At 35.7% G+C, this 72,089-nt stretch overlaps 1 protein-coding gene across 12 annotated transcripts; it reads left to right on the top strand.

The window, feature by feature from the left end:
• The first annotated feature begins 28,846 nt into the window (after positions 1-28,846).
• On the top strand, positions 28,847-58,638 carry LOC131168029 (uncharacterized). Of its 12 annotated transcripts, none has more exons than XM_058127190.1 (8): positions 28,847-29,037; positions 29,269-29,365; positions 36,096-36,230; positions 56,212-57,048; positions 57,153-57,317; positions 57,543-57,634; positions 58,079-58,147; positions 58,321-58,638. In XM_058127190.1, the coding sequence occupies exons 3-8, from the start codon at positions 36,101-36,103 to the stop codon at positions 58,480-58,482; spliced, it is 1,455 nt and encodes a 484-aa protein (XP_057983173.1). In that variant the 5' UTR covers positions 28,847-29,037; positions 29,269-29,365; positions 36,096-36,100; the 3' UTR covers positions 58,483-58,638. The 12 variants fall into 12 exon arrangements, with proteins under 12 accessions (XP_057983173.1, XP_057983165.1, XP_057983169.1 ...); XM_058127182.1 differs by having other exon boundaries at positions 58,284-58,638; XM_058127186.1 differs by having other exon boundaries at positions 56,212-57,057.
• Positions 58,639-72,089: the final 13,451 nt, after the last annotated feature.

The raw sequence follows: 72,089 nt of genomic DNA, 5'->3' as shown, positions 1-72,089 counted from the left end.
CTAAATGGGTCCGGAGTGCTACTAATCAATTTATTTACCTAATAATCCACATTCTACTCTGAAGGCTCGGTGTTGTTCTGAATACTCTTCTCCAACACCGAGGCCTTATCAACTAGTTTTGAAAAACTCTGGACCTGAAATCCAACCACCAGCTCATAGATTATGTGACTCAGACCTTTTTCAAATTTTTTGGCCTTCCTTACTTCACTCAAGATCAAAAACAAAGCAAAACACGACAATTCAACAAACTCGGCCGCATATTCGTCAACCGTCATATTCCCTTGTGTCATATTTGTAAATTCTTCAATCTTTTCCTCTCTGACAGATGAAGGAAAATACCTGTCAAAGAATAGCTCCTTGAATCTCTCCAAGGTAAGAGCTATCCTTACCACCCTCTGAAAGCCACCAGCGCTTCACAGAAAGCCACTAGCGCTTCGCCTCTCCAGTCATCTTGAATGCGGCATATCGGACCTTCTGTTCGTCCATGCAGTCAAGTACCTCCAATATCTCTTCTATCTGCTAAACCCAGCAATCACCGGATCAGGTCCCCCTTCAAAAGTAGGAGGGTTCAACCTCATAAATTTCTTGATGCTACTGCCGTTATCTGCAGGTGGACAGTTATGTTCTTTAGGTTCCTTTTTCATCTCTGCCCTAACTTGGCGAACTATACCCCGCAGCACCTTGGACGTATCAATGTCCTCTTCTTCACTAAAAGTCACTGAATCCTCTCTTCCTTCAGCCTCTACATTCTCATCTCCAGAATCCATCCTGAAAATAGGGTAGAGAAGAGATAAGAATTTCATATCATAACTTCAAACAATGTACTTATTAAATTATATCCAATAAAAATCCAAAATCTCCATATAAAGACCAATCTCACGGCTAGGAAACATCACCATCGTCCGTCGATGGATTTGCCGTGGTTTTCTGAAACCGTTGACTGAATCATAAAATCACAGAAGTCCGCCAAGGGATTTATGCCTCCAAGTTATAAGACAAAATCTTATACTTCCCTACACCAAACCTACTTTTCAACACCTAACTTACCTGTCTCCTATTTTTCATCCTAACTTATTCCTATACCCTAGTATAAATCATCTCTAACCTAATACTATAATATTTTCATATCCAAGCGATGTGAAATTAATCACACTTCCTGGTGGACTTTGCTCTGATACCATCTGTAACACCCCGACCCCCTAAATGGGTCCGGAGTGCTACTAATCAATTCATTTACCTAATAATCCACATTCTAATATCATTTATGCAGTTGAAAACATAACTAAAATCTTTTAACAAATACAACACCAGAGTTTTCTACATCCATCTACATTCTAACATACATCATACATCCACCTGTATTCACATAAATACATATCTCCAAAACATAATCCCCAAATATCAGTATGTTCCTCAACCATCCATCACTCAGAAGACTTAAACATAATACATAAAATATTTACATTCCCAAAAACATCAAAATTATAACATTTTCCTCAAAGGTGCTATAACAGCTTGAGCTCTCTAAACTCGATCTCGTGGAGGTCCTGAAAAAGATTAGTTCATATTCGGGCGAGACACATCTCAGTAAGGGAAGAAACAGTATATTAAAACAATGTGTGACCAACATGACTTTATAATCAACATAATATTTAACATTTGCAAATCCTTACATTAATTTCCGAAATCATTTTCTGATCCTATTCAAACACATGCAAGATATTTTACCCACGAGATTACCCAAGGATAGGGGTGATTACCCGCCCATACAAGTAGCACCCCTATGCTCTAATACATTTGGCAACCCAAAGGTCACAACTAAAGCATACCCGGGCACTCACCTTACTTAGTAAGCCTTCAAGTGATAAATTAATCTCGTACTCACACAGTTCATACAAAAGTTTACCGGCGAAGGCTCCCAAGAATAGGGAAATCTACCCGCCCATACAAGTAGTTTCCCTTTACCCTAGCACGTTATGCAGCCTACTGCTACATCTGATACAACCACGGCACTCGCCTTTCTCAGCAAGCTCTCAGGCGAAGAGTTGGCCTCACCTAAATATAACACGTTCTACTAGCATAAATACTGCTAATACCATAATACATTATTTTGTTTGCCATTATTCTGCATCTCTCAACTGTTCATGTTCTCATCTTTTACTTTTCATTTCATTTCACTTTACGTGACTTTTTCTCATTTTACATTGTTCACATTTCACATTTCATTTCCATTTCATTCTTTTCTTTTTTCATTTAATTTCATTTCATACCCAGCATCTTTTAACTGTTTTACCCAGCATTTTTTAGTTGTCATACATTTACTCAGCATCTTTCAGCTGTTTTACCTAACATATTTCAACTGTTTTACCCAACATTTTTCAGTTGTCGTACATTTACCCAGCATATTTCAGCAGTTTTACCCAACATTTTTCAGCTGTTTACCCAGCATATTTCAGTTGTTTACATGGTTGCATTAACACACACAAGCAGTATATTTCATTTAACATTTTTGTACTCAATTCATTCCCTGTATATCATGCATCTCATACATATAACATATTTCCACACAGCATTCCTACTCATGCCACACAATTTAGCAGTAAAATTCATACGTTGCCTGAAAATAAGCCAACCCATATTTAACATTCATATATTAGAAAAATACTTTTAATTTATTGCATAATTATTCTGAAAAATATTTTACTTTCATCAGATCAATTTCACATATACATATCTAATAAACAGTCCTAAATTCAGAAAAACATAATTTAAATTGTTAACATTTTAAACCCATACTGAAAAATTTACATGTACATATAACACAAATTATTTTTCATTTAATTCATAAAAATTATGATTTAATATATATTTTTCCCCTTACCTGATTTCTTGCATTACGCCAACAAGGACCCTGAAAAGATGCCCGCGGCGCTCACCCGGATCCTCAAATTAAATTCCTAATTCCATTAAATTAACCCTAAATAAAATACTATTTAAATATTTTCTAAGGCCATAATTTTCAAATTAACAGTTATACCCACAAATATAACCAATTTGCCAATTTTTTCAAATCTCACTCTTGCTTTGGAGTGGGGCCTAGAAAACCCCAATTGGAAGTTTACCTACCTCAAAATGACGACAAACCTGATTAGTACCACGTGGTGGTGCCCGATCATCGATTTAACAGCATATTTAAAGAGAATTTAAGAAATTAAGAAAAATTGTCTTATCCCAGGAATGGTGTCTATGTCACTCTAATGACAAATCTGTTCTAATAGAAATGTCGGCAGCGGAATTAGGAATTCAACGGCACCTTTCGTTTCTCGATCCGTCACAAACCCGTCGAGAAATTGAGAGAGAGAGATGATGACAATCGGAGGCGCCGCAGGAGAATTCAGAGAAGGGGGGGCCTTTCACTGAAACTAAATCTTTAATCTGGATGCTTCTAGCATCCAGTTTTGATATACATATATAGTAAAATATATTATATTATATTATAATATTATAACATTATACCTTATTATATAAACATATATATATATATAAATATATAAATATCATATACTTAATTTAATTAATTCAATTAAATAATGTTTAGTTAAGTTATTATTTTAATTAAATAATAATTAATTAATTAATTAATAATTTAATTTATTTTATTTTATTATTATTTTTTTCATACTATTCCTTTTATCAATTCATTTATTATTTTTCCTAATTAATTTAATCATTTTAATTTTCGGGTCTTTACACTACGAGAGATGAATGATGAGGATGTCGGTGAGAATGACAAGATGGAGTTGAGTGGGGAGGAGGAAGATGATGATAATGACGACGGAGAGACCTAGGAGTGCTTCATGAGGATCTAGTCCGTCATTCTACAACTCCTTATTTGATCATCTATGTTATTTTATTCAGATACATTTTTTTTATTTGGTATGTATTTATACTTAAAACAGCTTATATATCTGTTCCTATTTGACTTTCACATTCACCACACCCACACAAATACTATGATATGGTGACTGTGCTATTTGATTATGATATATATATATATATATAAATAAATATATGCAGTACTTTGATTTGCATATGTTTTTGTTTAAATGGTTATTCTGTTGAAATATATGCTTAGTATAGAAAGTCTCCTGCATGGCGGATGTAGTGGATGATAATTGCCTGTTGGTAGACTATAGATTCTCGTATGCCTTACTCTTGAACTACTGCTTGTTTGAGAATCATTTTTATGTAGGTTAATTTTGGGAAATTTCCTATTTATAGCTGGCATGCTACCGAATTTTCTATAGACATTTGCCCAAAATAATTGAGATGATTTACTTTGTTGGGTGCAAATGTGATTTATACTTAAAGTCTAAATACTTACGCTTGGCTCATTTGTGTTAATTGGTTAAACTCCTTAGGGCTGGTTGTGCGTATTTGTTTAGAATACTGGCAGATTCTTATGGATTGTTTACATCTTTAGACAAAATGCTGCCAAATTTTTTGAAACCTTTGCACTTAACCTAATATCATTTTCTTAATACTAAACTCCTTAAAACTTGAGTACGTCTCTAAGATAATTTGTGAATTTTACTCAAGTTGATTTATAAAGAAAATGCATATTCTTAGGAGGAGTCCTTTATCTCAAAATCACTAGGCTCTAAGAATATATATATATATATATATATATATATATATATATTCTGCATTCACCGCTATATCTTTTGGAAAACAAAATAACAATTGGTATCAATATGCACATCTTGGTAAATCTATATTTGATATCATGTTCATTTCAAAACTAACAATATGTCCTTATAACTAGTGGTATTTTTTTTTCTCTACCACGTAGTTATAACAATTGGTATCAAACTCACATGTTTAATATACTATACCTTATAGGCATACTTGTTTGATTTGGAAACCAAAGATGATTATGATAAAATTAACTTTAAAATATTTTTGAAAGGATGAGTGAAAACCAAATGAAAGATTAATCTTCATCCTTGCATAAACATCCATTGGGGGGAGTATGGAACTTTAAAATTGGCAACGTGCTGCATGTTACTTATACTTCCTTGATGCATATTCTGTTTGGGTTAATTGATTGAAATATGTCATATACAATTCATTACAACTCCAAACAGGTCACCTAGGTACAAAGTTATGATTGGGAATAGTCTACATTCAAACGGCATGCTGCCGAATTTTTTAATCTTCCCAATATACTTCTTGTATCTAATTGATGTGCTTTGCCTTCGCGCTTTACTGTTTAACCATTTTTTCTTTTGCCAAAAGGGGGAGAAGAGGCAAAAGTGGGTAATACTTTGCTTAATTATGCTTACATCTCTTATTACCTTTTACTTGGTAATACCGTGCTTAATTATGCTTGCATCTCTTATTACCTTTTACTTGGTAATATTGTGCTTGATTATGCTTACATCTCTTATTACATTTTACTTCAATTATCTTTATGCATAAAGTTAGGGGGAGCCTTTTTTGGCTGAATCCACTTTTGCATAAGGTATTTGTCATCATCAAAAAAGGGGAGATTGTTGACCTCATTGGTCACACTCAGTTTTGATTATGACAAATACTCTTGGTACTGATGATTGTACTGAGAATTGCATGCAAGTTCACCTTGTACACGCTTTAGGACTGAAAGACATATCATGATGGCGTGAGGTGTTCGTGCCGAAGAATGAAGATTTATGTGTTGTATTTTTGTATTCATTTGATTGTTTCTTTATTCTGGGATGTAATTTATTATGAATTGTGCGCGTGTATGGCTTGTAATAATTTGCATCATGCATGGTAGGTACGTATGCTCAAAATGACCATAGTTCAACTTTAGGGACCTACACAGACCTTAGGGATCACCCTTCGATAGACCGAAGATCGACCGACACCTGATTTTTTTCGGTAGGATAGAAAATCCTTAGATCTCTAAACAAATGCACAAAAAGTCCTCATTATCATCTTCATATCAGGGGAATTACAATTGGCTAAAATTGAACTAAAATTTGAAAAGGTTGAGAGGGTTCGGGCAACCGAACCTATGTCGTGTAAAGCGGCTCGGGCAACCAAACAAGTCAACATGTTAACTTAACTTCGGGTGACCAAACCTCTTTTGAACGTATATTCCTTGGGCACCCGAATGCTCTTCAGAGCACTTTTCAACTACTCGGGCGACCGTCTGTTTACGTTCAAATAGAGGCTCGGGCGACCGAACTACCTGGTTCGGTTAACCGAACTCAGCTTCGGGCACCCAAACCTCGGACATTTGGCTACCAACTTTATTTCAGCCAACCGATCCTCAATTCAGGCACCCAAACCTCTTAAAATTGAATTTTTGACTGTGTCTGTTCGGGCACCCAAACCTCAGGCCGGGCACCTGAACCTTGCGGGTTAAAATAATTTTTACTGATTTTTAAATGGGGTAAACTGGGTTAATTTTCTTAATGATGTTTTAAACAATTCTAATTATACCCATTGTGTCCCCACGGTCAAAAAATCCTCCTTGCCTATATATACTAGTTCATTTGTCTTAATTAGTAAGGATTAGCAAACTTGATTAGGGCAGAAATTCTCTTAACTCTCAAAACCCTAAAAACCCTATATTAGCCAAATATTTTTTGCAAACACTCACATACTCCTCATTCTCTTTTTCTAAGCATTGTGAGTATTTCTTTAAGGCTATTGTGCTTAAACTTCTTTAGCTAATACTCTCTCTTGATATATTGATTATTGATTTTACTTGAAAGTATAGCCTAAAGTTCTTCCACCGATTTCATTTGATAAATCTAGTGTGGAAAGACTTTGAGGGTTTTTGGTTCTTGCATTATTGTTGCAAGTTACTTAAATTTAGATTTTGTGTGCAAAAATCTTTTCTCAAAAAACTAGTCTTTCAAACAACTCCATTGTGCTTTATACATTGAAATATCCTATTGAGTTTGTTTGATTTATCTTGTTTTGCATATTTGAAACCCTGATCTGATATTGTGATACTCAAATATTGTGTTTCAAATCTTACTTAGATATACACTCTAGATCTGGACTGAAAATATATACGTGATTAAGTGTTTAGCACACATTAGAGCACTAAGCATATTTACATATCATTCATGCTTGCGTTATTGACTGAGCTATATTGGTGCAGACATCTGCTTGTGTTGAAGTGCATTTCCCATTTTTATACACATTGGTTGTATTCCAGGCTTGGGTCTGAAGAGGGAGACTAGCTCTGTGGAATAGTTCCAGATTGGCTTAGACTCGGTTAGGAAAGCTAGGTGTGTTATCCTATTAAAGCGTGTTGGTTGAGGTCAGCCCCTTGAATTGACCTGGTTTGTATAGGTGCCACTCCACCCATTTAAGTGAACATTATAGTGGTAATCCTTGTACTGATGTGGCCAAGGCGGGGGCGTAGGCACAGTTGGCCGAACCCTGATAACAAATTGTGCATGTTCTTTACATTTCTGCAATTTACATTTACTGCACGTGTATGTGTGTTTGATGATTGCATAGACTAACCCTAGGCTAAATTGCATTTTTGTTAAAATCAGTAGACCTAGGCAACAAATTTTTAAATATCCAATTCACCCCCCTTTTGGGGTTGTATCATAACTATCACACGTCGACCGAGCAAAGTCAACATGTTGACTTATGATTGGTTCGGTCGACTGAGGCATTTATACTGCTAAGGATTCAGTCGACTAGACTTTTAAATTAAACCCAAAAATCCAATATCGATTGGCCGAATCAGTTTTTGCCCCAAATTTGACCTTAAAGTATTTTTAAACCCTTTGTATGATTTTAGTTTTTTAGGAAAAGGTTTTCTGTGAAGTGTGTTGGTCCCAACTGTAACGACCTGTCTATTTTACCATATATATATTTTTTTTCCTTCATATATAACAACATACATAATAATCCTGATATCCTACTAAACTGCAATTGTCATGATCAACTCCGACCCATGGGTGCCAATGATAAACCTGTCATACATCTTTGATATCTAAGCAACGGAAAACATAAATTACATACATGTCATACACAACACCAAAAACCATACCAGAGTTCTACTAAATTTGTCATATGTATACAACCGTTCATAAAAGGACCCAAAATGTAACCTAGGGTCATAACCCAAAAACCAATCTGACCCTAACTCACCTACTTACCCTTCCAACAGGGTAGCTCGGTCAACCTCTACTGCTACGGGCTTTATCCACCCTTCTACCTGGATTTCCTGAAATGTTTGTAATGTTAGGGTGAGACAACTCTCAGTAAGGGAGATAAACTAACATCAGTGTGTGGCAACACGAGTATTCTCGTGATAAATATAAAAGTACATAAATCATATCTAGTAAAAACTGTCTGTATGATTTCTGAATAAACATAATTAATCGTAACATAACATATCATACTGTATTTCTGAATCATGTAAATCATCTTGTATAATTGTAGAATACTTGAAATAATACCCAAGATGGATAGTTAGCTAATGTCATGTCTTACCTCCCACATAACAAGGTTGTGCGGCCCATAGGCGGGACCAAACAATGGTTGGCCGACCACGCTAAGTCAACATAAGTCTGTAAGTACGATGAGCTTGCCCCACCTTGTCTGGACTACCAGTGGGACACCTACACTACCACGAAGGCACATTGACTGCCATCTCCCATACTCTATCGGAGATGTGTGGTAGCACTAACATAAACATAATCTTAAACATATAGCTACAGTACCGTGGTTCGTGAAACTAAACTAAACCATTCGGGTTCTGATAACATATAATACATTTCATAATACTGATACATAACTATTTTATATTTCATAGAAATATCTGACATGATCATATTTTCTTGAATCTTGACATAACATGTATATTTACGGCATCTACGTCAACATAAATCATGGCATCTGTGCCAGCATATCATAATATATAAATCACGGTATCTGCATCGACATATCATATCTTATCACGGCATCTGTGCCGCCATAAAACATAACATATTGAATCATGATATTTCTGCACTGTTAACGTATTATTTTAAAAATCATAGTTCCTATACTGTTTTTATGGTTTTTCTGAAAACTATTATAACATGCTTATTTTAGGAAATCATAATATTTTGGTATAATTTAATTTCATGGAAAATCATACTCATACCACACAAATGTGAATATTATTTAGAATATAAAATCTGAACTGAAACCATGTTTTATGCTAAAATGTATAAAATCCATCTCCCTATTCAACAACAGTATTCTCAAACACTGTATTATATCATACGTAATTTTTGAAAATAAATGTTGTATGATAATAAATAATTTCATGAAAATTCTGACTTAATTTATCCTCTTACCTGACTTACTGAGAAGCCCACAATCTAACCCAAACTATGCCTGTAGTATTCCCAGCTCAACACCCTAAAATTCACATTTTCCCCATAAAACTTCAATATCATTCCGTCTACTACACTTTCCTTAGTCTAGAAATACCAAATATCTTATAAAACTTAAAATAATCAACTTAACCAAATTTTGGAATGGTGCCCAAGTTGGCTTAACTAACGATCTACTCCAGCAGACTTGTAAAGAATCTTTTCAGGAGTAATATGGCGGCTTTCGATCGTCGAACCAGCAAAGAACGAAGTCGAAAATCTAAAGAGAAGGTGGGAGAGACGAAATCTAGTAAGAGAGAGAGGTTTGCATTAAAATTTCTTGCTGAAAATCCGAGGTTGGTATATTTATACACTTGGATTCGTCGACGAGACACGTCACCTCATCGACGAGGCCAAGAAAGGAGTTCGTTGATGAGCTCATAACCTTCGTCCACGAACTTCAAGCTCAACATCACCACTCTTGGTATACTTTTGTCGATGAGACACGTGGCATACGATGAACCAGCGAGGGAGTTCGTCGACGAACCCTACTTTTTTCCCCTTTTGAATTTCTTTTCCTTCCACCTATTTTCTCTCTCTTTATTATTTAATGACTATAAATTTACGGATCTCTACACCTAGGGTCTGTCTATAGTCATTTTGAGCATTTTAATCATATCATGTAGATGCATGAATTATTACAAACCAGGGATATATAAAAACTAAAATGCATACACAAATTAAATCAGATGTATTCTTCTTATTCTTTTGCTCTTCTGGTTCTTCGTGAAATATGTCAAGTTGTAGTAGGCTTTAAGTTCCGTCTTGACTTCCATCGTCGTTTCCTTATGTGTGTGTTAAATTAATGGACCTGTTTACATGCTAAATACACACATAAGAAGCACGTGTTTTGTCAGCATCAAAACAGGGATCGAACTCAAAAAGTCAACAATCACCCCATTTTTTATGATAACAAATACTCTAAAGCAAAATGGGTACAACCTGAAAATGCCCCCCCTAAGAATATGTATAATATAAAAATAAACATAATAACTCAAACATATTCATGAAAGAAGACATAACAAATAAAATTATGCATTTAATTTTGCGTCAAAGTACAAGCTCAGATATTTGTCCTTATGATTTGCCCCTAAAACTTTCTCTTTCAGTCATTATCATTTTGCTCGAAAACATTCTCCCCCTTTTGTCATTAGAAAAAGGGCTAAATTAAGTGGAAAACATTTTGAGTATTTAAAACAGACTTAGCAAAGAGAACTCCCCCTTTTTGAAAATAATTTTTATTTTTCTTAAAAATACTCTCCCACTTTTTGGTATAGGAATTTGGCAAAAAAAATTTTGAACTGTTTAAAAAATAGCAATTATGTACACAAAACAGTTTAATTGGTCATCTAAAAGATGAAAAATGACATGATGAACAAGGCCAGATCATAAATATGATAAAACCATTTCAATTTACGCACAACAAAGGACCTCGCAAAGATTGAAATTTAAAAACATGCGTCATATGAGAAAATAGGTTTGAGCATAAACATGATCAAACAAGTTCACATACATTTCATGTAAAGTTAATGAACTAGTTATGCAACACCCTTAAAACAAATTTCATGACATACATATTTAATACAAAGAAGCACAAGTCACGAATGCATTTCAGCATACAAGCAAGATATAAAAAATATTCTATATAAGTTCAATTCTTACTTTTAAATATATATATATATATATATATCCCCTTATAATTTTCAATAAATGTTGGGGGTTGTGCCTGTTGATAAAGAAACTTTAACATAAAAGTTCAAGCAAGCTATGTTTTTCTGGTATACATTTAAATACAGAATATTCCAACAAATAAAGAGAAAAACTGACCATATAGATCCTAAAATAGTTTAGACAATTTAAACCTGGATCATATGGCGAAACCTAAGACACCTGTCATGATTCGATCTTAGATTTTCAATAAAATCATCATACTTTTAAGTACATAAGTTACAAAAAATTTCAAATCAGATCTAAGCCAAAATTGTTGGTGAGCATAACAAGATAGAAAATCATTTTCAGATGCTCCCCCTATCAATTTAAATATGTGCTAAGAAACTTTTAATTACTTATACTGATATTAATTGTGAAAATTCATTTAGAGATTGAACAGTATAAATACTATTTTCATTCTAAAATGAATTTTAATGGATATAAGAAAAAAAAATTGTATTTCTTTAGTAAAACTATTCCTTGAACACTCGTGCACTAGAAGTCTAACATTTAAGTCATGTGCAGTGTTTATGCGTACCAGGAACAATCCATATCAAAGGTAATTCAACGAAGAGAAACTAAAAAGGTAGCAAAACTAGGAGAATAACAAGAATTAGACGCATGAACATATGAATCAAGATGAGAAGAAGGCTTACGAAGTCACGTTGGATAATAAGAAGATGTAGGGTCCACATAATCGGAAGATGAAGAGGAGCCCGCCAAGGAGGATGAGGGGATTTGTACATGCAAAAGAAAATGAAGGACATGTAGAAGAGATAGGAGCAACTGGGGAAGATTCTAAATCAATTTCACAATCAAATGGATCAATATTTACAAGGTCAGACTCATTTAAGATGCTAGAACTAGTTGGAATAGAGAAGAAAGGAATGTGTTCAAGAAATGTGACGTGACAAGAAACATAAAGTTTTTTCATAAGATATATCCAAGTAAAATGAGTATAATATAAATGAAAGAAACATAATATCTAGACCTTCCCTTTGAGGTAGTAGGAGCAGGTCCCCAAACATTAGAATGAATCAGATCAAAGGGTGCAAGAAACATTGATATACTTTTATTAAAGGGCAAAGTAGAGAATTTTGCAAACTTACAACCACTACAATCAAAAAGGTCATGAGAAGATAAATTTCCTAATACTCCTGTGAAAGCCAAAAATTTCAGTCGAGAATTAGAAAATGCCATAAATAAAAATTAGAAGAATTTGAACTCAAACGAATTAAAGACAAATCAATACTAGAACTAGTAAATTCTTTGACCCGAAGCTCTTCTAACATACAATGCCCCCTTCCTATGACATGTCCCAATCAGCTTCTTGGAATGTGAATTGATTACGCGTCAAAAATGCGTAATTAGGCGTTTAAATTCATGCATTGATGATTATGACTTTAATTAAATGCCTAATTATGTCTAATATTTTAACATCGAGCTCATTTGATAATATTGAGATAAATAGCCTATTTTTGTCATAAATTTATGGTCATTTGTGTCTTATTATTGCAAGACAATTTTTAAACATTAAAGATGTATGTGGGTTGTGCGTGAGAGAAACCGTGTACGTGAGCTATGCGCGTGACAAAGAGATGCCGCGTGTACAACAAGAAGTCGTGTTCGTGAAGATGTAGATTGTTCATGACGTGTGGAAATTGCCCATGCATTAGGCTGTCGAATTGGAGAGGACCGGAGGTGATTAAAAAAAATGAAAAGGAAAGATAAAAGTTGTAGCGTGCAAAATTTCCTTGGACTTGACATGAAAGGAATTGGGTGTGCATGTGTTGGAGTGGCCTTGCTAGACCGTGTGTGTGCTAGGATGCAAATAAAGGGGCTGGCTGTGTATAGGGCTGGAGCAAAAATGAAAAGAAAAAAAAAAAAAAAAAAAAGGCAAGGTCGGTGACTCGTTCTGAATTATGCTTCCAAGTGCAGAAGTGTTAAGTTGTATGAAAGATGAGTCCAGGATCGTATTCCACAGGGACCACTGAGTATCAAAGTATTTATGAAAGCTTAGTGAAATCTTGTTGCTACAAAATGTGGGTTGAGAGTCTTTTTGGTCTTTTATGATTTTGAAAACAGTAAACAAAAGGAGAGGAGCTTGAATAAGCTATCAAAATGAAACTGAAATTTTATTATTTTTTCAAGAATGTAAATCTAATAACGTGACCAAAACTAAATAGATTAACTGAGACAATTTTACCAAACACTCGGGTTACGGGTTCAATGTTTGTTTTCTTCCACCGTTTACTAATTCCCTAGGCCTTACTCCTCTTTTTGTAAATCCAATCAAGGCATTAATAAGATGAAATTTTATTACTAAAGCTCGAGTAAATTTGCCATATCCAAACGGAAGAAAATATAAACTCTCATTCAGCATCAATCGAATGTCATACAAAAATTAGTTGATGAAAATCCTAGATTAAATCAAGGTTTTGATGTGCCTAACGTCAACAACAAAACAAGAAATAAGAGTCAGCGATTTATCAATGATGTCTTCAATTTTCGGTTTTAACCAAATAAAAGTTTAGCAATAATATCATAAGAGAATTAGCAAACCATGGAAAGCAAACGACATTGACCCATAACCCAAGTTACCAAACTTAGCCACTCATGCTTGCAATAGCCAAAAAAATGGAAACCCTATGTCTAATTAGGTAAGTATCGAAACACGCGCCAACTAAAGACCGTAACTTTAAACACGTATCTAAAAATGCACGAATACAAACTCAATCAAACACATACGTAGACAATAAAAACCATATCTTTAATATGATTCAAGAACTTGAACCAAAATTTATTGCTTTAAAAAAAAATTAAACAATACCCAGACACTATAAAAATATGAACTTTAACAAAGAGGAACCTAACCAAATCAAGCTTCAATTAAAAATTAAATTTAAAGAGAGGAAGACAACTAATTTAATAAAATTTTTTTTTTTTTTGCTTTTTTCTGGTATTTTTTTTTTTTTTTTTTTTTCAGAACTAAATCGGATCTTAAAATCATTAAATACGACGAATAAAATTCACTGCTAAACCACTTGAGAATTAAAAAAAATTAATTGAGATATAATAACGCTAAAACAAATTAAATGAGCATTCAAAATCCAATTTTGTTTCAATTGTCTTCAGTAAACTAAACAAGAATAGTAAGCAACTTAATAAAGAAAGAAAATAGAGAGAGAGAGAGAGAGAGAGAGAGAGAGAGAGAGAGAGAGAGAGAGAGAGAGAGAGAAAGGAAGGCCGTGGTGCTCTGGCCTCTTGGCTATGGGCTACGACAGAGGCTGTGCTGAGATCTTCGGGTGGCCCGCTAGTGGAGAGGTTAGTACTGCGCGGTAGCTAGAAAGGGAGGGTTAGGGATGCTATGTTCGGGCGCAGAGACAAAGCAGCGGCTGCTTTGTTTTGAGGAGAAGGTGACTGAGGTTGTGGCCTGCTGGTGGACTGGTCGAAGGTTGTGGTCGTGGCTGGAATCACAGAGGGGAGCAGAGGGAGAGAAAGGCTAAGGAAGAGAGAAGGGAAAGAAGAAGGAAAAGAAGAAGAAGAAGAAGAAGAAGGTGAGGAAGTTGGTGCGCGGGCACCCTTCAAAATAGGGGAAAAGAAAGGTTAAAAAGGGAGGGGAATACGGCTACCCTAGACTCGGCGAGCTGACCCGACCCGGCTGCATGGCCGAGTCACATCAGCCAAGATTTATATTTTTCTTTTCCTTTTTTTTCATTTTTGTTCACCGGGTTCACAATCCGTTTTATCCTTTCTGGAGCCCGTTTCTCTCAAAACTTGAAACACAGAAGTTGTAGATAATCATTTCCTATTTTTCCAAAAATTTGAATTGTCTCGATCAGAACCCAAATGAAAAAGTTATGCATGAATTACGAACAGGTGCCAGTTTTGGTTCCTAGGAATTTTTTATGTGATAAAAAATTACCAAAAATTCACGAATTGTCCAATAAAACTAAAAAATGATAAATACGACACTTTATTAAAATATTGAGCATAATTAGACAATTAATTAAAAATAAAAGTCATGAAACCCGGGTTAAGATGCCTAATTACGCAGTTTTGGCGCGCAATCAGTCGGGTCTTGATGTGACCCGACCATGCAAGGGCTAACAAAAAAGCAGGCAGTATGTGCTGGGGAGTTTTCGTGTGGGTCTTAGTGTGTGGCTGGTAGTAGGTGTTGATTTAGGTGTAATCCCAAGAGGAGGGTGAATTGGGTATTTTAAAATTCTTTAAAACCTTTTTACCTCTTAGTACCTCTTTCTAAATTTAACAAATTACTTATTAAGTTCATGTGAGGTTATTTAACATACATATATGCAATATAAGTAATGAAGTGTGTTGTGGAAATTAAAAAATAAGAGAAGAGAGAAGGCAAATACGATTTTACGAGGTTCAGCCAATTCGGCCTACGTCCTCGCCTTGAGCAACCCACTCAAGGATTCCATTATAATCTCTGCTCTTTAAATTGGGACGGAGCTTCCCTTACATCCTCTGCTTATAAAGATACAACTTCCTCCTAATCCGCTGCTTACAAGAGATATAACTTTCTCCTCAAACCTGATTCACAACCCGAACCTTGATTACAATATAATATCGAATCTGTAAAACACTCAATATTGCTTCTAACAAAGCTAGTGATTACAATTGAAATTCCTAACACATAATCATATGATGAAACTTAAAGCTCAATATGTATGTAATGATACAATCGTTAATGAATGAATATGCTTCACCAAATTTCTCTTTTATCAATTCTCCCAAAATATTTGTATGAGTAATAGCTTTGAAGACAAGATGCTCAAATGTCAAATATGATCTTGTTAAAACAGTTTGTCTTGAATATTATAAAGATCTAACTCAATAAACTTTCTCCCAAATTTTTCAACCACAATATGATCATTGTAATATGCAAATTAATATATATATGATGTGATTACCAAAGATCAAAACCTAATATAAAGTTTTCCAGAAAATATCCCTCAATAAAATATATAGTTATGAACTTCTAAGGATATTTACTCAAGTGATTTTGTAGTATCAAAAATATCAAATCTTTAACTAAATACACACTTGAATAAAAAACTATTTAACCAATGGCATAATCTTTCACAAGTAATGATCTTATCAAAACACTCTATATATATATATATACTCAAGATCGATCTCTCTCTAATAATATTCAATAATAAATGATGAGATGAGAAACTCTTGAAAATAATAAATGGATTTACCAAACCTTAGTACCAAATAGAAATCAAGATGTGTAAATGAAGTCCCATTGTTTTTCTGAGTTGATTTGCCCAAGCTTGATGAGTATGAGTTGGAGTGCAGGCAATCGTATAGCAATATGTTCAAGTTTCTCAATTCTTTTTCAAAAAGATGTTTTCTTCTCTTCTTCTTTCAAAAGTCTGAGGCACTAAGGTTTAGATGTTCAATATATAGGTGTCTTACCCTTAGAATCAATTCTAATCGTTTGATCAAAGAAATAGCTTGCGTGTTCTTTCATTAAAAATTAAATTTTTAAACTTTTTCGCAGGTTCAGACAACTGAGGTTAAAGGCCCAGACGACTGAAGTTCCTTAGAGCTTCAAAAAATTAACCTGTACATAGGGTTAGACGACTGAAGTTGGGGTTCAGTCTTCTGAAGTGTCGGGTTTAGTCTTCTGAAGTGTCGGGTTCAAACGAATGAGGTATGAGTTCAGTCTTTTGAGGTGCCTCTGCCAGGTTTTGTATTTCACCATAAATTCTTTAGGCGACTGAACTTAATTTTCGGTCTTCTAAAGAAATTTTTCAAATGACTGAGCTTAACTTCGATCTTCTGAAGTTGCATCTTTAGGCGACTGAACATTGAGTTCGGTCTACTGAAGTTATCAATTTCTGAATTTTTTCTTTTTAATCTCAAAAATCTGTTTTGCCTTCTTTCTTTACCTTTTTATAAAAATATTTTTCGGGGTTTTGAAATTATATCGAAGTCCATAGATATCCCCTAATGATGTTCATGAAATGTATGAGTCATAAGGTCATTCTAGGGTATATGTTGAGCCTCAAATTAAATCATATGAAATGTGAGTACATTCAACTCTAAATACCAATTCCCATGACGTTCTTGAACTTGTCTCTTGCATCTTCATTCTTCAACTCTTTTAGTTTTATGGATTTTGCCAAGATGTGTATGACTTAATCTTTATGGCTTCAATGACTTATTATCTTTCCGTGCATGCTAAATATTATTCCTGTTCACAATCTCAATGCACAGATCAAATACCAAGTGATTTGTAATTATCAAAACCGGATTGGACTCATAGAGTCAACAATATCCCCTTTTTTGATGATGACAAATATACGAGCAAAAATATACAATGAGTTATGCTTAACAAGGCTCCCCCTCAAATAATGCATCAAATATTCAGTAAGTGAAATATGCTCATGTTCATACACACGTTGTTTAGCCTGATTCCAAATGAAATATGCTTATATTCATACATAAGTTGTTTAGCGTGATTCTTCTCTTATAGCCTGATTTTTCTCCCCCTTTATACAATTAGTTTTGCTAACAATTTTTGCTATAGCCTGATTCTTATAACCTGATTCTTCTCCTCCTTTACACAATTAGTGTTGTCAACCATTTTTGCCCATTATTTTTGCTTAAAGCCTGATTCTTCTCCCCCTTTTGACGTCAACAAAAAAGTGTATAATAATACTAATACATGAGTGGACATAGTCTTATATTTTTCTCTCCTTTAACTCTTAGAATTTTGAACTTATTCAACCAGCATTTGTGAAAGGATTCTACTGTGGAACATGTCTCCCTGTGTTACTTTAATTTACTTCTCCCCCTTGCTAGTGCTGACATTTGTGTTGCTGAATTTAAATTGCAATGTGAACATACACCGTGTGATAAATGTCATATAAGTGTATACGCAGTCACAATCATTAAACTTCAATGATTATGTAAGGATTAAGATGTGGAAGTTAATATGCTTTTGTCATGATATGAGATTAATGCCAAATGTTAATTAATGTGAGAATGAGAACACATGAGTCAAATTTGAAATTTTTAACAAATTGTGAATATTAAGCGACATTGCTCCCTCTGAATTATGTCATCTAATATAATTATAGGCAACTATATTTATTTTATCTCAAAAAAGCTCTCCCTTATTTTATTTATTTAAGCTCATACACATTGTAGATTATGCAATTAAAAGAGTATCTCTCCCCCTTTAGTTCTCATTAAAAATTTACTCTAGTACATATCTCTCACCTTTTGGATCTTCAAAACAAATTTTACTATACATATTTGCTTTAAGTACATTCCAAAAAGAATTATAATCAGAAAGACCAACCATACAGATCCTAGTTATATCAATGCATTTCAAAATAAGATCAAATGGTGAACTCAAAGAATTTGTGACAAAGCAATATATTTTTCATTTAGTGTATTCAATAGAATCATCATAATTGAGTGCATGCCACAGAAGTTCACTGCACATCTAAGCACAGGAAATATTGGTAAGCATAATAAGATAGGAAATAATTTCGAGATGCTCCCCCTATGAATTTGAATACTTGCGTAGATGAAATGAAATGCTTATACTTATCAAGATTAATTTCACTACTAGTTCAAAGTCATATAAGCAATCATTGTAAAAAATTTTAAATCAACTATAACAATACTATGATGCACATGAGTTCATTATGTTCTTTCTCTATAAATGGAGCTCAGCTCCTGAGACGCCCCGATTTTTGTACAATTTTTTTTTCAAAACAACAATAATAAATAAATGTTTATTCGTCATAAATAACATCCACAAATCGGTCACGTCAACAACCCTACTACCAATCATACGACCCGATCCGCATTGGGTACCGGGTAAAAAGTCATTTCATTATTACAACCTAACAGTGGAAGATGGTATATTTATATCATCCAGAATACAATACTTAGAGTATCTACATACACATATATATACATTATCATCACAAACTCAAAACAACCCATCTCTAGGGAAGTTACATATCCCCTAATTCAAAAACTCACCCTGTGTGTCAAGGTCCCAACTCCCTATGATCATGGAACTCTATCACCTGGTCTATCCCTGTTCCCTGAAAAATTTAGATAATTTGGGTGAGACATATCTCAGTAAGAAGGAATAAATTATTCACAGTGCGTGGCCGTATGAGTTCAGTTATAACATGCTTTATTTTTCAAAACAACATTTCATTTGAGAAAATATACTGATATTCACATTCACACAATCATATAGATATACAACAACAACTTTTATAAGCTTTAAAATCATTTCTCAAGTTTATTTATTTCCAACACACATAATTACCTGCGAAGTTCCTAAGAATAGGGAAGATTGTCTGCCCATACATGTAGTTTCCTTCTGCCCTAACATGTTATGCAGTCAGGAATGGCCACATCTAATACCAATCAGGACACTCACCTTACTCAGTAAACCCTTAGGCAGAGAGTTTCACTTTGTCTCAATTATTTATTTTATAAAACACACACTCTTTCATTTTTCATAATCATTTCCCATTTTAACTCATTACATATCTATGTATACATAAATTCACATTTATGTACTTTACATTATACATTAATTCACATAATTCCAAATCTCAACACATTCACGATTTCCATACTGAGCATACCTCCGCAACGATATCAGTAAAAATCACACACACACAGTCTCCATACTGAGCATACCTCCCCAATGGCATCAGTAGGAACTTCAGACACACACACAGTCTCCATACTGAGCATACCTCCTCAATGGCATCAATAGGAACTTCGGACACACACACACAGTCTCCATACCGAGCATACCTCCCCAATGGCATCAATAGGAACTTCACATACACACACACAGTCTCCATACTGAGCATACCTCCCCAACGGCATCAGAAGGAACTTCATACACACAATCTCCCTACTGAGGAAACCTTCCCAACAACATCAGTAGGAACTTCACACACACACAATCTCCATACTGAGCATGTCTTCCCAACGACATCAGTAGGAAAGAAATACCACCCACTGCAATTATTGTGCGGTATTGGCATATCATCAATCATATTTCAGTATATCTCAATTCAATTTAATATAAATATTCTCATCATTTTCTGTGCACATTTCATCATCTCATAATAATACATATCATATTTCACGTATTTCCACATTTTCCAAAACTCCTATCAGTAATTTGTACAAACGCATTTTTCATGCAAATAATTTCTACTCATGTATAAATATCACATCAATCATTCTCCTTTTACTATTTTCTCAAAAAATACACATCATTATATTTCACATTTTTCAACATACATTGTATGCCACACAATTTTCATCTATTATTCATAAAATATTAATTTCACACTCTAAAATATCACAATTTAAAATTACTCAAATGCCACACAATTTATCTGATATTTATATCACAATAATTTTCAGACAAAATATCATATGCTCATTTTCACGTATTAATTCAAATAATAATTTTAAAAACACTACTATAATTTATTCCCCTTATCTGATTTACTAAGAGTCTCGTTAGGGCCCAAATCCTACGCCATTGGCACCCGAAATTTAACTCCTATAATTTGCATTTTTCCCAGATTAATTAATTCATTTCCCCAAAATACTACCCATCTAACCTTCCCTAGGCTCCATATATCTCAAATTAATATTTAAACTAACATTTAACCGCCCCACTTAATTTTATGAATTTTGTCTGCGGGTCCCAAAATTACACCCGTGGCGCTTACTCGAACCCTAAATTCTAAAAATTCCGCTTCAACCCTAGATGTTCAACATTTTAACATTTTTAAATTAATCATAATTAATTAAAAATAAACCCCTTAATAACCCTCGTACCCTAAATTTGAGGTTTTGCCCACGACGACCCCATGAGAATTCCGTCCCGCTAGACTTGCAGAGAATCATCCCTAAATTCTCGTGGTGGTGTCCGTTCGTCGATTGAGCTTATAATTTTCAATAAATTAAAGAAAAAGGGAAAATTGGCATACCTTAGGAGATACGCCTACGCCGCTCCTACCACCAATCCGCTCCGGTAGAAATGACGGCAGCGGAGAATGGAGTTTAGCGGTATCTTCTGATTTCCGATCGGGTAAGAATCCGTCACGGAACTGAGGAGAGAAGGAGGGAGAATGAGAGGAGAGAGAGAGAGCTAGAGAGTGTGCTCTCTAGAATCTCTGTGCTTCCTAAAGCTTAAGCTTTGTTTTTTTTTTTTCTTTAATTTTATATATGTATATATATATATATTATAACTTTTACCTTTATATATATATATATATATACATATATATTTAATGTATATTATATTATTATCATTTAATTAATAATAATAATAATAATTTAATTAATTTAATCAATTAATTAATTATTATTTATATATATATATTTTTATTCCCAAGACTATCACTTTCTGGGGCGTTACAGCTCCCCTAAATATTTTCAAGCATGCAACAAGTTTAGTTCAGTATAGTTTTAAAACAAGCCTATATTACTTCTTTTCTTATGGATCTCAACGCATAAGTTTTCTAGTCATTTGCATTATCATATAGATTGAAACCTATTGCATATAACTTAGCCATTTGACATATTCAAAATCTTCTAATAGATTTGACTTGAAGTTTGAAAGCTTGTGAAGTGAGATTTTGCAAATACTCTTAACAATTTAATTATCATTAAGGTTAGATGAATATTCATTATGAGTGGACAATATTCCAAATATTTCGTGGAAGCGAATATATCCAACTACATAGGCCAAAGAATAATTTGGGAGAATATTAATTTTTGAATACTGCTCTTTAGGTATTTATGATTATCCAATTATTGGACGGTACCTTATAAGTATGTCTTCAATTTTAAGCAAGGGTATGAGCCTATAATAGATGTATCTTTACCGGATATGATCATGGTATGGTAAAGATTTCTTGTGGAGGATATTGATTAATCACAAATCAAAATTAAGGATTTTTACATTTTAAGCGCAAAGGGAATATTTATTAAAAATGTCTTAGTAAACAATTTGATTCCCTTAGAGAATGCCCCTGATTTGATTATAATAGAATGTTTTTTAATAAGCACTTGAAAGACGTAGAGTTTGTGATTTATCAGTGCTTGTGGCTAGAATGATGACTAATTTAACCCTTTGAGGCTCCAAGAATGAGTTTAGGATTAGATGATTTTTAATATATGATTTATTCCTAAGACTCAGTCTTATGCAATAGACATAATCTGCTTAACTTAGGATTTTAATATTTAAGCATGGGTTAAGCAATAAGAATTATTTGTTAAACAACAATGCTTTAATTCATTTGGAAGTGGATTCATTCTTCAATGTTATAATTTATGTTACTCATTGCAAGGATATTAGGTTCCTAATATTTTAACATTTTATCTCTCAACCTTTTACTTTGAACAAATTGAAGTTAGCATGCTTTAACCAATATTTTATATCTTACCCAATCATTATGATATATAAGCATTAGGTAGTTAGATTGGATATATTGCTTAAAGAAATCATATTAACTTAACTTTCTTGTAGGATTCTTAGTATAATAATAGTGTAGTAAATACACATACTGAGAATTTACATTTTAAGCATATATGTAATAATCTGAAAAATTAGAAGGATTCTCGTCAACGAACAGAGGCGATTTGTTGACGAGGATATAAGAGAAGCTCGTCAACGATGACAGGTTTTGTCAATGAGAAAATACTGAGAGAGGTTTTTGGGACAGTTTGAAATTCATTGACGAGGGAGGAAGTTTGTCGACGAAATTCTTCAAGGACTTGTCGACAAGATGACGTGTCTCGTTGATGAATCCGGGCTTATAAATAGTGAAAACTTGGATTTTTCACACGAAACTTGCGCAGGAAACCCTCTATTTCTCTCTCTACGCCCCTCTCCCCTTCTCTCTTAGATCCTGGCCCCGTCTCTCACCGGATCGGCGATCTGAAGCCACCACGACACTCCTGGAGAAGTTCTCTGCAAGTCTGTCGGAGCAGATCGTTGGTGGAGATGGTTTGAAATTCATCCCAAATTCAGAGGAAGGTGTTTTATTTAGAATATGTTTTCCCTGCAGTTATAGGAAATGTTGTATGCAGGAAAATACTGATGTTTTGTTATGGGGAATGTCATTTTCAGGGTGTTAAGTGGAGAACCCTGCGGGTGTAGGGCTAGAGTTCAGTGAAGGCTTTTCAGAAACTAGGTAAGGGAAATATGCTATGCAAGGAAATTTACTTACGTTATTAGAAATTATATATATGCATGTATACTAGTTATTATACAGAATACGAATTTTTAAAGTATGTGTGGCCTGAGTAGATATGATCTACTATAGAGTTTTATACAGTTTTTTAGTGTATCAAGTTGTACAGAATAGTTAGATATTTACATATTTTATATAGACAGAATGTGTATACATATACAGTTTTTATTCAAATGATTACACAGACAGATATATATAACAGTGTACAGATGTTTATTCATATCAGTATATGCAATGTATATAGAAAGCTATGTTTTCCTAAATGTTATAACACTCAGAGTATACAGATAGATTATACAGATAGATTATACAGATAGAGTATATAGATATATGATACAGTTTTAGCATCAAGATGCTACAGATTTTACAGTATTTACAGTAAAGAATTATAGTGCTATGTTTATTTTGGAAACATGATGAAAACAGTAAAAGAGTATATATATAGTATCAGATCCCTGTGAAAAGATTACAGGTAGATACAGATACAAATACTGAATACAAATCATGGTATCGTTGCTAATATAGATAGAGTGCAACCACATATCTCAAATAGTGTGTGGGTACCGTCAACTGTGCTCGGAGAGTATGTAGCTCCCCAATTCGCTGGGTTGAGGGAGGCAGTTTGACGAAGTAGTAGCCAGTCCCACGCCTAGGAAAGTATGTAGTTTGGCCTGGCTGAGGTAGTGTAGAGTATAGTGACTTATCTAGAGGGCCGATCAGATTAAGTCTTGCCTACGGGCCGCACAACCCTGTCATGAGAGGTCAAATCATGACATACAAAGTTCCAGGGGTAAAACACAGTTATGTATATGTATATAGTTTTACAGTATTTGTTAAATATAGTATAATATTAGCGGTATAAAAAGTAGAAAACTCAGATGATACAGTTATGTTTTAAACTGCGAAAAATGTAAGATATGCTTTACAGATTTATCATTTATTACAGCTTAGATGTTATTTAAAGTATATGTAACTTAGTTGTCACACACTAGTAATAACATATTTCCACTTATTGAGCGTCGTATCACCTTATTATTCTAACATTTTTTAGGTGAGCCAGTTAGGCGAACAAGTCAGGCTCGTGGATAGAGATTTCTTGGTTACCCTAGTTACAGGGTAAGATGGCGTTTAGTTTTGTATTTTTGAGATAGATTTTCCTGGGGAGAGGTGTGTTTCATAACTATGTGATGGAAATACTGAGTTCTGGTATTGTATGGTATATGTGGTTGTGTGATTTATTTTTCCGCTGCATAGGTATGATATTGTATGAAAGAATACCCCAGTACCCTTGAGGCCTGAGTTTCCACAGCAGGGATATCAGAAAAATTTATATTTAAAAAAAATGATTTAATTTTGAGGTCGTTACAATATACTAATCCCCAAGCCTATTAGTCATCATGACCCCTTTTTGTTTATGTAGCTGACTTCACTAAATGCTTAATCCTAAAGTCTAAGAAATGAGTTTTTGGGGTTTGTTTGGTGCTCATTTTTCTTTGACTCGCCAAACTTGTTTGAGCTTCACACATTTCCTTTTAAATGGACAATCAAATTTAATGTGTCCTTTATTTTTACATAATACGCAAGTGGTGTGTGCATACGGACCGGAGGAGGTACTAGCATAGAATTTTGATGCTTTAACAAAATACCCCATGTATAGGTTATTTCTTCTCCTATTTTCAATTCCATTGTAACCTATACTTTCTTTGTCTAAGGTCATCTTTTGAGAGCCTAAGAGTTTGTCAAAATTTTCTTTTCCCTGAGTAAATGTGTGGATGATCTTAGCTTGATCCTCTATCTTTCTTTCTAGGTCTTGAATTTTTAAATTCTTTAAGCCTTTGCAAACAGCTTGTAATTTTACCAGTTCGTTGGTCATTTTGTTTATTTTACATTCAAGTTCAGAAATTTTAAGATCTTTTGCATTATCAATCAAAAACTTGGATCTTAACTTTTTCAGCTCTTTTTCCATCACATCATTCTTGTTTTGTAATTTCATGATTTTCAAATCCTTTTCTTTTTCAACACTAATTTTTTATTCTAAATCTTTCAGTGATGCCTCATTCTTGGTTACTAATCTCTTAATTTCTAATTCATTTTCAGTCTTTTCTTTTTCTGAAGAAGTATGAGACTCTCGAAACTCTTTTAACTGTTTTGCTAAGTCTTTATTTTCACTTTCCAAAATTATTTTCTTTTTGGACATCTTTGTTAACATTTTATAAGCCTTAGCAAATTCCTTTTGTAATTCCTCATAAGATGGTAAGTTATCGTTATCAGATTCATCATATTAAAGCATGTCATTCTCATTTTCAGAATCACTAGAATAAAAAGAAGATGATGAGAATGATGACTGTACCTCAAGGTCATCATGAGCCATTAGACACAAATTGGCAATCTCGTCATCACTAGATTCAGATTCTGAACAACTTGTGTTGTGCGTATCTCAGCCAACTTTTAGCGCCTTCTTCTTTTTCTTGGGGGCTTTCATTAGTTTGGGACACTCAGGCTTGATGTGTCCAACCTCTCTGTAGTTGTATCATGTTGGTCTATCTTCCTTCTTTTTCTTCATGCTTGACTCTCCTCTTTCTGATTTTGAGTTTCAGAATTTTCTGTTGAACTTCTTATTCTTTTTCAAGAACTTCACAAACTTCTTTGTTAGTAAGGCCATATCATCTTCTGTATCATAATCACTTCCTTCACTAGAGTTGTTTGACGATGCCTTAAGCGCGGTAATTTTCTTTGCCTTATTATGCTCACTTTTCTTCTCATTTATTGCAAGCTCATAGGTGATGAGCGATCCAATGAATTTGTCAACAGACATCTCCTTGAGGTTTCTCCCTTTTGCTATTGCCGTAGTTTTTGCTTCCCAAACTGGAGGTAGTCCCCTGAGTATTTTCCTGATCAACTCATAAGTAGGGTAAGTTTTTTGAAGTGCATTTAAAAAATTAGTGATGTGTGTGAATCTAGTGTACATGGATCGAATAGATTCATCAACTGTCATTTTAAATGCTTCATATTCACTAGTGAGCATGTTTATCCTACTATCTTTTACTTCCTTAGTGCCTTCATATGTAACTTCTAATTTTTCCCAAATTTTTTTAGCAGAGTTACATGTCATTACCCTATTAAATTCATTTACATCTAATGCACAGAAAAGCAAGTTCATCACAGTAGCATTTATTTGTACTAATTTCCAGTCCTCTTCAGTATACTCATCTTTAGTTTTAGGTACATTTACCTTATCAATTACTTTCATGGGAACACGATTTCCTTTCATAACTATTTTTCATACCTTCCAATCTACATTTAACAAGCATATGCTCATCCTACATTTCCAATAGGTGTAATTTACACCACAAAAAATTGATGGTTTAGTAGATGAGTGTCTCTCACCGAATGGAGTTACACCGGTGTGTGCCATGTGATATTTTTACAAACGAACTATTAAGTCTATGTAAACCCGCTCTGATACCAAATGTTGATTTAGGTGTGATCCTAAAGAGGGGGGGGGGTGAATTGGGTATTTTAAAATTCTTTAAAACCTATTTACCTCTTAGTCCCTCTTTCTAAATTTAACAAATTACTTATCAAGTTCGTGTGAGGTTATTCAACATACATACATGCAATATAAGTAATGAAGTGCGTTGTGGAAATTAAAAAGATAAGGGAAAAGAGAAGGCAAACACGATTTTATGAGGTTCAGCCAAACCGGCCTACGTCCTTGCCCTGAGCAACCCACTTAAGGATTCCACTATAATCTCTGCTCCTTAAATTAGGATGGAACTTTCCTTACATCCGTTGCTTACAAAAGGTACAACTTCCTCTTAATCCACTGCTTACAAGAGATACAACTTTCTCCTCAAACCTAGTTCACAACCCGAACCTTGATTACAATATAATATCGAATCTGCAAAACACTCAATATTGCTTCTAACAAAGATAGTGAGTACAATTGAAATTCCTAACACATAATCATATGATGAAACTTGAAGTTCAATATGTATGTAACGACAATCGTTAATGAATGAATATGCTTCACCAAATTTCTCTTTTATCAATTCTCTCAAAATATTTGTATGAGTAATAACTTTGAAGACAAGATGCTCAGATGTCGAATATGATATTGTTAAAACAGTTTGTCTTGAATATTAGAAAGATCTAATTCGATAAGCTTTCTCCCAAAATTTTCAACCACAATACGATCTTTGTAATATGCAAATTAATATATATACATATATATATATATGATGTGATTACCAAAGATCAAAACCTAACATAAAGTTTTCCAGAAAATATCTCTCAATAAAATATATAGTTATCAACTTCTAAGTATATTTAATCAAGTGGTTTTGTAGTATCAAAAATATCAAATCTTTAACTAAATACACACTTAAATAAAATAACTATTTAACCAATGACATAATCTTTCACAAGTAATGATCTTGTCAAAACACTCTCTCTATATATATATGAATACTCAAGATCGATCTCTCCCTAATAATATTCAATAATAAATGATGAGATGAGAAACCCTTGAAAATAATAAATGGATTTACTAAACCTTAGTACCAAATAGAAATCAAGATGTGTAAATGAAGTCCCTTTGCTTTTCTGAGTTGATTTGCCCAAGCTTGATGAGTATGAGCTGGAGTGCAGGCAATCGTATAGCAATATGTTCAAGTTTCTCAATTCTCTTTCAAAAAAATGTTCTCTTCTCTTCTTCTTTCAAAAGTCTGAGGCACTAGGGTTTAGATGTTCAATATATAGGTGCCTTACCCTTAGAATCAATCATTTAAAAATTAGATTTTTAAACTTTCCCGCAGGTTCTAATACCATCTTAATTTTTATAACTCTATCCCTTACTCTAATTACATCTACAACACTATCTTTTAAGTTTTTGTCTATAATAATGCTTACTCCATTTTTATGTTTTTTTTTTTTTTCAGTGTACCAAAGTTTAAATTCTGATTTATTGATTTCTCTAGTTTTCTTCCCCACCCACTTAGTTTCTTGAAGGCAAATTATATTAATTATTCTTCTAATAATTGTATCCACAATTTTCATGCTTTTACCCGTAAATGTCTCAATATTCCAAGTTACTAATCTAATCTTAGTTTCCTAAATTTAACGTCTTTACCTACTCACGTCCAGAATGATGCAGGAACCTTCACAAATTTGACTCCGTACTCGGGCGTCAACACGGTGCATCGCTTCGGGGCGACGACTTAACCCACTCTCGTCCACTTTCGTTACACTCGGGTGGTTCAAGTGCAATGCGTCGCTCGTATGAGATGTCCCATCAAATATTTGGTAATGATTCATATCATAGTGATTTGACAAATTTTACGCTGAAGCTTCCTAACTTAACCCCCCCTCGTTGAGTGCACAAGCGAGTTAAATGAATGCAAATTCAAATCTAAATCTAAAATTGATGCCAAGCCCACAGCCGAGGAACCGTTCGTTGCTCCAATCGATGAACCCCGCAAAAATGTTTGTCCATTTGCCCTAACAATGCCATAAGACCCAAAGCCATCGCTGCTTGCGTCCTCTCTGTGCCCGCTCTTCACCCACTCTCGACCTCGGTAGATCTTCGACACTTGAGCGATCGATTTTTTAATCAATCAATCCATCACGTTTTTTACTAGTTCGCCAAGAATGGTTTCCGGACTTTTGCATCCATCTCCCATGGTTCCGTAGAGCATGTCTGGCCCTTTTCCTCGGCGACTAACATTTCTGGACTGTTAGGGTTTCGAACTTGTGAATTAGCCTAGTATTTTTTGACTCATGCATCCTGATTTTGATTTATTTTTCAGGCGTCGTCATATTTTTGAACTTAATTCTCGCATCACAGCTTATTTTCCAATCCTCGTTTGAAGTGGGTGTTACGGACTTCCGTTTTGTTTGTTTCCGGTAAATGATTTTTTTAATATTACATTTGCAATTTACTCTTTGGAGTTCAATTAGATGCGTATTGATTCTGGCAATTGAATTTAGAGTTTGCTTAATGGCTTCTTGAAGTCAAAGGAATGCTTCTGATCTCCTCACGATGTTATCCTCTCTATTCATCTAATATACCATGATACTGATTGTCAGCAATGACGGTGAATCTCTAGATTTGTACAAATAGAAGGGAAATCCTTCATGTGCGAGTTGTGACTAGTGAGGACGCGGGTAGGTGGTGTTGTGGTATTGATAAAGAAGAACAAGAAAAGAAATTTATGGGTGAGGGCTCCTGTGGCAGCGATAAAATGGGTTTGCAGAGTTTGTCTTTGACTCCTGGGCGTTGTCTCACACGAGCTGGTGTGCTCAGAGGAAGAAACTCGGTCATCTCAATTTTGTTGTTGCATTAGGCTGACTCTGGTTTGCATATTTATTGAGTTGGGAGTCTAGAAGTTTTCAATTTTTGTTCTCGAAGGGTTGCAAGGACTAAGGAGTTAGTTGGAGAAGTTTCATGGAAGGGTTTTAGAATTTGTTAAGGAGAAAATTGTCTCATGAATACCGAAGAGGTAAATACTATCCATTGAGCGCACTTAAGGGAAGAGGACTTATTTTGTATTTTTTTGCTCATAGATGGAGGTGCACACATTGTGGAAATAAAGAAGTCTTCCCTCTAGTAGGTAATTTGCAAGCTGCGGCAAAGTGCGATTGAAGAGATAAGGTGTCGACATCGGTAGATACATTGTTTCTTGCCAATGAATCTTCAATGAAGAAGATGGTGTTGCTTGGGCCAAAGAATACTGGACCTTGAGCTATTTACTCAGGATTTATTGGGTAAAGGATCTTTTCAGGGTCTTGGGCCTAAGAATGGTGGGTTTCAGAGTAGTGGGCCTCTGAGTAATGAAAGAGTTTCCTGGTCCTATTGGAAGAGGTAATGGTTTGTTTCAAAACTTTCAATTGAGTTGGCCCAGTTGGTGAATTGTTGTGGTCTTTGGCCAAAGGGGCCAAGGTAAAACAGATGGGGGGTGCAAAGACGCGTCTTTGTCAATTGGAGAGTCCTAGGTAAGTTCTAAGGCGACTTCTCTCAAGTGTGGTAGGATTTTTTCTGAAAGACTTTTTTTTTTTTTCAAATCAATATCAGAATGTTGGAACGTTGGCACCCAGGGCTAAACAACCTGTCCTAGTGTTATTGGTCTCAATGCAGATAAATCAATTATTAATACTGCTAGCAATAATTACCTTGTGGAGTTGACTAATAATTCTGTAATGAAGTGGTTATGATTGATCAGGTGGAGCAGGAGTAGGAATAAGAGGGAGGCTATAATAAGAAAAGTCTTGGCAACAGGTTGTGCCCAGAGGTGGTGAGTATTGTTGGGGAAAGCAGGGATGGTAAAGGTTGTGAAAAGGCAATGGATTTGGAGGAGTGTAACTCTGACCAGCAAGGAAGGAAGGGAAAGGTATGAAAATCTTGCTTCTTAAAACTATATGAACTCAAATGTGCAGGGTGAAAAATTTTTAAAAATAGATAATGCTGGAAAATTCTATGTTGAGGAGTCTCAAAATTCTCGTAAGTCTAACTTAGACAAAGTGGAAATAGTTTTTAGGCAAAAAAAAAAATTGGAGGGATATTTCGGAAAAGGCTGATGAGTATGATAGTGAGTTTGCTCTTGATAGCTGCCTTTTGTTGGATGAATTTCACAAAAATTGGGGACACTCTTGGGTTCATATGTACCCCCTCCTCCTCTTGAAGGTCTAGAGGATGTTTCAATCTTTGAGGATGGGGTTTGGGTCTAGACTTGGCTGTGACTAATCAATTTGGGGATGGTTTATTACCTACTTCAGTTGAGGAGTAGTGTGAAAGAAGTTGGTGCTCAAAGAATTCTGGAAGATATGGGATAATGGGAATGTGGCTGGGTAATCTTTGAGGGAATGAAGTTTGTTTGGATGGTACTAAAAGGAAAGTGACTAAAGGCCTGTGAGGTCTAGCAAGGGAGCTCCATCATTTATGAAGAGAAGGGCTTAAAAAGGGGTTCTCAATTAGGGGTTGTTAGCTTTTGTTTTGTTTTATTTTTTGTTTTCAATTTTATTTTTAGTTTTTTTTTTTTTTGGTTTTTGTGTTTCCTGCTTCAAGAATCTTGTTTCTTCTCCTAGATTGTAAATCTGTCCACTCTCTTTCTCTCTTAATATATTTCTTTTGCCTTTAAAAGAAAAAAGAGAAATGCTTGGATAGTGGCCCCTCAGTGCATCGCTTGGGCTTAGAGTCTGTAGAAGGAACAGTATAGGAGAAAACTTGAGAATAGGGAAATCTCTTTGCTGTCTTATTTGGACTTTCTACTTTCTGCCTTTGTTCATCTTCTGGAACATCTTCAATTTTTCTGATATTCAGTGTGATTGGCATTATGTGTTGGATAGTTAGTTCGTATTGGTTTTTCCTCTGATTCTCTCTTGTTTTTAGTTTTCAGGTGTTTCTTTGTGTTTTCTATGTAGATTTTCTAGACCATGTTAAGTCTTATTTTCCTGGCTGTATGTTCTTAATGTATTAATGAAATTCTACTTTTATTATACATATAAAAAATCTTTTGGAGCATCTTCAAATTTTCCTCTTGATTAGTTTTCCCCTCTTTGGATCCTAAATTGAGAAAAGGTAAATATGTGATGTTCCGTGCAATTAGTGCTTTTGTGGTTTTAGAGGTGTTTCATATTCAACCTCATCTATTTTTCAGGCATATGCTTTCGTTATTTTGAACTGAAAATTTTTAAAGGTTTTTTAGCAATTTGCTGAAGAACAATAAACACATAATAAAAAGTGGAGTACTACTTTGGAACCACTGGGTGCCGTGGGGAAGTGAATATTTTCAATATGGGTAGATCTTTATTCTTGTTTCATGTGTAGCACAGCATCAGACTCTTCTCGCAGCAGATAACCTTCTGGAAAGATCAATGCTTGTTTTTACTTTCATAGGATGACAGGGGAGCCGCAACCATATTTTTCTACATTTTAAGGTTGGCTAGAGAGTTGTGATTGTTGTGGCCGCCTTTTAAGTGTTTTTTGCTAGGAGTGAGGATGTCTTTGGTTTCAGGCTTGTTTCTTTGCTGGAAAAAATGGGGGAGAGATGGGAGAGAGGGGTTGAAATGGAGTACAGCTCTGCCATGTGTAATTTGGTGTATTTGGAGAGAGAGGAAGAATAGATTGTTTGAACTTTGAAGTTGGGGAAATCATCGGTTCATGGCTGAAATGCTTGTTTTCGTTTGTACCTTTTCCAGTGGATATCAGATACATGTACTTTAGTTTTTTTGATAGAATTTTTAGAGATATCTTTTGTTGATTCTCTTTTAGGGCGTCATGCATTCATGAATATTCCAATGAATTATTGGATATTAGAGTTAAAAAAAACCCTAAGATGTTCAATTATTTAGCTATCATGGCGATGTCTTTAGTGTAGCACTGCTTCGAAAAAGGGTTTAGCATTGCAACCCCAAATGTTTAGAGAATAACATGAAGAAGAGAAGACTTTTGCTGGGGCATGGGGGATGGAAAGAGGTGGAGGAGATATGCAGGGTGCTCCCGATTAGAGAGTCTTGTATTTTTCATGACAGTGGTGGCAGAGGGTGCTGATGACAGTTGATGCTGGCACACCATTGTAGAGCTGGCAGAACCATAGAGAGATGTTTTGCAGCTTGTGTTGGTTCTGGATCAACATTAGAGCATCAAACATGGAAGAATGGAATAGTTTCATCAATAGGATGAAAAAGCCCAGAAAAGTAATTGTTTGAAAAATATATTTATAAGTAAAAATTTCAAATTCAGAAAACGTGGTTTTTCTTGGTTAGGTACAGGTGAGCAGCTGGTCCCTAAAATATGGCAAAATTCAAGAGGGTTTTGTTTGTTCAATTATGTAAGTAATCCAATTCTTGAAGCCAGACTTGTCAGGGTTCTGGTTCGCTCGGTCACTAGATGGAGCAGCTGGTCTGGTTCAAGTTTGATAGCTGTGATCTGAGCTTGGGAATTTTGATGCTGTGGAATTCTGAAGTCTTGCTCTTTATTTCATGGAGTTTAAAACTAATTTAAAATTGTTAGGTATAGGATCATTGGTGGGCAGCTCTATTATAGTCTTTTGGTGCTGATCATCAAGGACACATCTTCCTCATCCTATTGTACATTGTTTCAGTTCTTAAACAAAGCCTGTTATCTAAAAAAATGTTAGTTATTAAAACATCCATTATCAAGAAACATGATTTCCAAATAAGTCAGCATTTTGGATCATGTCAATTTATTTAACAAAACAAACATAGTTTCGTCTGTTATTAACTCTTTAAAATGTGGTCTATGTCTTGCTAAGTTAATTTCTTTTCTATTTTTCATTTGTGTCAGTTTTTCTTATTCAAATGCCTAATTGTAAATTTATTGTTTTGCAATACTATTAAGTCATAGAGAATTAATTGCTCCTCTTTTTACCAAATTGCTGAATGTGTATGATGAATTTTATTGGAATTTTAGTAAGAATATTAATTCTGTTTTCATACTTTGGTCCTAAAAATAGTTATACTAAGATTGCTGATTCTAGACCTATTAGCTTAGTTTCTATAATGTATAGGATTATTGCTAAAGTGCTAGCTAGTAGGTTGAGTGTGTGCTTGATAATACTATTTTAACGCTCAAGTGAGTTTGGGGGTGGGGGGTGGATGTAAATAGATAGCAACGCTATTTTGGTTGCTAACGAGGTAGTGGAGGATGCTCTTAGGAGGAATGAGAGTGGGATTCTTTTTATATTAGACTTTGAAAAAGCTTATGATAGGGTTAGTTTGTTGTTCTTTGATAAGATTTTTGTTAGGAAGGAGATTGGGAAGAGGCGGCGCTCTTGGATATGTGGTTGCTTGTTAAATGTTTACTATTATAGACATAGAAGATGGCAAATCCAAATCCTGGTTTAGTGCTTGTCTAGGGGATTTACTATCTCTATTTTTGTTTGTTAGTGGTAGATTATCTTAAGTTGAATGGTGGATAAGGTGGTGGAGAAGAGGGTTGTGAGAGGTTTGGAGGTGGGTTAGAAATGTGGTTGTTGTATCAATTGATACTATGTTCCATGTTCTTTTTAGGTGATCATAGCTCTTATTTTTTTGTATGTTTTGTCTTCTTCAAATCTTTGAGCGGGTTTTTGGGCTTAAAAGTGAATTTGTGTAAGAGTGGTATTTCTGCTATTAATTGAGTCCACTAGATCTAAGGGAGCATTGTTAGTGGGCTGTGGTTTTTTGGATTGACCTTTGTCTTACTTGGGGGCCCCTTTGGGTATTAATCCTAGGCTGGTGGGTTTTTAGGATCAGTGGTGGAGAGGGTGTCTAAAAGTTTGGATGGGTGGAAAGGTGCACTATTTTACTTAGGGTGCTTCATAACCCTCATATAAGCTTATCATGTTGTTAGCATCCCTGTGTATTATTTGTCTACTTTTAAGATTGCAGTAGATACAGCTAGTAAGCTAGAGAATGGGAGATTTCCTTTGGTCTGGTTGGGGAGAAGGGGGATCATTTGGGTTGGTTGGGACTTGGGAGTTTGTGTGTGGGACTGAGCTAGAGGGGTTTAGGTCTTGGAAAGTTTGTTTCTGAAAACACTGCCCTTATGGTTAAATGGCTTAGGCGGTTTCGTTTCTCATTTTAAGTTTAGTATGGGTAATGGATATCATATTCGGTTTTAGAGAAGATATTTGGTGGTTAATACTGCATTATCTGTTTCTTTTCCTGGTCTTTATTGTTGGGGCATAATTATTTTGTCTTTCCTTTCTTGGTTTCTGATGGTTGTATGCCTTTTTGGGACTTCCACTTTCGGAGATCTCTTAAGGTGGAAGAATTTTCTTATTTTTTGTTGTTGTTGGAAAATTGCATCTTTCCTTTGAAGCAAATAGTCACTCTTGGTCTTTTCTTCTGGTGTTTATTCTTGTAATTCTTCCCTTGATTTATGCTAATTCTTCTTTTCCGCATCATAAAACAGTATGGAGGCTAAAGTTCCCTAAAAAATTAAGTTTTTTTTTTTGTTTTTTTTGTTCTTAATGCAGTTAACACCAACAATATGTTGCAAAGTAGGAGGTCTTCAATGACATTTTCTCTTGATGTGTGCTCATTATGTTTTGATAGTTTAGAAACATTTGCTTGTCACTGTGATTTTGCTTAGAAGATGTGGCATAAGCTTTTTGATTTATTGGGGGAAAGCTGGGTTTGTCTGGTTATGGCAGAGGATTTGTTAGGGCGTTTTTTTTTTTTTTCTTCTGGTTTTGGCAAAAGTAAATAATATGTAATTGCTTTATGGAGATGTGCGGGTTTTTGCTGCGATGTGAGGATTATGGCTGGAACACGTTGAATATCTCTTTGTTATTTGACAGTTTTCATTTTTTATCATTAGTCTGTGTACTGGTGCTGGTTTTGAGTGAGATTCTCTAATATTCAACGGGATTGGCTTGATTTGGTAGTTCGATTGTCGTTTTTTCCTTCTTTTTTTTTCCCTATTTTTTTCCTTTTTTTTTTCTGCATATTCCTCCTTATCTAATGAAGTCATATTTTGTTATAAAACCAAAAAAAAAACTGTGGCTTTTCTTATTGACTGTTGCATTATGCTTCTCTTTCTCTATCTCTTGTACGCACATCAAATGTTGGATCATGAATTCATTAGTTCTGTATGATGATTTTATTGACATCAATGATGTTGGATTGTTAGGTTTTATGGATCTAAACTTGCAGTCTCCGTCGTCTGGTAATGCTGATGCAAAAACAGCATTTCATAAGCCCTCAAATGATGCTGCCAACAGGAAATATCGGCGACGTTCTCCAGTTAGTGGGTCATCTTCTGATGGTTAGTCTTTGATGTTGGATCTGGTTTTCTTTTTTTTTTCCCCTTTTGAACGAGGAGGGGTGGAGAGAGATAAGAGTATTGGTTTATGAAGCTACTCAGTCTTATCAAAAATTGAATATCCTAATGCATTCTTTACTATCTCTGATATGTCATTATGTGATTCTGTTATTGCTTCATTGTAGTAGAGGTTGCTCAATATTCTGCTCCATTTTTTAAAAAGTAATTTGAGCTTTGTTGCTTCATGGCTAGTGATATATCTGATCATCATAGTACTTATTGAAAAAATATACTTACTATGCATTTGGTTTGAGGAATCATGTTCTTGGATGTATGGGAATCCAAGATCAGCAAAGGAATAGGTGGGTTATGCATTCCCACGTTTTATGAGCAAATGGGATTCCTAGATGCCTGCCACATAAGATTCCTATTACAAACCAAACATGGTGTTGAGGATTTTGAGGATTCCCAACTCACACTCTTGAGAATCCTTAAATATTTCCTCAAGGTTCGGTTGTAATTTGGTATAAACTGTTTTTGTGTGAAGTTGTATTTGGGAGTATTGATTTCAAGCCTTGGATTTGGATTTGTGTGGATTTATACATCACTCAATACATTGTATTACATTTATCCAAATCCACAGAAATCCAAGTCCAAATCCAAGGTCCGATTTGAAGTTCTCAAACACAAGGTATTATATTTTTTGGGGGGTGAGGGGAGGAGGTGTCAAGTGCTGCATCTGGATGGTGTGCATTTGACATGGCTATAATGAAATTATGATGCTAATGCCTATGTTGATTGCATGCTTGAGTGACTATAAGACAGTTAAAACTCGAGAATTTATAATATTTTGATGGTCAACCCATAACCATCTGCATCTGTGTGTGGTAGGTATTCAAGTGAATGGCTGTGATTGTTGCAGTTGTGTGTTTGTATAATTTAAATAGGTAAAAGGTAGTAATTTGCTAATGGTAAAAATACCCATTACTTAAATCTACTGACATAACATGTAAGCAAGATAAGAGAGGTACATATAAAAAAATTCAAGCCTTCTCCATAAAGAGCTTGATGGGTTTTCCCTTATAATAGGATTGATACTGTTTGAGACTAGTGCAGATGTCCATAGGTGAAGTTTGGCTTGATGTTGTAGGTGAAGTTTGGCATGACGTTATCATGGTGTAAATGTTGTTGAAATTAAGTCCATATTCTGGCCCATTGTCAGCTACGGATAGGTATACTGCCTCTGCATATCATAGTTTTCTGGCCTGTTGTTTATGTGATGTATTCTGGCCCAATGCAAGGGAAATTGTTCTTTACAGTTGCTTTTAGATCTTTTTTATTTCTTTCCTTCTTATGCTGTTGTTTTTCTCTTATGTGGAGGATACCTTACTCTCCTGTTTTGTATCTATTCATTCTCTCACTCTCTCTCTCATGCTATAATTATTTCTTTATCCAAAAAATAACACTATCCATACTATAGATGAACGATGCATACAATGGTGAAGACCCTTGAAAATGAGTTGATTACCATGACCTTACCTTTGCTTTGGGATTGGGATGGTTTCTTTGCTTTTCTTTTGGTTTGCAGAGGGATTGACTTGAGCTTATTTGGCTTCTCTCTCTCTCTCTCTCTCTCTTCTTTTCTTTCTTTTCCTTTGTATGAGGATTCCTGCCTTGGTTTCTTTGCTTTTCTTTTGGTTTGCAGAGGGATTGACTTGCTTTGTTGAGTTTATTTGGCCTCTCTCTCTCTCTCTCTCTCTCACACACACACACACACATACACACACACACACACATTTATTTTCTTTCTTTCCTTTGTATCTTCTTTTCTGTCGCCATAAAGAGGATTCCTGTCTTCCACTCAGTCACTCTTTTCTCTTCATGATTTAAAAAAAAAAGAAAAGAAATCTCCTGACAAAAGAAAACAAATTAATTGCTGAAACCAGTGTTTTAAAAGGCTCAATCAAGGCTCGCCTCAAGGCAAGGCATGCTTAAAACGCCTTGAGGCTCAATCTAAAATTCCAAATTCAAAAAAGGCTAATGCCTTACATGCTAAGGCTTATGCATTTATACAAAAAGCACGCCTTTTGCGCCTTTTTAGTTGAGGCTTACGCATTTTGGGTGTGTGATTCTCAAGTTAGAACTGGTTAGAAAATTTTAACTCCATGTTTGTACAAAAGGAATGTCATAATATGAGTTTGTTTCTAAATCTCTTGAACCTCAACCTTTCCAAAATAACTGGACTTGTATCTTACGTCATGAAATTAGTTTGATTTTTGTAATTGTATAGCTATCTCTTGTCATGATTTATGTTATGTATTCAAGTTAGCAATTTTTGAATGGCCAACAAGTATTTTGCAAAGTACATCTAGTTTTTCTTTTTTACATTATATTTGTGATTTTCTTAATTTTTACTTTATTTTAAATATATATAATTTATTTAACAAATTTTTATCTTAAAAAACAAATTCTCAAAAGGCTTATGCCCCAACGCCTGAAGGCTTATGCCTCGCCTTTTGAGGGTTAAAACGCCTTGCCTTATGCGTTTGCCTTTTAAAACATTGGGCCTGAAACAATTATGAGGTGTCTCTCTTATCTGGATTTATCTGTTAAGACCTGTTTGGAACCACATTGAAAACAAGTGCTTATTGTATTTATCACTCAAAAGTACTACTCGTGCAAAAACATACTGTTAGGCTTGTACAAAAACAAGTACTTATTACAACAAGTAGTTTTTCAAAGCCACTTTCTCGGGAAAATAAGTATTTTTGAGAAGTTATGAGATATTGCTTTTGGGCACTTATAAGTAGCTGCTACGTGGTGACAAACTTATCACTGTACTCACTTGCTGGGTTGGTTCATAGTTTTACCTCTCCTTTCTCTTCCCCTTCTCTTCCTTCCTCCCACCTAAACACTTTTGTAACACCAGCCGTCTCTCCTCTCTCTCTCTCGGATGAAATTGCATAGTTCCGTGTTCAGCAAATTCGCACTCCTCGCACCAGCCAATCTACATTTCTCACACTCTGCCTCCTCTAATGTCAGACGGTGACATGGCTGCATTGTCACCTCCTCCTGGGCGCCCCTTGTAGCCCCTCCCTGCCTTGGTCAATTTGGCCTCAGCTACAAATGCCCACATTAATAATGATATATATATTTTTAATAATTTATCATGTTTTCTAATTAATAATAATGACACATTATATAAATTAAAAAAATTAAATTTAACTACTAGTATTTTTATTGACAAAATAATTATATGTTATTAAAATATGTATTATAATATATAAAGTATGATAAGATCATACAATATTTATAAAAAAGTGAGTATCCAAACACCACTTATTTTATGAGTACTTATAATCAGAACTTTTACGCTCAAGTGACAACTACTTTCTGCCTTCAGCACTTCTACAGTTCAGCACCTATTATTAGTACTGATCAGTCATTACTTTTTCGGAAAAGTAAGTTATCATATTTGATTCCAAACAATCCTAAGTCTCTTAGACACAAGGTCTTGGATTTCGATTTTGACTCAAATTTCGAAGCTTCAAAAGTACGGAAAATTTGACGGAAATTTCAATTTTATGTCAATTTCGATTTCAATTTGAAAGAATAATGGAAATCATTAGTAAAACATGGAATTCTTTTATGAAGCTTTAGAAATGATTAATAGACATAATAATGTAAGTTTTAGGACTAATATATTACAAGTAAATACATCTATGCTGTGTATAAGGTGGAGAAGTTGTAATATAATATGTGCGTCAAACATATTTGTAAGATAGTGTACATTAAACATATTTAGTGAATCAATTAATACAAATGAAATTCATAAATCATTTAAATATTATTTATTATACAAATAATGATAATTTATAAATGAATGGTTGAATAAAATGTTGTTGTACGTTTATTTTTTTCATATAATTTCAAAAGCACTTGTAATAATCATTTGTTTTGATAAAAATAAATTAAAAGAAAAATTTCATCTCACTCCTATATTCCTCATTTTGAATTTCGAGGAAATTTCATTGCATAGTTCAAATTTCGACAAGTTTCGCTAAAATTTCGATATTTCGATAAATTTTGGATGATTTGTTGAGATTTCGATGGAGATTATGCAAGGCGGAAATCGACTGTCATTTCGATTTCGAGGGTGGCAGAAATTGGAAATTTTGACGGAAATTTTGACATTTTTGTGGAAATTTAAGACCATGCTTAGACAAAGAATTCTGAAATCTGTAGCATCCTTTTGTGAACTGCTATCACATGTGGCACATGGATTATCAACGGATTATTTATTTAAACCCAAACTAATTTAGAAGAGTTATAGCTAATGCTGATATACAAATGACATAGAGCATGACAATGTTAAGAGTTGCATGTGGAACAAATTGCCTTTTCTTCTTCCTTGTTATTGAGGGTGCTTGTAGTGAAGGATGCTGGACACATTCCCTCGAGTGTGGGGTAGCCTATGAGCAATGGGATAGACATTGGGCCCATTCATATTTTGTTGGGGACTGGGCTTGGAGAGTATACTTTCAGCAGATGCTCTATCACTTAGTTTAAGAAGATGGAGAATTGTCTCTATGTACGTCTTATTATTGTTTTTGGTGGGGGCTTGAACTGCACAAGAAGGTGTGGTCTCCCCCTCCCCATTGCAAGGTTTGATTTTGAGATCATGATGTATGACATTGCTTGTATGTGATCTTTTGGTGGACTCCATCAGACCTTCAATGTATACCATGATCAAATTGTTTGATTGCCCCTAGGAGGACATATATCAAACTCTTAGCTTTAGTTTACCTTTTTTCTAATGCAGTCACCTGTAATATGTTTATTGTTTACATTTTCAATAGCAGCTTGACATTATGTGGTATTACCATTATTTTTTGGTGGGGGCTTGAACTAGCTGCCCATTTTCTATTTTAAAGGAAGCACAATCAAAGAAGCACCCCAGCCTTTCTTGATATTTCCCATCGTACTATCCCAAACAACTCTATCCCTTCCTTGGTCATCCACCCATTATGATCCACCTCATATTTATCCTCTACCACCACCCTCCAAAGCTCTTCTTTCCCTGCCATGAACTTTTCGAGCTGTTTGGCTACAATTTTCACCAAATCTGTAGATCCTTCCTCCTTAAGCCACTTATTCTCAAATTGAGAAGGTATTGGGCCTCTTCTTAGGTCCCCTTCCCTCGAGCAAGATGGGATAGTGATCAACACCATCTTGGGAAGAAGTTTTTACACAACACTATACCGTGGTGATGGAGGTGTTGAGCCTCATGTTGATAAAAGCAACCAAAGCTGGGCTGCTCTCAAAGGCCTTAGAGCAGGGACGATAGGTCCATGTAGGTCCCACATTTCCTTTTCGCAGATGACACTATCATTTTTTGTGAGGATGACTCTCTTTGCATTCTGAATCTGAGATGTACCTTGGCAGGATTTGAGGTGATCTTGGGCTTGAAAGTTAACCTCGGTAAAAGTGAACTCATTCCGGTTGGAGAAAATGTAGATGGGCTTCTCTTTGCAGATCTTCTGGGCTACAAAATGGGCACTTTCCCTATTAACTACCTTGGGCGACCTCTCAACGGCAAACAAAGAAAGAAGGAGTGTGGGATCCCATCATTGAAATATTTGAAAAAAATTTGGCTGGATGGAAGAGGAATTTCTTATCAAATGGTGGCAGGCTCACTCTCATTAAAAGCACCTTGACAAACCTCCCTGTTTATTTCATGTCTCTCCATCCCTTTATGGCTTCAGTTGTCGACAGACTTGAAGGAATTCAAAGGAAGTTTCTTTGGGGGAGCTCTGGGGCGGAATTCAACCCTTTTGTTTAGCAGGTTTGGGTGTACATTTTCAATAAAGCCCTGTCATGGAAACGGTTATGGAGATTCATGATTGAGGAAGACCACCTTTGGCGTGGAGTCAATGCTATGAAATATGGGCTTGAACATAAAGATTGGATTGCCCAGGCTAATAGAGGATCACATGGTGTAGGGGTGTGGAATTTCATCAGGAAAGGCTGGAATGATTTCGCATCATCAGTCATATTTCAAGTGGGGAGTCGGGATAACATTTATTTATTTGGCATGACTGGTGGTGCGATCGAGAAGCTCTTAGTGTCTTATTTCTAGCCATCTACAACTTGGCATGTGATAAAGATGCTTGTGTCAGTACACCTTCAAATCTCAGTTCTGGGGCTCTTTTGGAACATCCCCTTCCTTAGAATGTGGAAAATCGGGAACTCAACTAGCTCATGGACTTCTACTGCTTTCTTTACAGCTTCCAACACCATAATAGCACTGATCTTCCTATTTGGGCCTTATATGAGAAGGGGGCCTTCATTGTTATATCCTTCTACAGGAAGCTCTTCCCTTTGGAGTCAAACAACTTTAATTTCCCTTGGACTCAGGTTTGCAAGACAGCAACCCCCACAAAAGTTGCCTCCTCACATGGGAGGCAACCCATGGTAAGATTTTAACTATGGATAACTAGCAAAGAAAGGGTCTGTCTGTCACCAGCAGATGCCCCCTTTGCATGGCAGATGCAGAATCTGTTAATCAGAGTCTCCATCACTGCACTTGAACAAGGAATCTTTGGAATATGGTGCTGACTCTGATCGGGCAAAGGTGGGTTATTGCTAAATCTGTGAACTCTTGGCCTGTAAAGGGATAAGGGCAACAAAGTAAAAGAGAAAGGCTATGTTCTTCATTCTCCTTGCAATATTCTGGTGCATTTGGGGAGAGAGGAATAGGCTAGTGTTCAAAAATTCAACCTTATCAATCCAAAACAGCAGAGAACACTGGTTTACTGTGGTCAATAGCTGGCATAGTGGGACTGTTGTTAATGATTATGATGTAATCTTTGATTTGTAGGACACCCTTCAGTGTGCTTGACTTATTGGACCATGAGCTGGCATCCCCTTGATGCCTTTTCAATAAAGTTTACTTATAAATTTTTTTTTAGGATAATGCTCCTCCCATTGAATAGAAAACAAGAACCTGTCAATTCTAGACAATGTAGTATTTACCCCGAAATTTGACGAAATGGACAGTCCCCTGACAATTACAAATCAATTGAAGCATTTTCTTAGCAAAGTTCCAGACACATTTAAGATCTGTCTTAACTCTTCTCTTCCCCTTTTGTCATGGGGAATCAGGATAAAGCTAGAGTTAAGGTCTTCGACCAAGACCTATGCTCTTCTCTTTTTCACAGGACCGTTCTTCTCCTTGTGCAGATAAATAATCAACTCTTGGAAGGATTCTTACCATTGACAACCTCCAAGAAAGGGGTGTGCCTTTAGTTAATAGGTGCGACTTATGTCTGAAATATGCAGAATCAGTTGAGCACATCCTCTTGCATTGCTTCCTGGATTTGAATTTTTGGAATCTGGCTATTTCCCTAATCTGACTGTTGAGTACAAAAGAGTTTTTAAGAATAGATATGGTCAACAGATGGTTAGTTGCTCATCAGAGGGAGAGGAAGGTTGAGAGCGTCTGTCGAAGAAGCTGCCTGCCTGCAACCATCAACTCAAGAGTCAGCTGAAGAGTGTAGAAGGTAGGTTAAAAAATTGGGTGCAAGGTGAGAGAGGTCAGAGAATCTGGTAGCTCGCCTCTTCACTTTCTGTTATGGAACAAACGAATGAAGCCTCATGCTCTAATCCATTATTTTGCTTCTATATTTTTGATAATAAAATATATAAACATGTTGTTATGCATGCGTCTTCCTTGGTAAGACATCAAAGGTGTGCCTTTTCCTCTTGGGTCCGGTCTAAGAAAAAAAGTGTGCGCCTTTTAGGACTTGTGCCTTCCTAGAAGCGCCTTGATGTGTCTTTTGCCCCAAAATGTTGGCACTCATTGAAAATGCCTTTTAAAGCATTGAAGTGGATAATGCATGCATTGAAAACAGCTTGTGAAACACTGGAGTGGATGGTGAGCTATGGGATGGGAAAGGTATCCACGCTAGCAAGGGAAGGAGGAAAGCTCTTTCCCCATTCTCCTTGCCATCTCTTGAAAGGTGTGGAGGGAATAAAGTAGGAGAGCTTTCAGAGGGTCGGCTACACCCCTTCATGTTGTCAAAGATCGATGGATTGCTTCTGTCTCTAATTGGCACAGTGATTTCTTCTGAACGACACTAATGAATTCCTTGAATTTTATGGAATCGGGTGGTTTTTGCAATCATTTGAACTCTTTGGTTAGAGACAAGTGTGAGGACATTAAGGGGATGCTCATCTAGCCCTGATTCATTATGGGATAGAGTGGTTTTCTTAGCTCTTTTTGGGGGTTTGATGCTGCCTGATATTCAAAGGGATTGGAGAGCAGCTCTTATGTAATCTTTTTGGTCTTTTGATTTTTGCTCATTGTTCTCCGTGTTCATCTTGTCCTCAAATTTCTTGTACTTTTTTTTAATTACTAATAAATTGTTCTCTTCTCCAAAAATGATCTCTTGAACAAGAGGCCTGTTGCATTTGAATTCGGCCAGACCCTTGCTCCCCATCTGCCTTCAACTCCTTTCTTCTTTTGCTTTCACGTGCATGTATGCCTGATTGAGTCCATGTATTTCAGCTTCCTTATCTCTGTCTCTGTGACACTTATGCCAAACATTTGTCAAGCAGATGAATCTACCACCTTTATTGAATCCACGATTTGGACAAATTTCCTGGACCATCTTTTTCCTCTGCAACCTCCTTGGGTCAGTAGGGGTTTTTTTTTGGATTTGAACAAATCCTTACCTGGAGCTTTAATCCACCACAACGCACAAACAGCTCACAAAATTGCTTCTGAAACCTGCAAAATTTTTAGCCATCCCTTTCCTTATAATCCTTCTGGTAATATGACAGAGTATAAATCTCCTACTATTCTTCCGTCAGAACCAACATCCTCCGAGCACTGTTACACTTCAGTTTCAGTGTGAGGACTCATTTGTCTCTTGTTCTTCTTAACCATGGATAATGGCCGTCTTCAGGCCAACATTTGTGCCCAGACTGAAGCAACTGGCTGCTAGTTTCCACCCCCAATGCAGAGATTTCCTCAATTGTACTCTCTGATATTTGAATGATCTTCCCACTGTCCTAAAACCATATTAAATGACTTGCTTTCAATTCAAGCAAATGTCCAACCTTCCTCTCACATGCCAAGGTACAGAGGAAGATTCCGACTCTTTTAAAGAACTCCTAGTGTTAGTGTCGTGATGAGATAAGGATTCAAATCCCGGTATGTGGGTGTTGTGTGTTGGTTTGTGGAGGCGTATGTTCCTTGCTGTTATCCGGGGGGATTTGATCGGAGCAGAACTCACATATCTTCAGTGGAAAGAAATTTTCTTTGCCTTTGTTTTGGGATAGGATACAGTATTTGGCATCTCTTCTAATGTACTTTTTTTTCCCTTTCTATCAATTTTTTTTTTTAATAAATTGATGTCCTTGGTCCATAATTGATTTGGCACTTAACAAATAAGATGCCAATATCTAATTTATTATATTATCTTCCTCTATGCATTCTCTTATATCTTAATTCTTCTCTGATTACCCACTTTTTAAAATTTTAATCCTTCTCTAGTTATTTTGAAAATTTTTGATAGGAAATGAAATCTTATTGAGGAATAAAAGAGAAACAGGTTGAGGGATAAGAAATTTCCCTGAATTATAGAGCAAAAGAAATTCAAAGGAAAGGAAAAGCTAGAAAAAGAACATCAAATCAACAGTGCCAGCTAATTCCCTTGAAAATCTGTAAAACAAATCTTCTTGAAGTGGCCAGGGGAGAAAGTTCATAGTGATGCAAGAACTCCAATTTTACTACAAAGTAATGGTAAAGTCTAAGAGCGTCTGTCATAAAATACTGGCATTCTTTTCCAACCATGTATCCCAAAAGACACAAGAAGCAGCTGAATTCCACAATCTTTTAGCAGCTTTACCCTTCCCAAACCCTCCAGAAGAAACAAGCAGGAGAAATTTACAATTAAATTTTAATTTTTCCCGACTAATATATATTAGATGCGATGGAAGGTAACTTGTCATTTTTGTGATTCAATATGGGCAGCAGCAACAAAGTTTTGAATCCGTCTTATGTGTCTTTTCTCACCATTTAAATGATGCTTGATTTATGGAAATATATATGTTCAATTAAATGGCATCATAAAGGGCAGTTATATGTTTCTCATCTCTATCTCTAATTCCATTGTCTCCAATTCTTAAAATGCTAGGTTGACAATTTTTTTTTTTGGTTGAGATTTGAATGTTATTTTCTAATGGTTGAATCTTGTCAGCTTATGAGCCAATCTTATGATTCCAAAAATATTCCAACAATTCAAGCTAGGGTTGTGACTTGACAACATTGATAAGAACCGAACGTAAGCAGAGAGTATCTGGATGCTTTTATTTGGGAAAGCATCTAACACTACTTTCTTCCTGCTGTTATTCTTTTTAATAGAAAAAGAAGCAAGAAACAGATACAATAGCAAGACCAATAAGTCCTCACTCATGAACACAGGAGAAAGGTAAAAAGTACATCAACTAAATAAACCCATCCATTTTTGGCTGACATCCTTAAAGCAACAGCCCTGAAAAAACAGCCTGCACTACAAGCCCAAAGTGAAGCCAAATGCCTGACCCTGTCCCAAAGAAGCCTCATTGATAAGCTCTTCCCAGGGAAAAAAAATTTTAGCATTCCTTTCCAGCCAAATTCCCTATAACACAGTGCATATATGGTCTCCTCTTTTTTTGTTTGTTTACCCTAGGGGTGGGTATCTTGAGCAGGATGTTCTATCGTGCACAGCGCGTGGTGGTGATGAGGGGTTTCTCTGTTGGGAATGAGGTGGAGGTGTCATATCTCAAGTTTGTCAATGATACTCTGCTGTTTCTCGAGGACAACGTTCTGAAATTTTGAAAGGCAATTATTTTGTTGAAGATTCTTGAAAATATTTGGCAATTAAAATCAACTTGTTCAAGCATGGAGTGGTGGGCATTAATGTGGATGGCATGTGTTAGAGGGGTTTAATAATCTTAGTCTTCCTTTTGGAAGGTATTTTTAAAAAAAAATAATAATTGCTTGGCTTTTTGTAATCTTAGATTGAGAGAGTTGGTCAGAGACTGGAGGGGTGGAAAAAGATGTATTTATCTTTAGGGTGTCGTACCACTACCATTAGTGCTTCCCTCACTAGCGTCCCTATTTACTTCTCTTTTAGAGTGCCAAGAGTGTCGCTAAAGATTCTTGAGAGGGGGATGCTTGACTGTCTTGAGTCATGTTTTGGGGAGAATGAGGTGGATAACCTTTTTAATTAGGAGGTTGTTAGTAGCCCTAAATCAGGAGGTGGGGATCGTGGAGCTTGGTAATGTGGTTTTTATAAACCTCTCCCATTGGAAAATGTTGTGGAGGTTTCCTAGGAAGTTAATTTCTTATAGCACAAAGTGTGTTAAGAGTAAGTGCATATTTCATATTAATTTGGGGGTGGGGGGTGGGGTGGGGAGATTATAGTGGAATGGGCATTTTTTTTTTTCATGCAAGTATCTCGAATCTTGTGTCCTAGGTTGCTCATCTTTTCTCCCCCCCTCACCCAATTCAAAGTGGATAATAGCAACAAGGTTTGGTTTTGGGAGGATGCTTAGGTGGGTGAGGGCCGTTGGAGTTGATGGTGTCATGGTGCCTTGCTTTGTTTAGACTTCCACCCTTCACGGTGGACCTATCAATGCCTTTTTTCTTGAGGGGGTTCCTTTTTTTGGGATTTTCATGTTTTAGGGATCTCAATGAAAGAAAGGTTGATAAGCTTACCAACTAACACCTTGGATCATTTTGTTTCCTTCAACAGGGGATATGTGATTGTCATGTCTCTGTTCAAGTAAATTTTCCTTCCTCTACATCCTTTATTCTCCTTCCCCCTGTTTCTTCCCTTGGAGTCGTATCATTTGGAAGGCAAACGTTCCTTCATGCTTTCATTTGGATCGTGACCCTGAAATATGATTAGCACGCACAATTTATTACCAATAAGAATGCCCTACAAAGCCCTTAACTCTGATATGCGTGTGATGTGCTGCAAGTCCAGTGGAAGTAATGCTACCCTCTTCCTTCATTGTAGGGTGACAACCCATCTTTGGAGCGGCCTGTTTTCTTGTTTTGGTGAGGCTTTGGTGCCGCTTTGAGTGGTGGGCTATTTTTTGCGTGCGAGATATTGGGGTTTTGGAAAAAGTATGAAGGGCGGAGTTTTATGAAGCAGCGTGATTTTTGCTATTTTTTGGACCTCATGGATTGAGAGGAATGGTAGAATTTTGAAGGATAGCACAACCTAGATCAGTGTTCTTGGCCTCTTTCTGGGTCCATTCCTTAGGGTCTTTTGGGGGCTTGTCACCTCTTGAGTCTTGATCTTGTCAGAGACTGAATGGCAGTGTTATCGTGATTTTCTGATTGTTTCCTTTTGCTCTTTGGAGGAAATCTTTTTCTCTTCCTATTGTATTTTTGTGATTCACTGTTAATGTATTTTATTTTTAATCCGAAAAAAGGTTTATATATGCAAGGGAAGAGCCATTAAAATGTTGCGTCTTCTTCTCCCAAGATCTCCTCCACCAACTTTGGACAAACCCATTCTTCATCAAGAATTATAGAAAGTGTATTCCACAAGCTCCAAGCTAATGAACAGTGTAGAAACAAATGAGACACATCCTCGGAGCTATTCCCATGCACCACATATCGTGAGGCAATGCCTTAGAAGTCATGCTCTACTGCAGATTGTTGGTGTTAAGTGCCACAAGCCAAACAAATGCCTTTATCTTAGAATGAACTTCTTTGAAACAATATTTTTCTTCTTGTTGTCGATCTCCCCTTGCGACTTCTCTTTTATCTTCAGTTTGGTTCGTGACAAGGATGCCCTTATCGGTAATCATCGACAAATTTCTGACCCTGGGAATATTTGGAAATGCCATATATTGGGAATTGGATCTCCATACTGATTTTTATGATTGCTTATGCAAAATGTACTACTGTAACACCACTAACAATCCCAAGTGGATCTTGGACAAAGATTCTTGTACAGGAAACTCAGTTCTCCAGTAGGAACTATTACAACTTCCTTGCAAGGTCTTGAATTTTGATTTCGACTCAAATTTCAAAGCTCCAAAAATATGGAAATTTCGATGGAAATTTCGATTTCGATGTTAATTTCGATTTCGATTTGAAAAAAATAATGGAAATCAGTAGTAGTAAAATGTGGAAGTCTTTTATGAAGCTTTAGAAATGATTAATAGACATAATAATGTAAGTTTTAGGACTAATATATTACAAGTAAATACATCTATGCTGTTTATAAGGTGGAGAAGTTGTAATATAATATTTGTGTCAAACATATTTGTTAGATAGTGTGCATTAAACATATTTAGTGAATCAATTAATACAATGAAATTCATAAATCATTTAAATATTATTTATTGTACAAATAATGATAATTTATAAATGAATGGTTAAATAAAATGTTGTTGTAAGTTTATTTTTTTCATATAATTTCAAAAGCACTTGTAATAATCATTTGTTTTGATAAAAATAAATAAAATAAATTAAAAGAAAAATTTCATCTTACTCCTAAATCCCTCATTTGAATTTCGAGGAAATTTCATTGCATAGTTCAAATTTCGACAAGTTTTGCTAAAATTTCGATATTTCGATAAATTTTGGATGATTTGTTGAGATTTCGACGGAAATTATGCAAGACGGAAATCGACTGCCATTTCGATTTCGAGAGTGACGGAAATTGGAAATTTTGACGGAAATTTTGACATTTTTGTTGAAATTTAAGACCATGCTTCCTTGGAAGCTCATCTCAGAACCTCTCACAAAAGCTTTCTTTTTATGGGGGGCAACTCTTTGGGAAACTCTCATCATGGCCAAACTTCAAAAAACGGGGCTGCCCCTTGTAAACAGGTGTTTTTTGTGTCTGGAAAGTGCTGAAACTATTGATCACATCCTGTTGCACTGTTCCTGGACCAGAATCCTTTTGGACTCGGCCATTTCCTTAGTTAGACATGCATGGGTTACTTGCTATAACAGTGGAAGGAGAGTCATGGGCATGGAAATGTGTTCGTGCTAGGAAGGAGAGGAAGAAAACCTTGTCCAGCTGTCCCCTTGCCTTCTTTTGGTTGTGTGGAGGAAAAGGAATAAGAGTAGCTTTCCAAGGAATGGCAACAGCCTTGCATGTTATTACAGACCACTGGATTACAAATGTCACTAGATGGCATAGTGGTTTATTTTTAGTTGATCCACTTGTAATTCTTGAATTTTTTTGATACCCTCCAGTGCAGGTAAGTGCCTTGGTGTTTGTATACAGGTGGCATCCTCTTGATGCCCTTTAATGAAATTATCTTTATTGATAAAGAAAAAAAAAAAATACTAGAAGGAACTTTAGCCTCCCATATACCTTGATAGAGGGGAAATACCACATCAGCCTTAATAATGCGAGGAAAGAAGGATTTACAATAATAATCCCCTGATACCTTCACACAACTGAATAAATAAGTAACTTTGCCTCTACCCAGCTGAGACAGCTTCCCCCACCCCAACATCTTCCCAAGACCTAATTCAATTGCCTCTACACAACTGAAACTTTGTTGAAGGAAGAAAAAAAGGATAAACCTGTGAACTATTCCTGCTGTTGTTTATTTTGCTCATATTCAACAATTGAACATTACCAAGCAGTTTGAGTAATGTCAGAAGTCTCTGAAGCATTTTCTTGCAGACATTCCTTTCTTTCCATATTTTATGCTGGAGTATTGTTGTAAACCCTGTTCCACCTGTCCCTCTCCCCAACAACATTCTTCCTCTCCATCATCTCGATACTAGCAAAAAGATGAAAAACTTTCTCTTAATACACTTGAGAAAAAAAAAAATCTTACAGCCTTACTGTCCTACAACTTTTGGTATACACTCTTTTACATATTTCTTCCTGCTTCCAGTGACAAACATTTTTTGATCTGTGTATTTATAATCTCAAGATGTGTATATTCACAAACTTCATCTGACACAACCCTAAATTTCAAAATTATATTCTTCTTTGAGTGGGCCATTGGCATGTCTAACACAATTGTCTTTTTCCCTTGTGATCTGTAGTTGTTCCTCTGGCGATGCTATCTTTATGTGGCTGATACCGAGTCCTCAATTTTTACCGTCTGCCACTCACATCAACCTCACCCAAAAGGAAGAGGCGAAGATATAAGAGAGGAGTGTTTTCCCTCTTTCTTTTTCTAGTGTCTCCCTTTGCCCTTGAGAAGAGCCCAAATCCCCTCTTAATCCTCCCTTTTTTGAACCTTAAAATGGGTTCGGATTGTTAGCCCTCTTCTTCAGAACAAAGCATTTCCACTTTTTCTGGCCAGTTCATTGTCTCATCTTTTTTTATGTCACTCAACCTCTTCAAATTTGAATTTGGATAGCTATGCCCAATGTGGGGAGGTGGTGGTGGTTTTTAGGGTCCTGTCTCTACATGTGTTCAATTGCTTCCCAAGATAACGAGCTTCACATCCCGCAAGACCGCCCTCCGTCATGCTTCCCATTGCCAGTGCCAAAGCTGCTTCCTGGTGAATGGATATTTGTGTATCTCCAGTCCCCAGAGTTAAGTGCCTCCTCTGCTGGAATTGGCCTTCTTCTCAGATGGACCTTCACTTGAGAGTTGGCCTTCCACTCCACTATTCCTTCACATAATTTGCTATTTTTTGAAAATCGCTTCAGCTGAGAGATGAACGAGAAAGCTGAAATTGATCCACGTCTCTTGGGCCTACAGCTGGATGCCGAGGCAATCTGTCAATCCACCATATTTTTGGTCAACACAATTTTTTCTCAAATAGAACTTTATGCCCCTTGCCCTGTGGGGGAAGATTTTTATATTCCACCCACTGTTGAATCTCAGTCCTAGGCACTAAACTGCCTCCAGAATGATAGCTCACTAATGCCTTTCAAAGCCCTTTCAATCATCAGATTCTACATCTCTGCATCCAAAGATATCGATCTACCTGTCCTGCAATTCAACATTGAGGTTTTAGCAGAGGCTCACTGCACAACTGCTGCTACCAAATGTCTCTTGTCCTGCTGAGTCTCTGCAAATCCTCATAAAGAGCCTTCAGTCCTCAAATTCAATACCTTCCTTTGCATCTCACGTTGACCAATGTTGGCCCTAAATCTACACTAATACTCTTCTGCAACCCAGTGCACTTCCTTTGTTAGCTTACAGCTATGCACTCTTCCTCTTTCTTGCTTTATGTTCCTAACCTTTTCTTTATTGTCAGTCCTACTAAACTCAAGTCTTGAGTCTCAACTGCAAAAATCTTCTTATTAGTGCGTTAAGCCTTCCCATTACAAAAGACCATCCTCCTGAACTCAAAATATATTTTTTCATAGGTCCTAATGATATGGTAGCTAGTATTATTGATACTGACACTAATTTTCATGTGTTCTTTGGGAAATTTGGTAATTGGGATTTGCCTCTCTTTTCTCTCTCTCTCTCTCTCACCCCCACCCCTTTGGAGTCATCGTCATTATCATTATTCATATATTTCAATATTGTTAGACAGTCGTGATGGAGAAGAATCTCATGCAATCAGTTCAAATTAAAGTAAAACTTCGATTTGAGAATAGAGAGGACAAAGGAAGGAGGTTCTGTGGTTTTGATTGAGAATAATGAGACTATATATTGACGGGTGAGGGCTTCTGTATCAGCAATAGAATGAATTCTGCAGACCTCAGTGTGGTCCTGGTTGTGCAGATTCTTTCAGAGAAAGACATTTGGTTGTCTTGACCGTGTTGTAGCAATTATGCTCACTTAGGTTGACAGATTTCTTGAGTTTGGAGTCGAGGAGTTTTTGATTTTTGTTCCTGAAGGTTTGAAAGGACATAGATGGAGAAGTTCTGTGGAAGGGTTATAGAATTTGGAAGGGAGAAATGTATTGAATGAATCTAATCTTGAGAGGGTTTGTATTGAAGAGGCAAAAAACGTCAAGGCTTTGTGGAGTGGTGTTGTTAAGAGAGAATCTCCTTTGGAGTTGTCCACCACATATCCCCCAAAGAATCTCCTTTGGAGTTGTCTCCTTACGAGCAGGGCCAAGAAATTTATCAAGGGTCTCAATGCTGATAGATGAAGTATAAATTGTTATATTAATGCTCGTGTTGTGGATTTGTCCAATAATTTTTGTAATGAAGTGGTTTAGAATCTTCATTGGAGCAGGTGATACAATCTGGTGGAGGCCTGAATGAGGAAAGCAAGGATCGAAAAGGGAGACAATAATAAGCTCAATCAGTGAGGAAAGTAAAAGTATGAAGAGTTTGCTTCATAAGAGTTGTATTAGTCAAATTTGTGCAGAGGAAATTTTTAGAAATAGAGAGGATGCTAGAAAGCTTTATGTTGAGGAATCTCAGAATTGTTCTAAGTTGGAGTTAGATAAAGGAGGAAATCATTTTCGAAAGCGGGAATACTGGGGATTTATTTTGGAAGAGGACAATGAGTATGATAGTGATTTTGAATGTGATAGTCCAAATTCTTCCAACGCTTTTGGGGATATTTCTTATGTGCCCTCATCATTGCTTGAAAGTTTAGTGGATGTTTCTATCTTTGAGGAGGCGGCTGTGACTAATCAATGTATAGGTATGAGTTGTTGCCTACTTTGGTTGAGAAGATGAAGTGCACAGGATGTTGGCGCTAAAAAAATTCGATGATGCAGAATATGGCTGGCTGATCCTTTGGGGGGGGGGGGGGGGGGGGATTGAAGCTCATCAGTTGGATGGGGCTAAAAGAAGAACAACTGGAGGTCAGCGAGAACTAGCAAGATTACAGAGCTTTATCAATTGCAAAGGGAGGGGCTTAAAGCATGATTTCCTAAATTTGGGTGGGTTAGTTCTCTCTCTCTCTCTCTCTGCAATGAAGACGTCTTCTCCTCTCCTAGGTTGTGATTCTTTCTTCTCTCTTTCTTAATATATTTCTTTTGCAATAAAAAAGAAATGATATGGAAGCTGATGTTCTTCGTTTGCTTGCTTGTTTTGTTAGAGATTTATTTTGGCCTTGATCTGGGATTGATTAGTAGATTGTGGATCCTAGATAGTTCTGGTGCTGTCTCTCTCTCTCTCTCTCTCTCTCTCTCGCCGTCACCCTCCCTCCCCCCCGCCCCTTGTAATCTTTATTCTCTCATGTAGCTCCTTCCTGTAATTTGATTATGTTTTTGGAAATCCAAATTTTTTTGTCCAAGGATAAGGCCTTCCTTTGGGTATGTTAGATTACCAATTTATTGAAAAGCTTTAGATATTTGGTTGTGGCCCGACAATGTATTTCAACCCCTAACACACACTCGCAGCCCAACTACACGTGGAGAGAGATCTAACAATGAATAATGCTCATTATTGGGAACAAGGTAATTTTTTAACAAACTGTTGCCATATCTCCTGAGAATCATGGCTTTCATACCATGTTAGATTGCCACTTTGCTTGAAAGCTTAAGTTGTTAGGCTGCGAGCCAACAATGTAGATAATGCCTTAACTGGGTATGTATCCTCAGTAGAGTTGACAACAAAAATTTGTTGCATTTACAGTCAGTTTTGAAGACTTCATTTGGAAATTTATTCTGATATTTGTGTGAGGTGGTGTTGCAGAGCTGACAGATGAGACTAATTCACACTTTCTTACACTGGTTAATTGCTTGTAGTAACACACACGGATTTATCTCAGTAACTAGGATGATGTTTTTTTTATTCCTTTCTTTTTGAGGCATCTAGGACAGAGAAGGGTGCTAAGAAGTTGTGGGAATGACAATGTAAGAGTGTTTTGGTGTTTGTGGTTCTAGAAGAATGTCTTAATTTTCAAGCATCAATATTTGTCTTCCGTCTTAGTATGGGAGAGAATCACACTTCTTGCCTAATTGGGGGCTTTGGCTTGTGCTTGTATTAAGAGGTCTATGTCCCTGATTTCCTGCACGAATGGAGAGCCTTCTGTTATCGTTATGTAATGCCTAGTGATTTCTGGGTCTGTTATGAGGCAATGGCGTTTAAGTCACAAGTTTCCTGATTCACATTTGGTTCGTCCTATATGGTCCACTGCAGTGCTGTAACAACCATGATGGTACGTTACATGCCACGAATCTCTGCCATTGGCTGATATAGCCCCTCGTGAATTTCTTTACCAAATTTTTACACTAAATTTTCTACGTCTGAAAATATTTCAAGCTTTTAAAACTTGACACAAAATTCCTGAACTATATTCATTGTAGTTATGTTCAAATGGGTTAGAGCTAGGCCCAAATTAATTGTAGATAAAAAAATGTCTGTTGTTTGGGAGAGCAAACAATCATATTTTAGAACTTTGTTCTTCTAATGGTCACATTTTATGTTTGTAGCATAAGTCAACATTCTTCATTTGCTCAAAATATCATATTAAAACTAACTTTTGAAAGCAGGTAGTCTCTAATTTTTGATTTGCATTGTATATCTTTGATTAGATGTTATGCTTTTATGTGATTAAGCTACGAAATATGAAATATAAATATTTTCCATCATATATGTTTCATTATTTTATAATTTCTTAGTCTGGATTAGATTTATACATAAAATAGTGATTACTAGCGGCTAGAAAGTTCTCTTTAGCAACAAAAGAACTGATACTTTTGGAGTCAAAACATGTGACTCTAAATTTTAGTAAGTTTGCTAATACCATAAATGAATTCATGGACATGGCTTCCATTACCCATTACATGACTCCCAAAATGGCTGTGACAGCTGCACTTTTCTTTTAGGAGGATGAATCATCCTCTGCCTTGAATCTCTCCCCTCCCCCCCCCCCCCAAAAAAAAAAATGAGGGTTGTCTTTTATTTTTTAAAAATTGCCTATATGTTTTCCACTGTTTATTTTCCGTCGACTCAGTATTTTGAAGCTGAATGCTTGAATTCTTTGTAATTTCTCAGGGCTATTTACATCTGGATGGGTTGGTTATTTTACTCATTGCTTGTTAAGAGTATTTAACTTCTCTGCATTTGCAGGCAGTCCTAGGAGGGAGCATAGCTCTAGCCCCATTTTGTCAAGGGATGATTCAAGAGCCTTTGATTATCGAAAAAGAAGGAAAGATGAAGGAAGAGATTTAGACAGGGAATCTGGTCGGAGTCAGTACAGTAGAAGTGATGATTTTTATAGACATTCTGATCGACGTTCCTCCAGGAGTTCCCATGGTTACAGTAAACATGATGACTATGTAAGACATGAAAAGCATCTAGATGAAGAGGATAGAGATTATCAGAGGTCCTCACGATCTGGTCGAGAGCCAAGGAGTTCAAGTCATTCTGATTCTTCCAGACAAGAAAGTGAACATAATAGGTCAAGAGAATATTCTCGGAATGCGGACAAGTATTTCCGTGATAAGCATGATGTTGCAGGTTATAGAAGCAAGGATAAGGAGAGGGGAAGGAGGCGTTCTAACCCAAGTTATGAAGAAAATAGATCTGGTGAGCGGGATAGGCTTTCAAGGGATGGAAATGTTCGGGATGAGAGAAGAGATTATCGTTGGAGTTCAGGAGACTATAGAAATGATCGTATGCCTTCCCATGAAGAGTATAATAAGGGGCATCGAAATGACTCAGCGAGGGACACTGGTGGACATCGCCAGAAAGAAGCTTATAAAAGTGATTTAAAGGAATTTGATGGTCAAAAACATTCGAAAGAGGATAAGAAGAAATATAATGACTGGGAAAGTAACAGGGACAATGATCACTGTGACAAAGAAATGGAGCAGTATGAAAATAAAACTATTTATATAGGTGAAAACCAAGAATCTTTGGCAAAAAAGCCTAAGTTATTCAGCTTGGACAAATGCACTGATTATGGTAAAGATGGTAATTTTTTAAAATTTTTATTTTGGTCTATTAGCCGTGCGTATTTTATTTATATGTAAAATTCTTATACACAAGTCATTTTTCTGATCAATTAGTTAAATCTTCACCGAGTGTGGGCGATGAAAGACAGTCATCAAGTGTAAAGCAGTCTCAGGAGATTTTCAGTAAAATAACTTCAGAACAGGGACTTGCCAATAGCTCTGAGGCTACTAATGATCTGAATGCTGCAAAATTTGCTGCACTGAAAGCTGCTGAATTAGGTATGCTTTTCTCCATGATTGGTTTACCGTTTAATCTCAACTTTTTTCTGTATTTACTTCATAGATGAATTTTCAGTTGAAGTTTATAGTTGGAATGTTTTTGTTTGTCAATTTTGATGATCATATGCACTGTGGACACTATTTCAAACTTCCAGTTAATTTCATCATATCCTTGAAACTAACCGAGGATGCACTCATTTGATTTTTTCTTAACCGCCAAAACAGTTAATAAGAACCTCACTGGTGTGGGTTGCATGTCTACTGAGCAAAAGAAGAAACTGCTGTGGGGAAACAAAAAGAACACTCCTGTTGAAGAGGTACTTCTGAATGCCCAACTTTTTTTGTTTTTAAAATTCCCCCCTCAGGCCAGGTTGCCAGTGTGCCCCAGAAAGGAAAAATTCAAAAAAAGGTAAAAAAAAGAAAAGTAACGTTTTCCATCTTTGTGACAGGCCCTTGCAAGCCATGTATGTGGCTTGTAATAAGATGACATTTAGACCTAATGATTAGTCATTCCAGAGATTATCCAGTTTGTGTTTGTGTGTGTGGATGTCCTGCAATGTTTTACAAATCAGATGGGGCCAAAGCCACCTGGACAATGCCCTAGGTTGGGCCTTGTTTTATTTTATGCCTCCTTTAGTGCTGTTTGAAGACCCATGTTAGGTTCTCTTTCTTAGGGCGCTGCTTGCAAATTATAGGCCGTTGGATCATCTGTGTTACATATTTTGTTGTAATTTTAAATGCTCTCTTTGCAATTTTTACAGTCTGGTCACCATTGGGATACAACTCTCTTCTCTGATCGTGAACGACAAGAAAAATTCAAAAAACTCATGGTAATTTCTTGTCCCATTATTTACACCATACAAAAATTAATAAATATTAGAATCAAGACGGATTCATTTCACTGCTTGCTGAATGGTGCATTCTCCCAGTCTTTCTTTTTTTTTCACCTTACTAACACGGTTTTAGAGTCTGAGGTTGCCTTGGTGCCTATGGCCAATTGTAGGGTGTGAAGGGCGAGTTGAAAGTGGAGCACAACCCCAAGCAGCAAGATGGTGGCGACCTGCTCCGAGCCGAGAAGGAGAAGGAACTCCAGCTGGATCTAGAGAAGCAATACACTGCTGGACTCCGACGAAGAGATGGTCGCACTGTTGGTCTTGGTCTCTAGGAATATTTACTGGATCATATTGTACTTGCACCGCAATGTTTTGTGACATTCTGTTGTACACTCGTGTGATAATCTCGTTTCTTATGATTATATACTTAATGCAAACCACTCAGTGAATTTAAGATCTAGGCAAGAAAAGATGTAATGTTTTTGGCAGTTTGATCTTGTGGGCTTGCATTTGCATGTGGTTGCTTTAAAATTTTTGATTCACCTCCCTTGAGAAGTAAAACAATTCCTTTTTGTTTATCTGCCACTGGTGGTTTACTTCTGGGTTTTGGTGATAATGGTTGAGCAGAGCTTTGTTCAGCCATCGTTGCAAATGGAATGTCTTAAAAGCATTAAATATTTGCAGCAAGTCTGTCAATTGAACAAGAACATCTTTGAAACAGTAGTGTTGTGTAATGGTTACAATTTAACTGTTTTTAACACTGATTCTCTTTCTCCCAGGGTTTTTTTGATTTTTTTTTTTTGGGGGGGGGGGGGGGGGGGGGGGGGGGAAGCTACATTGAGAGTAACGTGTTTGGTTGGTGTCATTGGAGTAAGATAGCCAAAAATATCCTGTAATACAGTTTTTATTTGATTTAAGATGTCAAAATTGACGTAGTCCAGACACTAATTCTTGTATAATGGCTAATTCTAATTATGCTAAATGTTAAGTTCACAGTACACACTTGACGCATTTGGCTAAGCCAACTCTGCCCATAATAATTGGTTAATTCTTGATGTTATATCGTGCAAGTGACATCAATGCAATTAAACGTTAAACATTCATAAGGCAACAAGCATTGGAAACACACTAACTTGTTCATCCCCATGCGCCTTGCATCCCACATGTTAAATTGATACACAGTTCACCTCCAACTGCTTAGGGTCTGCAGCTGACAACCTCATCTACCTAAATTGTGTTGGATGTAACCAAAAAATTTCCAAAAAGGCTAACAAGTTATGCTTACAAGTCGATAGCTAAAAATATGCCTAGATGCTCATCCATAAATTTACGACACTAACTGTATTTGCCATCCATGTGAGGGTAAACTGCCAAGTAATTTTCCTATATGGTTAACATGTCAATACTGAAAGCAATTGACGTTGACATTGTATATTCTCCACGAGTCAACACTTGTGTCTAGATGATTTTTCCTCAATTATGACTTGCCTACGGCCCAAAATAGCAAATGTCATTGAGGCACTTGATGTAACCAAGTTAATAGCATCCGACATTGTTAATCGAAATCAACTACCATAAGAAACCTTGTCAAGGACCATTGCCCCAACCATGTCCATTCCTTACCATGTCAAGTAGGCAACGTCACTTCTGTGCTCTCCCAATAGCAACATGGTTTACCAATCTACAATTATCAAGATAACCTATGACATGCCATCTCAACCTACTGCCTTGGCACATGGTTTGTCCATGCCATGTGCCTTGGCAAGATCAAGCTTCTCAAGGGTCTAACAAACCACTGTGACCAGTAGGAATCATGTCCTCATGGGAGGCTGTCGACATAATCCTTGATTTTTTTTTTTCCAAATTGCTGCAAAGTCACATCCCACTCCGATGTAGCTTCAACTTCCAATAAACCTTTCCACTTTACCAATTAATGAGTTCTTCGATTCTTCTTACTCTGTCCCTCAGTTCTATGATCAAGGATCCTGTCAACATCATTGTTAAATGTTTTCTAATCATTAGTGGAGCTTTCTTTACTTTCCTACTTTAAAAGGTCTACAAAAGTCACATGCAAGGTTGGGTGAACCTTCAAGTTGTCAGGTGACTTTAATCTATAAGAAACATTTCCAACCTTCCTTTGAATTTTAAATGGTCCATTATACTTAGGAATCAACCCCTTATGCATTGTCTTGCTGTTGATCTTTTTCTATATTTGAGGTGTTAGTTTCATAAGAACCATGTCTCATTCTTTAAACTCAACATCTTCTCTCTTCTTGTCTACATATTTCTTCATCCTCTAGTTGACATAATATAATCCACTTACCTATTTCTTGAAAAACGACCTGAGACGCTCGAAAACCGAACCCTAACTTTTTCCTAAGATCAAGAATCTACTCCATTAGACTTGTAGATATTCACTCCCTGATCCTCGTGGTAACTTCCAATCATCGAAACGGGAAACGATTGGAGAAAGATCGAAGAGAGAGAGAGTGTGGGCGCAAGTTCTAGAGAGAGAGAGTGTGGGCGCAAGTTCTAGAGAGAGAGAGAGAGATATTTTGGTTTCTTAACAATGAAGCAATTGAAAATCTATTTATAGGCCCCTTGACCTGGTCAAATTCGTCGACGAAATGGCGCCTCGTCGACAAACTACAAAAGGCCGTTCGTCGATGAACCCTAAGCCTAATATTTTTCGATCTTTCTGGATCTCTTCATTGATGATGCTCTGAATTTCGGTGACGAACCATAGAAGAGCCTTCGTCAACGAGAACTCGGACTTCATCGACGAAGCCTGCTGTTCCTCTTTAAAATTTTCCTTTCCTCTTTTCTTATTTAATTTCCATGTTCGGGTCTCTACATGATATGACTTGACAAAATTGGTCTTCCTAATTTAAGAGTCTAATGTGTTGTTTTGTTTTCGTTATATTTCATTTTTATTTGTTTGTAGCTTGATTTGCTGGAACCACGGTATTCCTTTGCCATAAATGAGGGGTTTTCTAATGAATTAAGAAAGGTGCTGCCCTCTTTTATTAAAAAAAAAAAAAACCTATGACAGACCATCTCAAACTTCTGCCTTGGCACATGGTTTGCCCACGCCGTGTGCCTTGACAATGTCAACCTTCTCAAGCTCCTTAGTAGACGTCATTTTGAATTTATCAAATGCTATTAGTGAGCGTGAAGGAGTATCTATAATAAAATTTACACTTAAAATCTTAGTGAGCTCAGCCAAGTTATCACATAAATAGATTTTTAACTTAATGCAACTATGGAGGAATATCTTTGCATTGACAACTATGTATCACTTTCTTTTTCTTTTCCAAATAATATCATGTAGCTAAATTCATAATCCAATATAAGCACCATATCAATAAGAAATACTAAATTAACATGTTACATGTAAGCATGCAAACTAAGATTGATGCAAAAATTCTCATGTACATGCTTGTACAAAGTTTGTGATTCAATCCAATTCTCATTCTCGTGACCTAACTAATCATATACTACACTGTTGTGAATGAACTCGTATTTGCATAGTGGAATGTAAATGCAACAACCAATGAAGAACAAATATAGGACACACACGCAGTATATCTGAAAGTAAGAACAATAATACAAAGATTTACGTGGTCCGACAATGCCTACATCCACGGGAGCAATCGACAAAGGTTTTTACTATGTAAATATCAAAGGAGACAATACAATACAATACACAATGATCTTCTCTAAATACATTGAGACAAGTGTATAAATAAAGTTTCCTTCGGAAGTTTCCCCCTAAAACCCAACCAACTTAACGTTCATATTCAAGTTTTGAATTCAGCCTTGTTGCCTAGAACAAAACCGTTGATGGTTTCAGAGACCTCTATGATGGTTGCACGATGGAAAGATATCGAGAGCATATTTTTGAGATTTCAGTCAAACCGTCAACGATTTCCCTAAATTGCTGATATTAACTATGGTAGTCCTTGTGTATGCCAACCATTTCAAGAAATGAGCCACCAAACACAACGTACACTTAAAAGAATGTGGGCATCCTATCGCCATGATTTGTGCCTAAAAAAAAAAAAGAAGGGGGGTTTCAAAGCATTTTAATTTTCATGATCAACTAAATACCAACGCTCGATACTAACCTTAATTTCACATTTTTAGAGGTATTTGAGGATTCGAACTCTGAAACCAAATTATAAATATATGCTACAAAATATTTTCGCTTCCTTTATAAACAATTTTCAAGACTAGTGAAATATCAATATCTGATATCCTAAATTGCACATTTTTGAAACTATCTGGGAGTATTGCAAATTTGATTTCAGAAAAAGTAGAAGCTTGAGGAGATTATTTGATGGGAAGTGTTAGGTAGCTTGGATTTAAATCCCACTCCAAGTAAACATAAAGAAATATAGATTTCATGCTCATGTGAATTTTGAGTGTAAGGTCCACCACTATCTTCTCTTGACCTAGGGCAAGGCACAAATCCCAAAAACAGTATATAATTTTCCTCATTTAATATTTAATTGCCTCAGAAGAACAGATAAGGGCTAGCAAGGGGAAATGAGTTTTTGGTGGTGAAATTATACAAGACCACAATGCATGCATGCATGCATATATATATATATTACAATGGGATTTCAACGCACAATAGGGTAGCTTTACCCAACATCCTTGAAGGGCTCTTCTATATAACTTACTTTCTTTGGCATGGGCCATCTTGGGCACCCTGCCCTCTCAAACTAAAAAAATTGAGAGCAAAAAAAAAAAAAAAAAAAACAAAAAAAAACAAAGAAAACCAACATAAATAAAAAAATAAAAAAATATAATTACTTAAAATAAATAAATTAAAGGGTTCGGTGCACAAAAGTCCTATGTTTGCAAGGTCTGAAGAAGGGATAAACCGCAATAGGTATGTAAGAGGCTACAGGCTACTTCAAGTCTGCAACCTTCTATATCACATGAGGATAGATATCTAAGGCTCCCTATAAATAAAATAACTAAACATAAAATACTCGAAAAAGACCATCTAAAATAAAAAAAATTAGATAAACAAAATCTTTAAGTAAAATGGCTAGAGATTTTTTATTTTCTTATAAATTAAAATGAAAAAAATTAAGTGGTTCTAATCGCCACATTAATAGCATGATATGACTTTGGTAACTCCAAGGTTATGGGTTCGATTCTCCCTTGAGAGTTTATCCTAATAAATTATCAGGGGTGTGTCAATGGGCGGACAGTTGATGATGGCCGGAGTCCCCGAATTATCAAAAAAAAAAAAAACATGAATTAGACGTGGCTTCAAACTTTTCTTATTTTGATAGCAAATATGTAATTTTGTTTTGAGAAATTAGTAGGTAATGTTTAGATAATCAACAAAACGTTTTAATTTTGGACAATCGATAAAATATTTGACTCAAATAAATGATCGTTAATTAAAATCACTCAAAAATTAAGATTTGATTGTTGTCTAAAATATGATTTAATAATTTTTCTTTTTTCTTTTATATGTTTAGGCTAACATAGTCTTTTAAGATTACTCAAAGTTATTTTCAAACTATATTTTCATGTACCCTACCAATATGACAATGTCAACACTTCCATGTTATTATTAGTGATGGAGGGTGTGGTGGAGGGGGAGAGGGGCGGTGCTGGACCTTGTGTTGTACAAACCCTAAAATGACTTTGTTGCATCTTTGGGTCTCTGCCCATAATTTCCCAGGACCTAAACTATTAATTGATTCTTAGTACAGCGACCCACTAATTAAATATGGACTGTAGCATCACTGCCATCTGGGTCCATGTGTTGGCTTTCTTCCTAAGGTATTATTATTATTTTTTTGCTACTCTTGTTTTAGGGGATGGGTCCTTTTTCTGGGGTACCCTTCATTTTGTGGGACAGGCTTGAGCCCAAATGTCTTCAACAGATCTCTTTAACATGATTTGGATGTGAGGACCACTGGCACTAATGGGGCCATAGACATTAGAGCTTGAAGGAATCAGAATGGAAGAATGCAAATTTTTGGTAAACTTTCCCTGCAACCAAACATGTTTATTTTTTATTTTTTTCCCTCTCTCTCTCTCTCTCTCTCTGTGGGGTTGATAGGATTGAATGGCATATTGTTGAAGCATTATACGAATGAAAAAAATGAAAATAAAAAATGAAAAATTTTAGCTAAGGACTACAAATTGCTTGGGATTTTTATGTTTTCCTCTTTTGGTTTTTTTCTTACCATTTTCCCTTTGTTAAAAATGCAACAAAAAGTAATGAAGTTTGACCAAAGCATATATCAGCATGAACTCAGGCTTTTTTTGTTCTAATTTGGGGTATGGGTAGAGTCCAAGTGGGCTTTTGAAAGAGAAACAAAAAAACAAAAGATAAATAAATATATATATGCAAAAGAGTTGCAAGTGGGCTATCCTCTTACCTTATAAACGGGCTTTTGGATGCTTACCGAACAGTTATAGGCAACCGAACACAATAGATGACGAAAAATATCTTAGGCACCAAAGTTCCGCAAAGAAACTCGGACTTTTCATTTCCACAAAGGAGAATAGGGAGATGAGTCGCTACTTGATTCTCTCTCTCTCTCTCTCTCTCTCTTATTGAGCTAATAAAATCAAACCTTTTTTATTTACTTCCATATCAAACTAGAATCAAATCTAACATAGAGAACTAGGGTTTTATGCTACATCGGTCATATAAAGTACAAAGTTTATATTCGACAACAGCAACAACTATTGCAATAAATCCTCCATAAAAGCACAATGAAGTCCATCAAAATTTAATTTGTGATTAATCAAATCTTTATTACAAAAATACTGCATACGAGTTATTAAATTTGGATTATGTTTTTGTGTTGTTTTTCTACTGCTTAATATATCTCTATGATTGCTTATGGCTGATACTAGTATATAAAACTTAAGGTTGAGAATGAAGAATCATTATGCCACTTTTTTTTTTTTTTCAATAATATGAATAAAAATCATAATTTTTGTTTTTAAATTCCAAAAAAATTGCAATCAAAAGGGTTTTACGCATGGATGTAAATGAGTCTAAGTCAAGTTGAATTTTGACCAGCACAAATGCGACTCAATTGCTTTAAAGGAAGTTTAAGATTGGTTTGAGTGCAAATTGAGTTTAAAATGTACGGCTTGAGGTTAGTTTGTCTAACATTCGTATGACTCAAGTTTAACTAGATTGGAGCTTGTTACATATTGATAAATGGGTTAACATCGAGTATAAGTTAAAAGTATGATTTAGGCTAAAAAACTCGAGTTAGGGCTCGAGTTTAACTTGCTTCGAGCTTTGCCTTTGCTAACAAAGCTAAAATTTTCCTACAATCCTAATAGCAAAAGTTTTTATTGAATATCTTTATTTTATTTATTTATTTATTTAATTTTATTTTTTTGCGATCAATTGGAAGCTCACATTGGGCCTAAATTACACAGTGGTACACAAATAAACTATTTTTCATCCCATACTCTTTCTCACACCTCTCAAGATTCAAACTCAAAACCTCCAAATTCAAAATCATTAATTTTAAATATTAGAATGTCTCCTGAACTACCCAAAAAATTATACTCATGCATAGACTTGGAAATGGAAGGAACTATAAATTCATAGCAAGACGAAAAGAAATAAATACTATTGACTTTAAAGGACATACATGCTTATCACAGAAATGAAATGATGTGAAACCACAGGAAAATAAAAAAAAAAATTCGAACCTTGTAATGAGAAAACACCTTCAAGAACATAATTATTAAGGTGTGAGAAAATTTTTAGAAAATCAGATAAGCTCTAACAATTTAAAGGAAAATTTTAGGTTACAAAAAAAGAAAAGGTACAAAACTTGCTGGGTAATTCAGGGATTAATTAAGTCCCTGTCCCCCTTTCCCCTCCTCTCCCCACAAACATAAATTCTAAAACTTAAACTCCATGGGTTGATTTTTTTTTATTAGGTTAAAGCTCAATGACCGACTTCAAAAGCTCCACCATGTGCCCGGTCAACGGAAGTGTCAGCTGGAGTGTCCGCTGGATGAGCCGGGAAAGTCAGGACACCCGACGTAATTTAAAAAAAAAAAAAAAAGCCTAAAAGGAGGGGCCATGCCTGCCTACCTGCATGGGTTTCTTTGTCTTTCCATTATTTCCATGGTGGATTCCAAGTTGTAGAAATTAAATAAAGTTGAAATTGCAGGCACCCTAGCAAGCTTCACACTGATAATGCATTGCATGGTGGGTTTTAATTCTTAAATGATGTGAAAGCTGCTCAGCCTCACCATGCATGTGAGCTAGTTGGGCATGCGCCAATTCCCCTTTAATTTGTTTTAACTATGAAACGTACTATACATAAATATTAAAACAAGGGCATCATGCATGCATATGCCATCCCCCAACTAGCCTACTGATGCTCCTATTTAAGAAACAACAGTTTAAATTAAAGGATGGGCATTAGTTAATTTAATTAGGGTGGCCTTATGCCGCTTCATATTTTTAATTGGAAGTTTAACTTATTCTTTGAATTTTGGCTTTGTTTTTGTCCTAGTTAAACAAACGTTAATTGATACGAATGGACGTACATATTCATAAGTGAAGTTGCATGCCATCATCTCCTCAAAACAAAGACTTACAATAAACAAGTGAAGTAGAATGCTTTAGGTCTAGAGTTGCTTTAGCGACCCTTGTTCCCTTTAGTGAATTGAGATCGACCTTACTCCATCAATGCACAACTTCTACCATGAACTAATGTCTTATCCATTAACAATGGCAAATATTACTTCTATAATGAAATCCATTATCTAAGCTTTAATGGCAAGCTAAGGTCAATTTTAATTATCACATCTCCCAAGTTCCAAAGACCTTTTGATTATTTGTCTAACACCTTGAACTTCTACAAGATCTGTCATAAGGTTGTCAATCAAAAACTATATATGATGCAATAAGATTGAAAATGGATCTATGATTGAGTTATGGTGAGTGGAGCACAACCTATTTTTTTAAGGGCGGGTAGTTTTGCACTTGCCCGTATCAACACTCGTATTATATCGTAGATAGGCTTCTAGGTGTTGTTTTTCTCCCACACCATTATTTAACTAAGGGTCACAATGATTATCGCCAAGCAGAAAAATAATCCTCAACGAGCTTCAATTTTGTCAATAGAGGAGGAGACCCGTAATATCTTTTGTGGTTCTTAGAAGACTTTGTTCCTTTTACCCTAATAGAATTCCTTTACATCTTTGAAGACTCTAAATAATGGAAGACATTTTTTTTTTTTGCTACAAAAAACAAGCCCTTTAGTAGGTCTCTGGGCTTTCCTTTTTGTTCTAGTGAGATCTCGAATCTAGCGGAGCTTAAATTTTCTTTTGGTTTTCCTTAGTTCCTGTACTAGTTAATTAATAAGGATTTTCTAAATAAAGCACTAAATGCACTTTTAATTAGGTTAGTTTAGAGTACACTGATGCCTCATCATCATGTTGAATGTTTCATACAAATCTCCTCTGTGATCCTTTACCACTCTACTTTTGACTAATAGATCACACACAAGCCTTTAAAGTGTCCTTAGAAACTGTACAAGTTCTTTTTATTTTTGGTTTTTCAAAATATTTTGGTTCTTATTCTAATAATGAAGCTGAATTGAGAGTAGTGATGGAAGGAATAAAACTTTGCAAACAATTGGACCATACCAGTATTGACATTGAATGTGATTCGAATATTATAATAAACTGGATAAGATCCAGTAAATGCTTTTTATGGTATTTGTGGGATTTTTGGGAGCAGCTTATTAGTTTATTGGAGGGAGTAGATTTTTCTATAAATCAGTTGCATAGAGAAGGGAATAAAGTGGCAGATGCTTTGGCTCGACAAGGTTTCATGAGGAGGAATAATTTGTTTACAAATACTAGTCAACTTCCTAAAGTTATCAAAGATTTGTATAGATTGGATAAGATGGGTACGACTTATATGAGGTATGTTTAGTTGGTTTCCTTTTGGTATTGGTATAGGTTTGTTTTCTTCTTTTGTTTGATTTGATGCGTGGGGTGTTTTATTGGTTATTATGTAAGCCCCAAGTGTCCTTTTGTTTCCACAGTATTCCTCCGCCATAAGTGAGGGTTATTAATAAACTTGGGACGGGACCGCTATGTGGGCGACTTTTGGTTCTTTCCAACAAAAAAAAGAAAAGCCTTTAAAGCCTTTCTCAATTAATATAGAAGACCTAATCCACCACTTCTTGGTACATAGGTGGAAACATCACCTTATAGCAATAAAGACCTCTTTCTATTAGGAAAGAAAGTCTTCTATTTATTGATTGATGTGGTTGTAACTCGAGTAGGCATCCATAAATCTCACAGCTGATAGCCTAAGTTGGAACTTAGAATTTGGTTAATCCTAGGGAGTGGGAAACTATCCTCAGCAAGTGCTTGATTTATATATGTGGAATTAATGCAAGTTGTCCACTTTCCTTTGGACATTTTACAAGAATCACATTTCTAAGCCATTCTAGGTACTTAGCTTCTTATAGGAAGCTAGCCTCCAATAACTTACCCATAACTTCTGTGTTTCTACTATTTTGGTGTTAAGCTACTCTTCTTCTTTCTGACTAGCAGTGTCAGCCTGACTATAAGGCCATTAAGCAGTTTGCCTAACTATTTTTTTTTATTTTAACATTAACATTATTTATGATGTCATCTCTTCCCATACATTGATTTTTCCACTACCTCAAAAGTTGGGCCCCCAATTTTTTTTTTTAATATTAACATTATTTATAATGTCATCTCTTCCCATACATTGACTTTCCCACTATCTCAAAAGTAAATAAAATTGTATTTTGAAAAGTAAAGTAAATATAATTTAATTCTTTCTTTTTCGAGTCTCAGTGTAATCTTGAATATAAAACTTTAATTAGTGATTTTGCATCTCAAAAATCTAGAAAAATTAATTTTGAATAAAAATAAAAATTAAACAAAATATTAAAGGCGCCTAATTAAATCATTCGCCTAGGGCCCCATATTGTGAAGAGTCGGCCCTGCTCACTAGTTGATGCTCAAGGTACAAATTATGTTGGTGGATGATAACCCAACTAATTCCTAGCATGTTAGATGTTGTCTAAGCCAAGACTTCTAAATACTCTTGCTAATAAACCTTCTCAACTACGAGGAAGGGATTATCCCTTACATTTAGATCTTCCATGTTTGAGGTCTCTCACACTTTTATCTTTCCTCTTAATGCAACTATATAACAACTGTCAACACCAGCTAAGATTGCCCTTACCTTACCAATCCCTTAACCTATGGGGAACCTCACCAAGAAGTGATGAGTAACAAATCAATCATCTTGCTAATTTGACTATGCTTAGTCCTAAAAGTGACTAGAAGTCAGATGGTTCTTAGGTGCTATATAGTCTATTTCCTAAACTCCCTTAGTAGTGGTTTGTCTAGCCTTAAATATCTTTTTAATCCTTATCTCCTTGAGAAAATGATTAGGAGTGTTGACAAAGATTCCATCATCTATGAGAATCTAGTATACCCTATAGTTAATTACCAACTATGATGGTAATTAATCATTAAAGCATCATCAATATCGTCACTCTTTACATTTTTCTTGACTTTGTTCTTCTAAATCTAGTGTGCTTAGGTATGAAGGAATTATTGAGCAAAAGTTTTAAGGGCATGAAGATCAAAGCTATCTCCACTATCGTGAGTTCCCTCTTGTTGATAAACTAATATGATTAATGGTGTCATTCTTTTCTACAGGCTTCTCTCTTTATAAACATGTTGAGGTGACATCACTTTATTAATGCTTCACTTTTATTCTTTAAGCGTATACATGCATTGGCCTCATGCTCATAGTCTTGGTTTCATTTCTTAGGTGGGGCTTTTAGAGGTACTTAACATAGACCTTGTCTCTTGTTGACAATAAGATATGATTGTGAGATGTGTTTAGGGGGATGTAGTTATGGTATGTTTGTGTTGGAGTTACAATGCTACGTGAAAGCTTTGATTGTTCCCTAACTAGTGTCCCTTCATTTATCCCACCCTTGTTGTTCTTGTTTAGGTTTCTCTCTCTGTTCTTCTTTGGTCCAATCCCCTTTATTCTTTGTCATCATTTGTTAGAGGTTGATGAACTTCTTTGCTCTAACATTAGTGTTAACACTCCGTTTTAACCCAAACATGATGAAATTTTGATAGTTTATAAACAATGAGAATAATTTGGGAGTTGAGGGGAAAACTCATCTAAATTCATATTGTGAGGCAAAAGAGAGAGAAAATAGTCCCCAAAAAGTGAGAATGCAAAATTGTCAATCTTGGGGTTTATGTGTTGTCCATAAGATGTTTGAATGGAACTTTTGAATTTTTTGAGTCAAAATATTTCTTCAAAAGTGATTTTTTTCATCATGTTTGGGAGTAAAATTTTATTAAATTTTGAGATTTTCCAGTTTAAAAACAAGTTTTTAGAATTTTACAATCTTAAGGAAGTTAGTAAGGATGAGAAGATATAATTAGCCTTGATTTAAAAGGTTAAAAATATTTATTTCATGATTAAATTCAGCTATAAAAATTTTATGACTTTTTTTGGAGGTATAAAATGTTTTTTCTATTTTTTATATTTAATTTATTGCTTAAAAAATTAGAGTGATTTCATATTTGTGTGTGCACGTGCGCATGCAAATGACATTTTAAGAGTCTTTCCTTCAATCAAAGGTGAGAATATCTGTAACACCTCCAAAAATATTCCATAATCAACATAATATTGATATCATCATATGACACCTCTGATACCACAAACACAACATCTGTGGACTCAGCGGGATCTAGGGTAATATCATCCCATAATTAATTTAAACAAACAAACAGCAGAAGCAAAATATTCTTCTAATATCTTACATACCAGAGTACTAACCCTATACCTTTATATCAATATTTCCCAAAATATATTAAAACCCAGAGTGTCCAAAAACCTTTAAATATAAACAAAATAGTGTCCTAGAAACACTCACTCTCACCTAGCTCGTCCAGATCCCGCCTTGGAGCTCCTAGACTCGATTTCTGGCAGGCCCTGAAAATTTGATATATTTATTGGGGTGAGACACTTCTCAGTAAGTCGGATTAGGTTATTACCAGTGTGTGGCTAACATAAGTTTTAGTGTAGCACATATATCCATCTAGTTATATTAAAACGCAAAGTATTGTGAACTGTACTCACACTTGTATATTTAAAAATACGTATATTTTCTTTCTAGTTCACAACTCAGCTCAGCAGTAGCCCCATTATATAAATCTACAATTATGTAAATAAGAACCTCCTTGATTGGACTATCATAATCACATCATGTAATAACCCCACATGATCGGGTTGTTAGGTTTGAAGACTGGACTTAGCCCTGGCTGGCCTACCACCAGGTTAAGTCAAACATATTGCGTCTATAGTCAGATTTTCCTACAGCAGCCTGGTCCGGGCTCCAGGGGCGGTCCACAACTCTTCACAGGCCAAATCGACATCCACGACCAACACTCTCAACATAGTGTAGTGGTTGCAATGACATATATTGTGACGACCATCTTATTTTCCACATTTTTTTTTATAAAATCAATATCACAAATTCTAGATCAACAGATCATAATTCACCTGGACCCGTGGGTACTAGGGATACGTCAGAATACATAATGGAAGCCTAAGCAGCAGGAAACATATAATCACAATATTATAAATGCAAAACATCCATTACATTATTATAAATATCAGAGTCATTATATCCACTGTATTCTAGTATATACATCTCAAAAAAAAAAAAATCTAGGGACATTTCCCACAAAATCCAACTGTCCCTACTAAAACTTACCCTTCAAAAGAGCAGACAACAGCTCTAGATCAGCGGGACTTTTCTCGCTCTCCTATCTGGGGCTCCTAAAAAGTTTATAAAATTTTGGGGTGAGACACCTCTCAGTAAGGGAA

Source organism: Malania oleifera, chromosome 11 (genome assembly GCF_029873635.1).
Source record: "Malania oleifera isolate guangnan ecotype guangnan chromosome 11, ASM2987363v1, whole genome shotgun sequence".
In the NCBI taxonomy this organism is placed as follows: domain Eukaryota; kingdom Viridiplantae; phylum Streptophyta; class Magnoliopsida; order Santalales; family Ximeniaceae; genus Malania; species Malania oleifera.
Note: the sequence above shows the minus strand (reverse complement) of the source record. Positions and strands in the feature narration are given on the sequence as shown.

Coding starts and splice junctions, on each gene's coding strand:
- LOC131168029 (XM_058127180.1), top strand. CDS start 36,101: ATGGATCTAAACTTGCAGTCTCCGTCGTCTGGTAATGCTGATGCAAAA. Junction 57,318..57,542: donor ACTGAAAGCTGCTGAATTAG/GTATGCTTTTCT, acceptor CCGCCAAAACAG/TTAATAAGAACCTCACTGGT. Junction 58,148..58,283: donor AAAAATTCAAAAAACTCATG/GTAATTTCTTGT, acceptor ACACGGTTTTAG/AGTCTGAGGTTGCCTTGGTG.